Source organism: Cavia porcellus, unplaced genomic scaffold (assembly GCF_034190915.1).
Source record: "Cavia porcellus strain 051 isolate PalLab524CR breed Dunkin Hartley unplaced genomic scaffold, mCavPor4.1 scaffold_1, whole genome shotgun sequence".
NCBI lineage: Eukaryota > Metazoa > Chordata > Mammalia > Rodentia > Caviidae > Cavia > Cavia porcellus.
This window is the reverse complement of record NW_026947484.1, coordinates 61,983,804-62,055,892: the sequence shown is the minus strand read 5'-3', so window position 1 is coordinate 62,055,892 and position 72,089 is coordinate 61,983,804. Positions and strand designations below refer to the sequence as shown.

Here is a 72,089-nt window from a genome sequence, read left to right as displayed (position 1 = left end):
AAATCATGTACACAAGATACCTAGACCTTGCCTAACTTGCAAACTGTGGCAATTATTAAGTCTTTCATTTGAATAGAAGATCTGTTACTTGAAAACAAGAGCACTTCACTCTGGTGTTTTAGGTGCTTTTTATTTGCAGGCAGCCCTCAATCTCTCTATCTTATGAAATATGTCATAAAAGAAATGACCTTCCATAAAAGTGCTGGAGAAGGCTTGGAGTAGAAATTCTCAAAGTGCTCCTCTGAGCTTTCAGTTTTCAGTTACTAAATAAAAAATATTCCATGAACACTGAGCTCTAGAAGACATGCCTTCTCTGTTTTGTTCTCTCTCAGGTAACAAAACAGTTCAGATATGTACAGATGGAAATATGTTATGATTTATATCTAGAAGTCCCCTAAATGTCTCATTCACTCATAGGCAAGGCTTATGGAAGGTAACTGGATTATGAGGGTGCTGCAGCAGCTTGCTGTTGGAAAGAGTGGTCTCGTTAGAGATGGATCACTGCAGGTGTGATATGGTAGGGCATATATCTATCACTGGGTCTTCCTCTTCACTGTTTCCTGGCTGCCATGACAACAAACACCTTTCTTGTGCCCAGGCTGTTCCACCATGCCTACTGCCTTGGAACTGGCCAACTCCAGACTAAACAAATGAGCCAAAATAAGTTTCTCTTCTTCTTAATTGTGTGTGTCAGGTACTGTGACTCAGCGACAGGGAAAGTGATGTAAGACAGAGACTATGGTACTAGAGAAGTGGAGTCATTGCTGTAAACAATTGATCATGAAATTCAGAATCTTTTGTACCTGATTTGAGGGAAGAGTCTGGAACAGTTTGAAAATGCCAGTTAGAGAAACCTAGAATTCTGTAAGTCAAGCTTGATGGGAGATTCTGGTCTCAGTTCAGAGATTAGAATGCTGATAGGAATGAATATGGAAAAGATCAGGCTCAGGAGGTTCAGTTGGGAACAAAGACTTCACTGGCAGTTGGATTCCTGGTGGTATGTGTTATGGCTTTGGCAGAAACTTTGTCTACATGATGCCTCTGTCCTGAGACTTTGTGGGAGACTGAGATTAAGAGCAGTGGATTGGACTTCTGGGAGAACATGGCAGACAAGTAACAGCAGCCATGGAGGCTCTCTGAGATTACCAGTTTAGAATCCAGGAGCGGTGCTCTGTGAGGAGTCCTACGCTAGGGGAGATGTACCCTGCCGACCCAGGAACGAACTAAGCTGAGAGAAACCAACTGGAAATGCAATCCTGATGCTACAACAGGAACAGATAAAATCTCAGGGCAGAAGCTGGATCCCGAACCATTGGAAGCCGCGATTTTAATTTCCTGCTCCTGATACTGCATCCCAATCTGCACGGCAGGGAGAGAGATGCGCGAAAACTCTGAATCGGCGAACCAAACGGCATTGAGAGCGGGACTGGCAGGGAGCCCTGCATCGACCTGCAGTGAGTGAGAGAAATGAGGACCCTTTCATAGACTAGGAGGCTCCAACAGAGGACCTTCTGGGAACGAGCAGACTAGCCAGAACAGGGCCCTGCAGTAACTTTAGTCGCATATTCCCCTCTCAAACGGTAGTGGTGGGAAGTGCTTGGCCTGGTGACACCGCAGACTAAGATTCAGTGGGCTAGCCCAAATCAGGTCCCTGCACCTGGCGGTGCACCCTAGCAGTGGAGCATTCAATAGGTTCACCTGGAGGGGCGGGCCAGCAGAGGCTGCGCAGGTCTGTGTCTCCCTAGTACACTGCAGTGGGCGGGAACACCTAGCTAGCGGATTCAAACAAACTGTAACAGACAAAGAGAAAAAAAAAAAAACTGGGCCTCCTACATACGCTTGTATGGAAGAAACAAAAAGTATGGGAAAAGGGAGCAACAAGAAAGGGTCCTCAGTCCCCAATCCTGAGAACACTGATCCAGGAAAGGTAAATGCAAAAGAGAATGAAGATAGAAAACATGCAATATCAGACACGGCACCTATAGACATAAAGCGGTATCTCCGGAGCCTCATAGATGAGTTCAAAAATGAAGTATTTAATGAAATAAAGCAAGAAATAAGTAGAATAGTTAGAGAAATGCTAAGCACCGACCAAGAAAAAAAAGATGGTGGAATGGAAGAACAGAAAAAAAGGGGAGAATTGTTTGATGGAGAAAATAGAGAAAACATAGAATACATGAAGCAGGTTCAAAGAGATTACCAGGAAACTAGAAACTCTATTGAAAACTGGCATAACAGCTTGAAAGAAACTAAGGATAGATTATCAGAACTGGAGGACAGATTTGTAAGCTGGGAGCATGAAATGAAAAACTTCTTAAAAATAACAAGAAAACAAACAGCAATAATACAAAGACTAGAAGATGATAAGAGGATCTATAACTTAAGAATTAAGAACATAAAAGAAGAAGTAGGGACTCAAACAAATGAACTACAAAAGCTATTCACAGATATAATCCAGGAGAATTTCCCTAATTTAGCAGAAGGTAAAGATACTCAGATGTATGAGGTATACAGGAACCCAGCCACTTACAACCCAAACAGAGCTACACCCAGGCATATAATAATCAAAATTCCAGAAATCCAATATAAGAACAGAATATTAAAAGATGTCAGAGACAAGAAACAGATCACTTACAAGGGAACACCCATCAGAATTACAGCAGACTTCTCGGCACAAACCATCAAATCATGAAGAGCGTAGGGGGAAATAATTCAAGCTTTGAAAGATAATAACCTCCAGCCAAGATTGATATATCCTGCACAACTGTCCCTAGAAATTGATGGAAAAACAAGGTGCTTCCAGGAACTAGAAAGAGGAACTAGGGAAATCTGCAAACACCAATTCAACTCTACAGAGATTACTGCAGGGTATTCTAAAAATGAAAAATACCAAGATTCCAGAAACAGTGGCAGAGCGGCCACAATAAATGGAGCAGAAAGTGAAATGAAGAGGACAAACTGACAACTAATGACAGAAAAAGAGCTCAACAGAAATGAGGCAGAGAAGGTTGGGTGGTAGGAATAGCCATTTTGGAGAAAACAAGACATCCTGATAGGTAGTGCTGATTTAATATCATCTTGTTTTGAAGTCCCATCAAGCTTTTGTTCTTCTGCCTCCATCGGTTTTAACCTGTTGTATCTTATTGGATTTTATTATATGTAATAATATAAAAAACTTTTATAGACAAGGAGATTATACAGAAACCATTGTTCATTTTCTGTTAGTTAATTCTAAATACCCTGTAATACTGTGATTCTCTTGAATGGTTTTACATTGTCTTGATATGTTTGATGCTACACTATATGAAGTTATACTCAAAGATTTTAAGGGAAAAGACACTATGGTAACTACTATTATGTCGAGATTATCTTGTGGTGAAACACTATTTTGCTTAAATGGCTATGTTTTGACCTGCGCTGTTTTGTTGTTATGGCCTCTTTTTTTTTTTAATCTCAATCTCCTTTTTATTATCTACTTTTTCATTTTTATCCTCTTAAGGGAAAAATAAATTAAAAATAGCAGGATATATTATAGTAACCCACTTTGATTTCCTATTAACTTGATTTGAAACTCTGTATTGCTCTCACCATCTTGTTTTGATTGATTTTCCTCTATTCTGTTATGCTTGATAGTACCAAGTTTGAAAGTATAGGCAACAACTATGAAGACAGTAAGATTCATTGTGACGCCCATTCTGGTTGACTATTATCTTCTTTTGAAGTCCTCTAATGTTTCCAATGTTTTGGTTTTATTGGTCCTATTCTTTACTGTTTTGTTCAATTTTATTGTAACTGATGATATAGGCAATTCTTTTTAAGATAACAAGAGGCATTATGGTAACCATTGTTGATCACCTTGTGTTTTGTTTTTACATTATGTATTATGTCCATCCTTTTGATTTGACTGACTGTCCTGGTATGTCACATTTGGTTTTATTTTCTTCAAAATAAAAGTAATAAGAACTGTGGGAGTAATAAAACCCAAAATGTGTAATTGTCATTGTACAAAAGAAAGGGAAAAAGTTCTCTAAAAGATATAACTGTATATATATTTAAGTGTATAAGATAGATAACCATATTACTGAGTTTTGTTGGATCATTGAACAAAACTGTTTGGAGTCTCACTGTTTGAAAGTCCCCTCTATATGCTTTAATTTTGTAACTTCAACAACTATTTCTAAGATGACAATATGTAACTAACTAGTGATTTCCTACTTTTTATTTTTTCTGAAATTCTGTATAACTTGTACCTTTTTCTGTTTTTTTTTTTCTTTTTTCTCCTTAAATAAAATTTAAAAAAAGAACAGTGGATTAATTAATCTGATGGAGGAAATTCAAGGCAGCCCAGTGTTGAGTCTGTGGTATGGATGGGCACTGTTGGGGGCTTCTAGCTAGTTTTACCTTGAGAATAAAGAACAACAACCACAGCACAATGATTTAAATAGTTTTGATTTTGGCCACAAAGGAAGCTTAAGTAAACTTGTGGCCTGACAATTTGCAGCAGAGGAGAGCTTCGTTGCTAACGACATTTGTGTTAAAATGGATCTAGCACTTTACAGCAGAATAGTAGGAAAAAATGGCAGCATACTGGGAAAACAGCAAGACCCCTCCATCCCAGGATCAAGGGCACAAGACTGAAAGACTACTTTGAGAAGAGAGTGCCAGAGCTCTTGGAAAAAGGCCACCCAGAAAATGTGCCAAAATAAGCCTCTCTTCTTTTAACTTGCAAATATTGGGTATTTTGTCCCAGCAGTGAGAAAAGTGATTGAGATCTTGGTAGCAGAGAAATGGATCACTGCTGTGAATATTCTGGACCATGTGGTTTGAAAGTCTTTGGAACTGGCTTGCAGGAGGATTTTGGAAAGATTCTCTTCCTAAAGAAGCAGTACTAGAATTCAGCAAGCTGGTCTTGATGGGAAACTGTGATCAGAGCTAAGAAGATTAGAATGCCAACAGTAATACACCTAGTAAAGATTAGGTTCAAGACGTTTCAACTTCAAAGGACTGTTCATTGGCTTTGGACTCTAGTACAAGTGGCTTATATTCTGACAGAAAATTTTGCTATATTCTGTTCCTGTCCTGAGACTTCAGAATACTAAGATTAAGGATGGACTAATTAATTTGGCAGAAGAAATTTCACAGCAGTCCAACATTCAGATACTGGTATGGGTACTATATTGAGAGATTTTAGCCAGCTATTAATAATCAAGAGCAACTGGCATGGATGTATGATTCTAAAAGTTTTGAGTTTGGCCAAAAAGGAAGCTCCAGTAAAATTCTAGCCTGCATAGGTAAGCAGAAGAGAGCCTGGTTATTGAAATGATTAGCATTAAAAAGTTGAATTCATTGGAAAAGGACAATCAGAAGGATGTCTTGAGGGTGTGTGAGAAATGAGTAAGACCCTACCAAAGGATTTAAAAATGAGATTATTGGAGAAGTGTCATTTAAGGAATCAACTGCCCAGGATTCAATTTACTATGCTCAGCCATCTAGGCAAGCAGAGCCTTTTGCAACTACCAGCAAAATGCAAGATGGGTTACTGATCCCACTAACAGCAAACCTTGGTTAATCCATATAGTGCTGGTTTTATAGGCATGCAGAATTAATGTTGTAGGGTCAAGGAGGTTCCCCCCAGATTTCAGAAGGCCTGGCAGTGTGTCCATAGAGGGTAATTGAAGCTGTGAATATGAAGTCAAAAATGCAGTAGAAACCCCACAATGTTGGAAAAGCCAGGAATATGGAACATCTGAGGAAATCTTCAAGCAATGAGCAAGCCATCCCAAAAGAGAAACCACAAGGGCTACTACCATCTATAATGCCACAGTGGCAGGGCTGCCTAAGTTTTTTGGTGTTCATCTCTTTGCATCTTGCTCTGGGTTCTGGATACCGGCTACAGGATATAATTTTTACCCTACTGGGTTTTGGCCTTGCTTTGGTCTCATTTCTTTCTATCTCCCTATTTCTTCCTTTTGGCATGGGAATGTTTGCCCTTTTCCTTTGATGTTGGCAGTATTTCATTTTTCTTTTATTTTTATAGGGGTTCACTGTTAAGTTTGTCTTAAATTTCAGAGGCAACTTTAGACTTGGACTTCTCAGCAATGCTGGAACTGTTAGGACTTTGACAATTCTTAGAGATGGACTAAATGCATTTTACATAAAGAGATACACATGAGAAATAGTCCTAGAATTCTGTAAGCTAATCCTGATGGGAGATTCTAATCAGACCTTAGAAGGCCAGAATGCGAACAGTAATGGAGTTAGTGTTTTGGGAGTCAGGAGATGTTACAGTTTGACCTAAAATGCCACACAAAGCCTCGGGCACTCAGAAGGGGGACTTTTGGAAGGTGATTGGATTATAAGAGTGTATAACTGTCTTGCTGTTAGGAGTTGGGAATTGATCTGAAGAGGTGGTCACTGAGGGTGTGGTCTGGAAAGAGTTTATCTCTTTCCATTCCTCCCTTATCTCTCTCACTGCTTCCCCATAACCACGCCATGAACAACCATATTCTTCCATGCCAACATGCCATGGACTCATGTCTTAGAACCAGAAGACTATGGACTGAAACCTCTACATACTGGAGTCAAAATAAACTTCTTCTCTTTTAACTTCTTGTGTTAGATATTTTATGCCAGCAATAAAGAAAGTGACTAACATGGAGGACCTAAGTCTGAAATCAAAGTGCCACTAGAACACCCTCTGGTGGCTCTATGGAAGAATCCTTTCTTCCTTTTCCTGGCTTGTTAGCTTTTGGCAATCCTTATCATTTCTAGCCTAGCGACAGCACAATTTGATTCTTTACTTCAATCTTCAGACGGAGTTCTCCCTGTATATATCCTAAATCCCTTTCCATATAAAGACATCAGTTAGTAGATTCCGGGTCTTTTCTAAGCCAGAACAGCCTCATCTTAACTTAATTACATATGCAAAGCTTTGATTTCCAAATAAGATCACATTCACAAGATCTGTAGGCCAGAACTTCAACACATCTTTTTATGAGGAGAGGGGATTGAACTACAGTAAAGGTCATGCCACAAATTAAAAAAAAAAAAAAATCACCAGAGGCAGACCTGTTTTCTCAATCCCCAAACTTGAAATAATAGTAAAACCCAGAAACCTATGTGACTAAACCTGTTTCTTTCCATGAGAATGTAAACTGAAACAAGTGCCATGCTGTTTCAGAAAAATTTCAGTGTTACCATTCTCAGAGCTGCTGGGGTTGTCTGGCAAAAATAGGGGTGGGTTGTTGACATGTGGGCTCCAGAGAAGGGGCTATTGCAGCAATTGATTGACTATAAGGATAAATGTTGAAGCCACTAATAAGAAGTCTGGTTAAATAAGTCATGGTATAACTAAATAATGACTTAGTAGGAAGCCTTTAGAAAGAGTGTAGAAAAATGTAGAAATGAGTCATAGAAAGGTGACTCATTATATAATTGAAAGTGTGCTAAAGTCAAAAATGGTAAGATCCCCATTGTTAAAAATTTAAAAGCATGGGCACAGAAGCAAACCCACAAAACTGCAGCCATCTAATTCTTGACAAAAAGACTAAAAACATATATTGGAGAAAACAGAGCCTCTTTAATAAATGGTGATGGGAAAATTAGCTATCTGTATGAGAAAGACAAATCAGATGCCCATTTATTATCCTGTACAAAAATAAATTCAAAATGTACATACAAGATATGAAACTGAAATTCCTAGGAGACAATATAGAAGAAATACTTGAATTCACAGGTACAGGCAAAGACCTCCTGAATAAAGCTCCACTAGCAAAGGGAACAATAGCAAGAATTGAAAAAAAGGATTATGTAAGAATTCAAAGCTTCTCTACAGCAAGAGTGACAATTAGCAGAGTGAAGAGACAACCTACAAAATGGGAGAAAACCTTTGCCAGCTACTCTTTTGACAGAGGATTGCTATCTGGAATATATAAAGAACTCAAAAGACTTAACACCAAAAAGTAAACTATCTATAAACAGGAAAATATTGCAATTGAACAGCATTGTACTTCTTAAAAGAAGTACAAAAGGACAATAAGCATATGGAAAAAAAAGTTCAACACCTTCAGCTATCAGGGAAATGCAAATCAAAAATATATTATGACTGCATCTCACCCTAGTCACAAGGTGTCATGGTTTATGTCAGTGGCCCCCAAACTGCATGCAATTATGTGTTTGTGATTGACTCATTGTCTAGCACTCAGATTGGTGGTGTGAGTGCTACACTCGCCTAGGGGGTGAGCCAGGATATGATGTAATGGTGGGAAGAAGGTGTCTTTCTCTCTTGCTGGTTCACACCTTGCTGTTTGCAGCTACCATAAAGGGCTGCCATGCCACGCTGCCTTGGAGCCAACTGAGTATGAACTGAAACCTCCAAGAACTATAAAAAATAAACCTTTCATTCCCTAGCTTTGAGCATCAGGTATTTTGTCTCGATGACGAGTAAAAAGTAACTAAGACACAAGGACAAGCATGAACAATATAGAAAAACAATAAAAGCTGGCAAGTTTGCAGGGGAAAAGAAAATTACACTATTGGTAGGAATGTAAATCAGCATAGCTACTATAGAAATCAGTATAGGAGGTCCTCAACAAAAAAACTATTTGATTTTGGTATACACTCAAAGGAATTAAAGTCAACATATTACAGAGATATTTGCATATTCATGTTTATTGTGACACACTTCACAATAGGCAAGACATAGAACCAATGTAGGTGTCCATCAGTGGGTAGATGAATAAAGAAAATGTGGTATATATACACAATGGAGTGTTCAGTGATGAAGGAGAATGAAGTTATGTTACTGCAGAAAATTGGATGGAATTGGAGATATTGGAACTTAGGGTGCTGGGAAACCAAGCAACCAGCTTGCCTGGTAAGTGGCTGTGGCTCAGGCAAGCTACAGCCATCCCAGGGGGAGCCATCTCCTGAGATCCATACCATGTTGGAACTTAGGGTGCTGGGAAACCAAGCAATCAGCTTGCCTCCCTGGTAAGCAGCTGTGAGCCTACCAGTGTGTGGGCTGAGAATCAAACATCCCATTTCCCCCTCTCCCACATTAGCAAATGGGAGCCAGAGATCTGAGCATCTCTTGGGAAGCTGACCATATGCAATATAGCAAATAATGGGGATTTCCTTCTGCCATCTCTTCAAAGGCAAATATTTTCATTACTGTTTTGCTCTGTTCTGGTTAATGGTATTACTCTATTCAATACTCTGTTTTGATAAGTTCTATAATGTTCTATATTTTGTTTGATTTTGCTATACCTGATTGAAATCACCACTATTATGAAGATAACGAGATATACTATGGGAACTGTTACTGTCACCCTGGTAACCTGCTGTGAAGTTCTGTATCAGTTTCACTACACTGTCTCAATTGGCTTTGTTTTGTCTTGTTCTGTTGTATTTTACTACCTTCAAAATAATAAAAAATTTTAAAAAGTTGGATGGAACTGGAGATCATCAAGTGAAATAAAGCCATATTTAGAAAGGCACTTATCATATTATCACATTTTCTCTTACATATGGAATCTAAAAATATCTCCAAAGATGATATAAACATAGAAAGGAAACTACTATTAGACAATAGGAAGGAAATATAGGGGAAGAAGAGAAGGACAGGGTACAAAGAGGATAGATTTAGGCAAAATATGCTACATGTATCCATGAGACTGCCACAATGAAACCCAGAATTTTGTAAAGTTAACATCCACTAACTGTTTATTTAAAATTCAAAGGCACATGTTGGGAAACAACAGCCCTCCTTGGGAGGCTCTGTTTGGAGCAGCTGTTCAGAACAGTGTGAGCTGCTGCTTGGACTGCCCCTCACATACCACCCTGCTAATGTTGAGGCTGCCTCAGGAACCATGAGACCCTTCCATTTGACAGCTCCTCAAAGCATAAGTGCAGAGTATTATTTGAGCTTCCTCAAAACAGTTTCATGAAACCTGAGTTTAAAATGCTTGTATAGTGAGAAGAAATGAATGTTCCAGATCTGGTTGCATCTTAACTGTACTCTTAGAAGCCCCTGGCACCAAAAAAAGTTTCACTTTGGTGTCTGAATTTTGTTTTCTGACCCAGCCACTATCCTTCTTTCAATAAGATTTTTAAATCATTGGTTAATAAATGAGAAGCTGAAAATAATATTATAATGGGTAAATGGCTCCTTTTCACCTGTCTCTAGCCCACCTAAAGTACTTCAGTTGTGGGACTGGCTAATGCAAAGCAAGAGGTGAACTGAAGCTACCAGATAGAGGTACCACAGGATGTGGCCTAAAGCCACTGACCCATGAAAATTGGGTTGGTCCACTGTCCCCTACCCCAGCTTGGTTAGGAACAATAGAGAATGGTCTTAGCCAAGAGGTAATGAGTGCAGGGACACATAGCCCTGGCTTCTCTGGAATTCATTGGCCATTTACAACAGGAAGTCAACCTCAGAGGAAGCTGAAGGGCTAGAGGAGGATGAGGAAGGTCCTGAAGATGCCCCTCAAAATCACACAAGATGTTACTCAGTCTATTTTTGTTGTTATAACAAAATACTTGAAGCCAGACATGGTAGTACATGCCTATAATCCCAACACTTAGAAGGCTGAGGCAGGAGGATCTCTGTGAGTTCAAGGCTAGCCTGGACTACATAAGTGAGTTCAAGGCCAGCTGGCACTACATAGCTACTCTATCTCAAACAAAACAAAATGAATGAGGCTGTGTAAAGTAGGTTTATTTTGCTCACAGTTTTGGTGCTACAGGTTCCAAAAATATTGTGTCAGTGTCATAGGGAGGCCTGTTTCACAACATGGCCAAGAAACTAAAAAGGAATCAACCACATGCAGAAAGAGCCAATTACACAGAGGCAGGTCACTTTATAACAACCTGCTGTCTTTGTCTCAAGAACTAACCCACTTGAGAACAGCATTAATCCCTTGCAAGGGCACCCTTGTTACCTAACCCACTTATACCAGGCTCTGCATGTTAGAGGTGCTGCCCTCAGCACCACTATGCTAGGAACCCAGTTTCCAGGACACGAAAACTTTGTGATGTGGGACACACTCAAACCTTATCTAAAACACAACTGCTAATTTTCAGAAAAAAATAAGTTAGGTAGCTTTTGGGGTCATAAATATGAGTGGAGGCAAACATGGAATTGGGTAATGATACATCTTTTCCCACAGAATTAACTAAAATACATTTTTGGGAGAGCGATCCAGAAGATGAGACCAGGGTCTTCTCTTTTTCACTGAACTGCATCCCTAGTCCTTTTTACTATTTATTTTGAAACAAGGTCTCATTCAGTTGTTCAAGTGGGACTCAAACTTGGGATCAGAGGACATATGTCACCACTCCTAGCTTAAAATATATATTTTTTGGAGGGAATGAAAGCGGTACAATCACAGGGAAAAAGAAAAATAGTACTTGTACCATGGCTCTTGTATCATTTCTGTTACAGCATGTTTGCGTCAAACCTATTTCTAGAGGAAACAGCCTCCCAATAAAGAAGCTGGAGCTGAGGAGCTCCTTGCTTTGTGCTTGTTGAGGTTTTGTTTTGTATTTTGCTGGTATATTCAGAGGGCAGGGTCTAGGAAGAAATATCTTAATAGGTTATATAAGTGACCTCTGAAGGAAAAATTAAAGACACTGAATTAAAATAACCTCAGAGACACTGGAATACAGCATTGTGAGGAAGACAAGAAGAAAAAAAGGAGATGCCCTGCACTCAGGAAGAATCTGAAGTGAAAACTGAAGCCCAGAGAGTAAAAAGAAAAACTCAGTGAAGAAGAAGGCAGTAGCTGGCAGTGCCTTCTTCCCGAGTCAGAGTCACTGTGTGAGAGGAGCTGTTGGGACCTGAGAATGCACAGTCCTGATGACAGTGATGGCTGGAAACCCTGGAGGCCTCTGCAGAGAGATGTGGCAGTGGAAGGGAGCAGCGGATGTGGAGGACTGCACTGGCCGGCAGTGAGTACAGAGGACTCAGTCCTCCTGCAGGAGAAAGCGACTGGCTGGGAGCCATTCTGGAGTCAGGTTAAATAAGCAAAGAACCCAGAACTGCTGTTGGCTTCTTCTAGCAGCACCTAGCTGGGCACAGACCTACAGAAATTTCTTGGACTGAGGAGAGCCCAATGAGTCTGGTCTTGGGGCAGGCCTGCTAAGGATATCTACTACTCTGGCATAAAGCAACTGCTGGCTTGCTGGGACAGAGTGTCATAATTCATCTCTGTCTCCAAAGGCTGCCTACTAGTGAAAGCAAAGAGAATTCTGGACATGTACTATTTGTTTTACTTTTTCTTTTTTGCATTGTTTTGTTTTGTATTTTTTTTCTCCTTTTTTTTTATAAATGTGAGAGTAGTTCCTAACTTCTTTGTGCATGTGGTTCTGTTCTGTTTTTCCTTTTATCTCTTCATCTCTCTTTTCCTTCAGTGTTCTACAATAGTTTGCCAAGTTGGTGTGATCAACCATTGTCCTCCAACTTTATTTCTATTTTCTTTCTCTTCTTCCACTTCTCTATTTGCCCCTTAATCCATTTTAAATTTTAATCATTAAGAGAAAAACTAACACATTACAGACATATATTGCATATAATTATCTGGTTTATTTTACATTTTGTCATATAATCACAAATATAATTGATAGTTAAAAGTTGCAAACTAAGGGTTAATTAGTTTGTTGTCTTATAGGCTGTGTTTGATGCTACTGATACCACAAAACCAAAATTAACATAATTGTTCTAAGCAGTTGTTGGCCCTGATAACCCATGACTGAGATTAAATAAGGATCAGAGAAAATTCTGTAGCACAGCAGCAAAGAATCAGGGGCTAGGCAAATGAGCAACAACTCCTCATGTCCAACAAATTGAAGAGGTAAGATCTTTCAAAACTCAAAAACCATCTAAACTTGGAAAATACCTCAGAGAAGTAATCATCAACTAAGGGCCCTAAATACCACCAATAAAGCAACCCACCATAGGCAACTTACTAGCATCATCCCAGGATACTAAAAAAAGAAAAGAAATGAGAAGATACCTCAACAATGTACAACACCAGATTTCCAGTTCATCAAAGGCAAACACAAGGTGCAATGACGTGGGAAAATCTGAAAGCCCCCAACTAAGTCTCTCTGGAGTGGAAACAACAAAGCAATTGAACGAGGCTCTAAAAAATAAAGGAAATCAGAAGTAAGCTCTCAAATAAGTACAAAGTTTAACAAAATACAAACCATGCTGAGTATTAGAGCAGACATAGACAGAAAAAAAAAACAGATGCACTTAAGCAAATTATGGAAGTACAGCATAGGAAAGAAATGGAATCCATAAAGTAGATTCAAGCAGGAGAATAAAGTAGATTCATGCAGGAGAATAAAGACTCCACTGAAAGTATTCAAAGCAGATTAGGCCAGTGTGAGGACAGGATCTCAAATATTGAAGACAGGCTTGCAGTTAGTGACTAGGAAAAGAAAGATTTCTCAGAACTAGCAGGGGATCATGAGAAATCAATCCAGCAGCTGCTAGATGAGACAAAGAAGAGTAACTTAAGATTCACTGGAGTCAATGAACAAGCAGAGGATATCACAAATGACATTAAAAACATGTTCACAAACATCATGATAGAAAACTTTCCTGGCAGAGAAAAAGGAATTGATACACTGATTAAAAAAAGGCATATAGAACTCCAATTAACAATGACCAAAAAAAACTAGACAGGCATATTATACTCAAGACTGAAGAAATTCAACACAAGAATAGAATATTAAAAGCTGTTAGGAAAAAGAAACAAATTACCTACAAAGGAAAGCCCATCAGAATTATAGCTGACTTCTCAGCACAAATGCTCAAGTCAAGGAGAACCTGGAGTAAAGTACTCCAAGTTCTAAAGAAAAACAACTTTCACCCCAGGTTGATGTATCCAGCAAAACTATCTTTCAAAATTGATGGAGAAATAAATACTTCCGTGACAAAGAACATCTGAGGAAATTTTATGACCACCAAACTAGCACTCCAAAATGTTCTAAAGGACATACAAGAAAGAGATAATAAGGACTACAGCTCCATGAACCCCAAGAGAATAAATCCACCAAGAGAGGCAAACAATTAGAAGGAAGGGAAGAAAGGGGGGTGCCAACAACAGAAAAATAACATGACACAGATAAGTCAATACATATCAGTTTTAACCATCAGTGTTTTCTTGTGTGTGTGTGTGTGGGTTTTTGTTTTTTTTTTTTTTTTTTTTTTTTTTTGTCTTTTTCGTTTCTATAGGTACCAGGGATCGAACTCATGACTGCCTGCTTGCAAGGCAGGTGCTTATGCCACTGAGCTAAACCCCCACCCCCAACCATCAGTGTTAATGGTCTTACTTCACCAGTCAAATGACAGATTGGCAGAATTTATCAAGAAGCAAGATCCAACAATTTTCTGCATACAAGAAACACATTTAACTCAAAAAGAAATTTACACACTGAAAGTCAAAGAATGGAAAATAACATTTTATGCAACAGGAATCCAGAAAAAATCAGGGGTGGTATTCTATTTGCAAAGTAAATTTCAAGCCGAGACTGATCAAGGGAGATAAAGAAAGCTACTACATCCTTGTAAATGGAATAACCCAAGAGGAAGAGATAACAATCATAAATACCAGTGCACCCAGGTATATAAAACAATTACTAATGGATATGAAAAATCATATAAGATCTAATATGATCGTATTGGTAAACCTCAATAACCCACTGTCACAAAAATACACATCAACTGGACAAAAAAATCAATAATAAAATATTAGAACTACATCAAACTTTTGAATAAATGGACTTAGTAGATGTTCACAGAGTGTTCCACCTCGCAACATCAGAATACATATTCTTCTTAGTTGAACATAGGACATTCTCCAAAATAGATCACATACTGGCTTGTAGAACATGCTAAAGTAAATGCAAAGAAATTGAAATTATCCCATGCATACTACAATGCAATGAAACTGGAAATCCATGGCATAAGAAACAGCAAGTTTCATATATACATGGAAATTAAATAGTACTCTCCTCAACAACCAATGGGTCACAGATGAAATTAAAGAGGAAATTAGGCTATTTCCACAACTAAATGATAATGACAACACAACATACCTGCACTTCTGGGACACAATAAAATGAAGCCCAAGAGGGAAAGTTAAGGCAGCAAATACCCATATTAGGAAAACAGAGCAAGTGCAAATAAACAACTTAATGTTGAATCTCAAACTTCTAGAAAAGATGAGCAGGCTAAACCAAAAGCCTGCTAAAAAGAAAATTATAAACATCAGAGCAAAAATTAACACATTGGAGACTAAAAAACAACATAAAGAATCAATGAATTGAAGAGTTGGTTCTTTGAATGATTAAACAAAATGACAAACCCTTAGCCAACTTTATCAAAAAAAGGAAAGAGACTCAAATCCAGGTGATTAGGAATGAAAAGGGTGAAATAATCACAACAGACCCTAGAGAAATCCAGAAAATCATCTATACCTTCTTTGAAAACTTGTATGCTAACAAGATGGAAAATACAGAAGAAATTGACAGATTCTTAGACACATTTGAATTATCAAAGCTTAATCAAGAAGATATAAAAATCCTAAAACTCAATATCAATAAATGATATTGAAGATGTAAGTAAAAATCTATCAGCAAAGAAAATCCCAGGCCCTGATGAATTCATTGGTGAATTCTACAAGGAATTTAGTGAAGAACTAATACCACTACTTCTCAAACTCTTTAATGAAATTGAAAGGGAAGCAATACTTCCAAATTCAGCCCTGGAAGCAAGCATTACTCTGATTCCAAAACCAGAGAAGACCCAACTAAGAAAGAGAATTACAGGCCAATCTCTCTAATGAACATCGATTCAAAAGTCCTCAATGAGATACTGACAAACAGATTGCAGCAAATTGTCAAAAAAAATTGTATACCATGATTGGGGAGGAGGAGAAAAGATGGCAGATAGATAACAGCAGGCTACAGAAGCTCCCTGAGATAGTCAACTAAGAATTCAACATAATACAGAGTGGGGTGCCCTAAACAGAGGGAGATGAATTCTCCCATCCCAAGAAGAACTTAAAGCGACTTGCCAACCATCCAAGGTCCCAGCGTGACTGGCCAATACTGTGACTTGCTGGGGTCCTGCTGCAACTTGCCGAGGTCCCCCCGTGACTGGCCAGGGTCCTGCTGCAACTGGCTGGGGTCCTGCCATGACTGGCCAGGGTCCCGCCTCGAATTGCTGGAGTCACGCTGCAACTTGCCAAGCCATCCGAGGTTCCGCTGCTTTGACTCACTGGAGGCGCAGTTACATTGAGTTCGTGGTCGGCAAGCTGACCCGAGAGCTGAGTTGGCAGGGACCCAACATCGTCCTAAGGTGAGTGATGGGAGTGGAGCCATTCCATAAATAGGGGTGCTCCAGCAGACAACATTCTGGGACCGGGCACGACTGGCAAGTACAAGGGGCAGCAGTGACTTTAGTCAATTGTTCCCTTCCTGAATGGGATTGGTGGAGTGAGTTAGGCCTGGGTCACATGGCCTGGATGAGACCCAATAGGTTATCCGAGGTCAAGTCCCTGCAGCGGTGGCACACACTAACCACACTGGCCCAGTGGGGCCTCAGAGATTTGGCTGGTCCGGAGGGGAGGTGGCACAAAGTAATACAGTAGTGCAGGCTACAGCAGCTTAACCGATCCCAAGGGGAGGAGCCAGCATATACCGTCCCTGTCTGCAACTTAATAGCACACTGAAATGTGAAGAGTCTTCTAGCCAGCGTGCTTCAGAAGAATTTTAACCAACAAAGAAAAAAAACTGAGGCCTCCTGGAAGAAGCAAAAAAGATGGGAAGAGGAATTAACAACATAAAAGTCCCCAGGCCCTAGCCCTAAGAACATTGACCCAGGACAGGTAAATACAAAGGAGAATGAGAACAGCAAACATGCAATATCAGATACAATGCCAATGGACATAAAGAGATATATTTGGGACCTCATAGATGAGTTCAAAAGTGAGATATTTAGCCAAATTAAGCAAGATATAAGAAGATTAATTCAAGAGCTACTAAGCATCCCTCAAGCAGACAAAAGAAGGGAGGAACTCAAACACAAGAGAGAACCATTTGGTGAAGAATATTAAAAAAAAATAGAGACTACATAAAGCAGATTCAAAGAGACCACCAGGAAAGTAAAAACTCTATGGAAAGATGGCAGATCAGCTTGAAAGAAACTAAGGATAGATTATCCAGACTGGAGGACAATTGTGCAATGTAGGAGTATGAAAGGGAAAACTTTTTAAAAATAACAAGAAAACAAGTAGTAACAATACAAGGCTAGCCGATGACAAAAGGATCTATAACTTGAGAATAAAGAATGTAAATGAAGAAGCTGGGATACAAAAAAAAGGAGCTACAAAGGTTATTCACAGAAATAATTAAGGAAAACTTCCCAAACATAGGAAAAGGAAATGATATTCTGATATATGGGGCATACAGAACTCCAGCCACCTACAACCAAAACAGAGCTACACCCAGGCATATAATAATCAAGATCCCAGAAATTCAATATAAGAACAGAATCTTAAAAGCTGTTAGAGACAAGAAACAGATAACTTACAGAGGAAGGCCCATCAGAATCACGGCAGACTTCTTGACACAGACCATCAAGTCAAGAAGAGCCTGGAGTGAAATATTCCAAGCCCTGAAAGAAAATAACCTCCATCCCAGATTGACATACCCTGCTAAACTGTCTCTAGAAATTAATGGAGAAACAAGATGCTTCCAAGAAAAGAGGAACTTGGGAAATTCGCAACCACCAATCCAACTCTACAGAGAATACTCCAGGGCATTCTAGAGAGAGAGAAAAGTACTAGGATTCCAGGAATAGTGGCAGAGAGGCCTCAATGAATGGAGAAGAAAACAAAATGAAGAAGATAAGCAAACAACTGATGGCAAAAAAAGAGCGTAACAGAAATGAGGCGGAAAGATTTTATTCAAAACTGATATGATTGATAGTATCAAGTCTGAGAGTATAGGCAACTACACTGAAGATGGCAAGACTCAACGATACACATTCTTGTTTGATAACTACCAGTTTTTGAAGTTCTATACTATATACAAAGTTGTGTTTTTATTAATAGTGTTATGTACTGACATATTCGATTATACTATGATGATATAGCCAATTCTTTTGGAGATAACAAGAGACAACAGAGGAAGTATGGTAGAACGATTTATACAATGGTCTTATATGTTTATTTCATTTCATGTGTTTATAGGGATATATTTTGTTTTGCCTGCTTTGTTTTGTTTCTCCCTCTAATATAGAAAGGATAGAAATACATGTTAAGACTCATGCATGTGTAGAATCTATAAACAGTTTATGAGAACTGGTCATTTGACACATGATGAAATGAACAGATACTTTGAAGAAAAAGAGACACTAAAATACCCAGTGCTGATTCTGGAGTGTCATAATGTGAAACACAGCAATAGTATTATTCTTTGTTCAAAGTGATATTAGCCTGCTTGGGTTTATTCAATCTCAACATAATTGAAGAGATGGATAACTGCATGTATGTTTAAGTGTATAGGATTGATAACCATATTTCTAAGTTTTTGTTGGATAGTTGAATAGAACTGGTTGCAATCTCACTGTTTGAATCCCCACTTTATAAGCTCCACTTTAGTATCTTGAATAACTATTTGTAAAACACTGTGTAATCATCAACTAATGATTTCTTACTGTTTATTTTTTTCTCTGAACATATGTATTATTTCTAGCTATTTTCTGTTTTGTTTAGTCTTTCTTTAAATAAAATTTTAAAAAAGAGAAAAAAAAAAGATTGTATACCATGATCAAGTGGGATTCATCCAAGGGATGCAGGGATGGTTAAACATACATAAATAAATAAATACAATAGCCAAGCAAAAAAATCATAAGATCATCTCAATAGATGCATAAAAAGCTTTTGACAAAGTCCAGCACCCATTCATGATAAAAACTCTACAGAAGGGCTGGGAATTTAGCTCCATGGCCTAAGTGCCTGCTTGGCAAGTGTGAGGTTTGTGAGTTTGATCCCCAGGACAAAAAAAAACCCACAGAAAATCTATGATAAACCAACAGCCAACATCATACTAAATGGACAAAAACTGAAAGCTTTCACTCTAAAATTAGAAAGAAGACAAGAATGTCCACTGTCTCCAATCTTATTCAACAGAGGCCTGAACGCTTTAGCTGGAATAATTAGACAAGAGAAATAAAAGGAATAAAAGATAGGAAAGTAAGAAGTTTAACTATCATTATTTGCAGATGACCTGATACTCTACTTAAAAGATCCCCAAAATGTCACTAAAAGATTTCTAGATTTAATAAGCAAATTCAGTAACATAGCTGATTACGAAGTCAACACTCAAAAATCAGAAGCCTTCCTGTACATGAATAACAAACTCACTGAGAGTGAAATCAGTGAAACAATACCCTTCACAATAGCATCCAAAAAATGGAATACCTAAGAATTAATCTACAGTACTATGAGAAAGAAGATTGAAGAAGTTATTAGGAAATAGAGAAATATTCCATGACCTTGGGTAGGAAGAACCAATATAGTGAAAATGGCCATATTTCCAAAACTGTTATGCAGATTCAATGCAATCCCAATCAAAATTCCAATACCATATCTCACAAAATTAGAGAAAACAATCCAAAAATTCATCTGGGACCACAAGAGACCTAGAATAGCAAAGGAAATCCTGGGCAACAAAGATAAGATAGGGGGCATCACACAATTCATGACTTGAAATTATACTATAAAGTTACTATGATAAACACAAAGAGACCTGAAGATCAATGGAATAGATTAGAAGATGCAAAAACAACTGCAGACACATTAACCACCTTACCTTTGACAAAGGTGCCAAACACATTCATTGGAAGAAAGATAGCCTCTATAATAAATGGTACTGGAAAAACTTGGCTCTACACATGCTGAAGATTAAAACTGGACCATATACTTCACCATGTACTGAGCTAAAATCAGAATGGATCAAATATCTAAATATTAAAACAAACATTAAATCTGCTAGAAGATAGAGTAGGTAGAACTCTTGAAGACAATGGTATAGGAAAAGACTTAACGAACAAAACTCCAACTTCACAGGAACTATCACAAAGAATCAACACCTGGGAACTCACCTTATTGAAAAACTTTTGCACAGCAAGAGAAACCACCAGCAGAGTGAAGATATAAACTACAATGTGGGAGAAAATCTTTGCCAGATGTACCTCAATCAAAGGATTACTATTGAGAACATATAAAGAGCTCAAAAAAAAAATCAGTCCTCTCAGATTTAAACATCCAGTCCAAAAATGGGCATCTGAGATGAGAATACACACTTCTCAGATGAAGAAATATGAACAGCAAACAAATATGCACAAAAATGTTCAACATCACTGATTATTCAAGAGATGCAAATTAAAATAACACGAGATTCCCCCTCACCCCAGAAAGAATGGCTAGTATGAAGAAATCAAGCAATAACAAATGCTGGAGGGGTTGTGGGGGAAAAAGGACCCCTTTTTCACTGTTGGTGGGAGTATAGACTGGTGCAACCACTATGGACATCAGTGTAGAGATTCCTCAAAAAACTAGAGGTCCCATTAAACCCAGCTATTCCCTTTCTGGGTATTTTCCCAAAGAACTAAAAACATATCACAGTGATATATGTGCACCCAGTTTATAGCAGCACAGTTTGTAATAGCCAAATCTTAGGAACAATCTAAATGCCCACTGACAAAGGAATAGATATAAAAGTTGTGGTATCTTTATACAATGGAGTACTACTCGGCCATAAAGAAGGATAACATGGACACTTTTATAGGTAAATGGATGCAACTTGAGAATATACTCATTAGTGAAATAAATGACACACATGTGTAAATATCATATTGTTTCATTAGTGTGACAAGCTAAAAGAAAAATCATACATATATGTATAAAAATAGTTAAGACAGTTACACTATTGACTTCTCTTGAGTTCGCTGAAGAGAAAGATATGTGCTGGTATCATTTGGACAATTGAACACACATGTCTTGTGCTCTAGGTGAATGATTTGGGGATGACAATGTGTGAAGTATGTACCATTGTTGCCCCCTGATTGACATGTTTTGAAATTTTGTTGTAATTTTTTTGTCCTTTTTGTTTCTTTTTGCCTTGAATAAAATGAATTTGAAAAAATGAAATATACTCAAGATTTTTTAACCATTAACAATTAGCTACCCTCTTCTTAATTAGACATTGTTTGGTAAAAAGTAGAAGATGACCTTTCTGGATAAGTGACAAATTAAAACAAAATAGGAAAGATGGCAATGTACCCCCAATTTTAAAAAAAAAGAATCAAAAAACTCTTTACTAAGTCCAGGAACCTTTAAGAGTGGTTAACATTTTTTATGGTTCTAATTCCTTGTAGAATCTTTGCTTAAAGTATAAATGCTATAGTTCCTGAGTCAAGTTCAATTTGCTGAAAATTAGTAAAACACAAGAAAAAGTCCAATGCTGGGGGTGTGGTGTGCACCTGGAATCCCAGCACTCAGACTCGGAGGCTGAGGCAAGATGATCATTGAGAGCTTGAGGCCAGCCTGGGCTACATAGAAAGACCCCATCTTACAAAAACAAAAACAAAATGAGAGAAAGAGAGAGAGAGAGAGAGAGAGAGAGAGAGAGAGAGAGAGAGAGAGAGAGAGAGATGAGAGGGAGAGGGGAAGGAAGGTGGAAGGAGAGGGCAAGAAGGAAGGGGAAGGAGAGAGAGAGAAGACTGTAGGCTCTAAAACAATTCTGCACAATGTTTAAAGCTCAGGGTTGTCCACACAGTAGTGTATCAGTTAAATTACAGCTAGAAAGAAAGAAATCACTCTAAATATTTGGAGAGAGGGAATCAAATACAGAGCACAGACAACACACTCAAAAGTCAGCATCAGAGAAAGCCACTTTTCAGAGGATCTCAGACACAGCTTTTCAAATAACTGCATCGCTATGTTCAAGGAAAATAAAGACAAATTTAAAAATTTTGTAGCTATAAAAAGGAAGCAAATGGAAATTATACAACTAAAAAATATAATAACCAAATGAGTACTGAGGGAGTGTGTTTAATGGCTAAACAGGAGCTAGTGACTTAGAAGATAAATTAGATCAAGAATGAAACTTGGGTATACATGTTATTTTTCCTCATTGCTAAGACAAAATGCCCAGCACCCAAAGTTAAAGGAGGAAATGTTTATTAATTCACAGTTTGTGTAGGTTTCACTATCTCTAAGGCAGGGTGGCATGGCAGACAGTAATTGCAGAAGAGAAACAGTTCATGGCAGGCAGAAGGTAGCAAAAATAAGCAAGGAATCACAATAGCTCTTTCTGTCCTGTATATTTTATCCAGGTTACCCACCCTTAGGGTAGGGAGCACTCACACTCTTAATCCTAGTATCCTGGATCCTAGCATTGCACCATGAATCAGTTCCAATGTCCACACAATCTAGATCCAGCCACCTCTGAAAAAGCCCCACCTATAATCTCATAAGGCTTTGGACAGACATCTAGGCACAAGTCATAACAAAGGCGCAGTCTCTAAAAACAGCCATGGTTTGTGAGGTAGAATACTGACTTTCACCAACTATTCTTGAATAATTTCCAACATATCGAAGAATAGCAGAAACAGTGGTAGAATGCAAAATATGTACAGAGGTGGATAAGTTGTCTAGGCCAGAGAAGCAAGCATATAGCAGCCCTTACCTCATCCACTATTCTTGGACACTGGACTTAAGCTGGTAGCTTTTCTTGCTGGCCCCTAGCAAACAAAGCATATTTGCTTAGAAATAAAATTCTCTGCTTAGAAATACAATACTGTTTAAGCAAACCACATCCAAAAAGTCATTTTTCTCACATTTCTTATGAATTTGTACTGGAAGGACCCTTGAAGGGTTGTCTTAATTTTTAGACAGAAATTGTCCTCTACTGACTGAATCATCTAGGTGTTTAAATCTTTGGACAGGAGCTATTATGCAGCCAGACTTATTTCATGCATCCTTTTACATATATTGCTCATTCCAGGCATGATTAGGACCCTATTAATACTTTTACAACCTCTGTAGCCTATGAGGTCCTAACAAAAGGCAGGTAAGAGTCAAGTGGTGGCATATATCTGCAACCCCAGCACTCTAGACTGCAAGTTTGAACTCAGCCTGAGCAACTTAGCAATTTAGCCAAACTTGCCTCAAAATAAAAAATGAAAAAAATGAATGCAGCTCAGCATGAAGGTCCCTGGGTTAATCCCTAGTACTGAAAAAAATAACAGGTGAGGATACAGAAACATAAAAAGAGAAGATTTAGTTACCGCCCCAAGGTCATCTGGGTATAAATGAAGAGGTTTCATGATGGAGAGACTACATTCTTGGCTACTGTACCTGTTTTCTTCTCTATTTAGGTTTCATACAAAATGCTTCCTGAGCAAAAACATGGCCTGGTAAGAACTTCCAGATCTAAAAGGGAAGATCCTCAATGAGAAGACAAATTAATTTAAAATATTCTACTTTCTCCTCCTTGTCTCTGGGCTACTGCTTTTAACTGAGATTAGTGAAGAGCCATGGAAAGTCTACCCAGCCCCAGGACCCCCAATCGGTCAAGGTCCTGAGGTAGACAAGCCTCCAGGTCTCCACTCTCTCCTCAGCTGTCTGGTCCTCAGGTATTGCTCTGGTAATTCTCTTATATTTTAATCCAATGAAGGAAAATCACTTATACTGCATGACTAGTATTCAGTACTGTTTCATCTCCCAGAGATCCCATATGTGAAGTGGATGAAATTACTTTCTATGCTTTATATGCAGACAAATTTTTAATAGAAATAGATGAACATTCCTATGTAAGAGTTTTTCATACTTACCACCTACTCAGGCTTTCCCTTCATGCTGTCTTTCCCCTGTCCTCTTACTGATTCTCCTTAAAATTCAGTGAGGATTGAAGTCCATGATCTTTCCTGTACTGTCCACTTCCATAAGATGTGAGACTTTTAACACACTGTCACAAGGTATGTTTTTCTAGGAATTTATCTAAATTTTCTAAGTTATTATCACAAAACAGTAATATAATTTCTTATGGTGTTTGCATCTATAGCATTTTATAACATCAAACGTCAGGAATTCTGACATTTAAATTCTAAGAGAATGGGTACTTTATTCAAAATGTTGCAAAAGGCAAAGGTCTCAAAAAAAAAAACAAAGACAAAAAAAAAAAAACAAAAAAAAAAAAAAAACGTTTCTCCAAGCCTGTAGAATGAATTTTGTAGGAGAAAAAAAAATAAAAGTAACAATGCTTGCTGTAATTTGGTGAGCTTCATGGGTTATAGATATTGCAATCTTACCAAAATGAGCTGTTTCTTTGTGATTTGGCTCATCTTGGTCTGTTAAATGCTGTTCTTAGAAATATTGACTCAAGAAATTTAGTCAAGTAGTTTGTTCTCTCAGTACCAAAAAGAGATCAGTGTATGTCCAGGGATGGAAATTTAACATTGCTCCTATTTTTGACTTTTTTTTCTTGATCAAAATCACTAGAGGCCTCTTAAGTATGCAGTATTCCAAAACAAACAACAATCAAACCCATACAGATTTGTTAATCTCCATACTGTATTTTTTAAAATTTCATTAATATCTGCTTTTATTTCCCTTAGCTTTTTGAGGATTTGTCTTACCATCTTGAAATAGTGCTTAGGGTATTATCAGATCTTCTGATTTTCTCAATTTTTTTAGGCAATAAATTTCTAAGCACTGTTCTCCATGAAGAATGTAATCATTATGTACTATGAATATGTACCAATAAAAATAAAACTTGGGGATAAAAACAAGAATAAAGGGATAAATGTTTTTGAAACAAGGTGGAGTGTATCAAGGGGGATTAATGGCAGCATTTATTCTGTAATAAAATGTTTAAAACAAAAAATTTTGTAAGCAGTGCTTAAGCCACATCTCATTGGTCTTGATATACAGTGCTTCATTGCCATTGTTTAAAGTACTTTCTTCTTTACACCATGATTCATTTAGAATGTGATTGTTTCTTTCTTAATATAATTATAATGCCTTGGTATCTTTATTATTAAGCTCTAATTTAATTATATGGTAAGAGTATGACTGTATGATTTCCATTCTTTAAGTACAGATGTTTTGATAAATATACCTGATAATTCAAGATGGCAAGTCTATGTGTTCTGTTCCTTCTAGTGGTTTTCACATTTTTTAACTATATATACCAGATTATCTTAAACTGCTTGCTGAATATTGCCCGTAGAAATGTTTTATGTTAAAAGTTATAATGAAGAGCCTTCTTTTGTTTCTAATTGCCAGGTCTCAAGTTATATTTACCTAGACCCAACTAAAGGTTGGTCTGTGACCGCCTGTCAGAGATTTTTTCCTTTCCTTTATTGTACTGCTCATAGACAAGGCCACTGTCTCTACATTTGAGGAAGGGGGTTGGTGTTTAGGTCTGATTTTTTTTCCTGAAGGTATAACACTGTGGGAACCCATTTTAACTTCTCAAGGTAAAAATTCATCACTTCCACCTGGCTTTGAATTTCTCTATCCAGTGAGTAGCATCTGCAGCATATAGCATAAACTGTGTTGGTGCTCACCTCTTTCATTATGCCATTTTAAAACTGTCACTCACTGTCTTTTCAGCCTCAACATTTTCTTGAGGGAGAAGTAGGTTGTTATGTTCTAAAATGTTTGTCATCCCTCTTCATCTTGAAACTTAATCATCAATGTGATGGTATTAGGAAGTGGTATGTTTGGAAGTGATTAAGTCATGAGGGTGGAGCATTCACTCATTAATGAAAACAGCGCTCTTACAAAATAGGTCCAAGGCCCTTCCATCATGTAAGAACAGTCAGATCCTATCTCTAAACCAGTAGTGGCCTCTCACCAGACAGAAACCAGAAGGCACTTTAAACATGTCAGACTCTATTAGAACTATAACAAATCTCTTACTTATAAGCTACCCAATTTATATTTTGTTATAGCCACCTGAATGGACTAAGACATATGGCCTACTACCTATCTTTAAAAATAGCAGTCTTTTTGTTTTAGGTGGGACATTAACTCAAAAGCTTACTTTTACAGAAACTAATGTTCCACTTTTTTATTCCAGGGTTTCAAATGTATTTTATCCTTTATTGCTTAAGAGTTTCTATGCATATGACTATAAAATCTAAACATCTTTGCTATTCTTCCAAATATAAGCATTTTTCCACTTTTATGTAGATATCCCACTTTCCAATTTATCGGTCATCGAACATTTAAATTATTTTAGTCCTATGAAACACTGACAATTTTGCCTCCTCCTTTATCTTCCCTGGAAAGGGTAGATATGATCCTCAACTAGTTCATATCTTTGGACTGGACTATAGCTCACTGTATTTGCATTACAAGCCCACCTGGGGAAAAGCCCAGAAGATGCCTATATGTGGGATCCCCCCACGCAGCATTGCATCTAGCCCTACCTGTACTGGAGACTGGGACTAAGAGATGCTGGGTCTATTTCTAGAGTGTGTGAATAGGTGAGAGCCACACAAATGTTAATTTATTGACCCCGTATTTATTAACAACTGTCTGAATTTATGACTGAGGTACAGCCAGGTGTAGTGGCTCACACCTGTATTCCCAAGTCTTAGGAGGTTGAGGCAGGAGAACTGCTATGAATTCAAGGTCAGCCTGGGCTACACAGTGAGTTCAAAGCCAGCCTGAACTACCTAGTGAGACTCTTATCTCAAAAAACAAAACACAGTTAAGATGAGCTATTTGCACTTAGTATCCCTGCTCAGACTTATCTTTTTTCTTTGTACAGTTCTATACACCTTTTTCTAATGCTTCAGTTATGTTTTTTGGGGTACAGTATATCTTTTTTGTATAGTGCTATAATTTTTGGTGATTGTTATACACAGTACCATAGTTTTATGTGATAGTTATACATTTATGTTATAGTTACACATGACTACAAGCTATGCAAATAACAGCAGCTATCAAGCTGGAGTGTCCTTAGACCATTTCTTTGTTCTGAGTATTTTAATGTACATACTACATGCAACTCCTCATTTAGCAACCAGTTCATTAGCAATCTAATCAGGACTGGAACCCAGTCATTACATGGAGAATATCTGTAGTAGGGACACGTCTCCTGCATTTAGTACACTGGGGTGCTTAATGTGTCTTCCCCTCAAAGGGCAGAGCATTAGGTACGCCAGGAGCTCAAGTAGGGGTAGGGATATGTGTAAAAGAAGGGATAGTCTTCAGCTATAGGCATATTGACTGCTCTAGTCATAAAACACATGGGACCTCAGGAAATATGATTATTTAACAAAAGTCAGAGCTGGTCTCTTTTTGAGCAAATGGAAGACCAATCTGTACCCCAACAACTACTGGGAATGGATATTCTGCCGCTTTCTCCTTTCTGCACACCAGACTTCTCTGACCAGGCCGTTCTACTTCCCATTTCACTCTCAAAACACAGTTCAATGTCCCTAATACCCATATCCTTCTTGGTTGGCTACAGTCACTTTCCTTTGAACACCTAGAGGTCAGTTCACACATCTTAGTGTGGTTTTGCGTGTCATTCTTCACTCATTTAAATACCAGGTATTACTGCTTTCATTCTGTCTCTATACTGTACCCAGGACAGTGGATTGTGTCTGGCAGATTTAACCAAGTCTGTGGATTGGGTAATTTACCAGTGTTACATGCAGACGTGGACATAGGACAAATACATCAAGACCTCCCCAAGTGGAACTGAATAGCAGACTCTCCCCTTGCTCACCCCACCATCAAAACCTACTGGTGGTGGGGTGTGTGCGTATGTGCTGGAAATAAAGTATTTTCTAGTATGTTATCTGAAAGATATTATGAAGCCAGAAAGCAGATTGAGAATTCAACCTCTACTAATAAGTCCTACCCACAGTAGTCTTGGACAAGTTACTTAGAAGAGTCTACCTGAAGCATCTGGGTTACCTAGATAACACTTTTACATACTTAACAGTATTTGGTGTTAAATTCTATCTGTTCCTGAGAAACTGTTTCTTGTAACCAATTCTTTATATGATTTGCCTTTCACAAGTTACTATTCATTCCCATTAAGACCATCACAGCCCTCAAAATACATTTATGGTTCTACATGAGGTATCATCTAGCTTTTGATGAAAGCTGTACTACCCAAGAGGGATGAATTTCCCGCTGCCTTCTCTGGTATTGATCTGGTATAACTTACTCCACAAGGGTATGGCACACAAATTGCTTTGTAGTCTGCTCCATCTAAATTAAGTCACAGTTTGTTTACATTTAAAGAATTTCTTTATTGGAGTTCCACTTTATCTTGCCACAACTATCTGGCAAGACACAGACTGAGCCCTGAACAAAGTCTTCATATTTTACAAGAGACAATACACAGTACACACATGGTACAAGAAATCTTTACATTGAATTCCCAAACACTTAACAGAAGTATAAAGAAACAGATTTCCTATTCTCTCAATTACTGGTAGGTACTTAGCATTTTAGTTCTTATAATAAAATGCCATCCTGTTCAACATTCCCACTCACAGGAATCCCTGAATCAATTCTGTAAGGTGCAAATTCACACTGAAGATGTGTTCCACTAAGTATTACAGGTGCCAAAATCCCCTCCATGATAGGCCAATTTATTATAATGTATGAATACCACCTGTTTTCATGTATCATGCATTCATTATTCATTGAAGTTCATCTGAAACTAAAAAAGTCTCACCCATTCAAGTATAATATTAGCATAGTAATTTCAACTTGTATTTTTAATGAGTGACTATTTTTTTCTACAAGGAATCTAAATTTTGGTTCAGGAGTGGTCATACATCTCCCAAAACTATTCAATTACACTGTGTATAATTCACTAATAAATCTCTATTACCTGAAGCCTATCTCTCCCTGAATTTGCCTGTTGCTTTGAGGTCCTTTTTCGATTGTTTTCCTTTTCCTAACCAGAGTAATAACTGGGATTCAAAGATATGCCTGAATTACCTACATTTCTACTCACAAAATTTACTCAAATAGTTCATATGGTGACTACGTAAATTCTAATTGGAGTCCTTTCCTCATCTGCCTATTTTAGGACCAAAAATATCTGCTTATTTTTAGTATTTTGATACAATACTAGCGCCTTTTGCTGGCTATATGTGAAAATCACAGAAATGGTTATTTATGATTATCTAGGATGGCTTCATTTATACTATGATAATTATAAGCTGTGAATTAGGACCTCAGAAATTCTTAAATTCATATGGTTTCTCTTCAATATGAGTTCTTTGAGACTTGGTAAACTCTACCTCCCACAGAGGCATCCTCATTCTGGTCCCATCCAAAGCAATCCCTTCCTCATAGATTCTCATCTGGGATGTGCTACACTGACTCTCAACATTTGTCACATTTAAAGATTCTTCTCCAGTATGGATTCTTCTATGCTTCGTGAGATTTGATCTGATATTAAATGCTTTCCCACACTCATTACATCGGTATGGCTTCTTTCCAGTGTGGATCCTTTTGTGCTGGTCAAGGACTGACCTATAACTGAAGGACTTTCCACACTCACAATTATAGGGCTGATTTCCACTGTGAATACTTTTATGGTTGATAAGACTTGAATGTGAGATGTATGCCTTCCCACATTCATCACATCCAAAGGGTTTTTCACCTGTGTGGATCCTTTTATGCACTGTGAGGCCTGAGCTATTCCTGAATGCCTTCCCACATCCATCACATACATAAGGTTTCTCCCCTGTATGGATCCTCTTGTGCTGAGACAGGAGAGAGCTGTAACTGAAAGATTTTCCACACTCAACACACTTGAAAGGTTTCTCTCCAAGATGGACTCTTTTATGGCTTATAAGAGTTCTGCTTGAGAAAAAAGCCTTACCACATTCATCACATGTATAGGGTGTCTTGCCAGGGTGGGTACTTTTATGATTAATAAGGCTTGAGTGTGAGATGTAGGCTTTTCCACACACATCACATTCATAGGGCTTTTCCCCAGTATGTACTCTTTTATGAACTTTAAGGCTTGAGTTGTTTCTGAAGACCTTTTCACATCTATCACATTCATAGGGTTTCTCTCTAGTGTGTACTCTTTTGTGTTGAGAAAGAAGTGAGGTGTAATTAAAAGATTTCTCACAAACATCACATTTGTAGGGCTTCTCACCAAGATGAATTTTTTTGTGATTTATAAGGGTTCGGTATGTGATGAAGGCTTTCTCACACTCGTCACACTTAAAGGGCTTCTCCCCAGGGTGCACACTTTTATGATTTATAAGGCTCGAGAGTGAGATATATGCTTTCCCACATTCTTCACATTTGTAAGGTCTCTCCCCTGTGTGGATTCGTTTATGTACTTTAAGGCCTGAATTATTTCTGAAGGCTTTTCCACACTCGTCACACCCAAAAGGTTTCTCCCTGGTATGAATCCTTTTATGTTGTTCAAGGGCAGAGCTGTAGTTGAAGGATTTCTCACAATAGCTACATTTATAGGGCTTTTCCCCTAGATGGATACCTTTGTGATTTTTAAGGCTAGAGCGTGAGATATAGGCTTTCCCACACACATCACACGGGTATGGTTTTTCCCCGGTGTGAAGCCTCCGATGGACTTTGAGGCCTGAATTGTTTCTGAAAGTTTTCCCACACACATCACATACATAAGGTCTCTCTCCAGTATGGATAGTTTTATGTTGAAGGAGGAGAGAGTTATAACTAAAGGATTTGCCACACTCTTTGCATTCATGGGCTTTCTTTCCTGGGTGAATGCTCTTATGGACTGCAAGGCCTGAGCTATAGCTGAATGCTTTGCCACAGACATCACACTTATAAGGTTTCTCTCCTGTGTGAATCCTTTTATGCACTATGAGGCCCGAGCTGTTCCTGAAGGCCTTGCCGCATTCATCACATTCATAAGGTTTCTCTCCAGTGTGGATGACTTTATGCTGAATAAGGAGAGAGCTATAATTGAAGGATTTCTCACACTCATCACATTTATATGGTTTATCTCCAAAGTGGATGCTTTTATGATTTAAAAGTGTCCTGCAAGTAATGAAGGCCTTTCCACACTCATCACATTCATAGGGCTTCTCACCTGTATGAATCCTTTTGTGAACCCTCAGACCAGAGCTATTACTAAAAGTTTTTCCACAGATGTCACATTCATAAGGTTTTTCCCCTGTGTGTATCCTTTTGTGGACTCGGAGACCAGAACTATTTCTGAAGGCCTTCCCACACTCACCACACTCATAGGGCTTTTCTCCAGTGTGGATCCTTTTATGCTGGTCCAGAACAGAGCTATAATTGAAGGATTTTCCACACTCATCACATTTACAGTTCTTTTCCCCAGAGTGAGTGCTTTTATGGTTTATAAGGCTGGAATAGGACATATAAGCTTTCCCGCATTCATCACACTTGTACGGCTTCTCCCCAGTATGGATCCGTTTATGGACTCGAAGGCTGGAGCTACTTCGGAAAGTCCCTCCACAGTCATCACACTCATAGCGTTTTTCACCAGTGTGCATAATTTTATGTTGCACGAGACGGGAATTATATTTGAAGGATTTCCCACACTCATCACATTTATGTGAATTCTTAACAGCACTGGTTTTCTGCTGTAGACTGCTGTAAGAGTTTCCATTAATAGTCTCCACAAAATTGTTTTGTTCATTGTTTTTCTGTTCTGTAGGAGTAGTCTGGCTGGTAACAGGCTTTGAGCTCAAGTGTAAGCTTTTCTCAGATGCTTCATCTTCCTTTTCTGTCTTTATATTTGCCATGTTCTTAGTTTTACTTATCTTTTCTATGATGCCACGTAGGTCTTCCTTCATTCTTTTCCCCTTGGGCTTTTCCAGTGGATTCTTTACCTTGCTATCCCAATCACAAGCTTCACCCATCTTTGATTCTTGCCTATGATCCTTGTGAAGACCTTCCACTTTTAGCCACTTATACTCTGGATTTCCAACATATTCATTTGTTTCTTCATCCTCAGTGCTCATCTTCAAATGTGACACTAAACCAAAAAAATGAAAAATGGAACCTGTTTACTTCATTTAGAAAATATTTTAAGAGTAATATCAAATTCTACTCATCCACTTGATAAATACTTATTAACCGCATGCTATGGGGTAGGTACATTTTTAATTACTGGGGATATAAGGGTGGGCATAAAACTTCTGCCCTATTATGAAGTTAATGTTAAAACACTAGAACCCTAAATTTCCAATGACAAAAGAATTTTTCTATTCTTATATAACAGCTTAGCATTGGATAAGCTAAAATGGGTTAAATGATGTAGAGAACCATAGATAACACTGAACAAGCTATTGAACAATGTCACCTACTCACAGAAAAATAAACAGGAAGAAATCTCTGAAAAACAAGAGACAGAAAGATTATTAAGACAGAAGTTAAGCATAACTTTTTATTATGTAAAATTATACATAAACAGCAAAGAGCAGGCAAATACAAGAAATTAACATGTGAACAGATACTGGGATGGAGTAGTTGTGGTTATGAAATCATGAAGACATTCACTGCTGAGATAAGAAGAAAAGCAACCTGCAACTACCTAGAAGTGAACTGGTTTGGCCTTCTGGACTTCCCCTCCAGGAAAAACACTGACAATGGAAAAGTATGTATTATAGTTAGGGAAGAGCTCTACACAGAAGAACATACTCCAACTGCCAGGGAACAAAGCTTCCATTCTCACTTACGAACAGCCTAATAGCATATCAAAGACAAATTATTAAGCAAAGAAAGTACAGTTGGCCCGCTGTATCTGTAGTCTATATCCATGAAAGCAGCCAATCATGGATGAAAATTTTTCAGAAAAACAGAATTCCACGTAGACTTCTACCTTGTCATTACACCCTAAAAACTATAGTATGAGATTTACACAGGCATGTTTGAGGCATAACGAGTAATCTAGAGATTAGCTAAAGAATACAATAGAAGTGCATAGGATGGAAATACTATGCCATTTTATATAAGGGACTTGAGCATCAGCAGATTTTGGTATTTGTGGGGTTCTGGAACCAATCTCCATGCACAGCAAGGGTTAACTGGGACTGCTGAATATTAAATCATAACACATGTAAAATCACTAAGAACAATACCTGTCTCTTACTAAGCGCTACTTATTTTCAAGTATATTATTTACTATAGTATTAAAATTAAGAATGGAAGATCAGGTTATTGGGTCATAGTCGAAATTTAGGGATAAAGCACATGACTCAGAAAATCATGTGACTTCCCAGAGCGGATTTTAGGCCCCAAGCTAAAAAACTCTGATTCCTTGAAGATACTTTATACATAACTAACATTACATCATCATTCTCCCACTGACAAACTGAATCCTGAGACAATAAGAAACTGTTTTAAGTTAGCTATCCCCAACAGCAGACAATGAAACATTTTCGAGTAAACTTACTTAAAATTTTGATCTCTTACCCTGGCTATCAGATACTTTGGATCAATACTCTGAAATTCTGTTAATCCTGTTTAGAAACTTTATATGCAAATAAGTGAGCAAGAAACAGGGGCAATTAAAAATAAAGTACAATGCATAGTTTGGAGTAGATATATTTTTTAAAACCAAAATGATCCAACTTATGTTTATGGGAACAATGTACTCCAAATTAAAATTACAGTGCAAGAAAGCAACTAGAGCTCAGGAAACTTTCAGGAACATCAAATAATTACTCAGGAGATATCTGACTACCAAAAAAATGGTTCAGCTGAAAGAATATCACAAAATGATGCAAGTATTTAACTATTACCAAAAAAAGTTATCAGAGATCACAGAGGAATAGAAGTATGGCCTACCTCCCTTTATTAGTTTGGGCAAAGTCCACTGAAATGAGAACTTCTGAGTGGGCAGTGGAACTATAGAAGTATTAGCAGCAACACACTGATATAGAAAGTAAATAAATGTAGCTGGTTGTGGTGGTACATGCCTGTAACTTAGCATGTGGGAGGCTGAAACAGAATTGCTGGGTTGAAATCATCCTAGACTACACAGTGAGCTCAGGGCCACCTCGGATTACATAGCAAGATGGTGCATTAAAAAAAACCAACCAAATAAAATAAAACAGATAAAATGAAATGAAATGAAAGGTGAATGTGCTCTGAATGCTGTTTCCACACAAACTGGAGCCCTGTTCCACCCATTTCCTTTTCTATTTTGGCCCCTCTACTTCTACTCACCTTCGACCCTCAGCACAGAAGCACACTCAAGTTCCTACAGTCATAAGATCAATCTCTTAAAATAAACCACAAAAATTGCTGAGGGAAAAAAAAGCAAAAAGCAAAAAAAAAAAAAAACAAGAGCTAGTCATAATAGATATTAAAACATAATATAAATGGTAGTAGATACACAGACATGAAATAGAAAAGTTCAGCAATTGTCCCCACTAACTATAGAAACAAATGATAAAGATGGTCTTTCATGTTATTGAGGAAAAAGCCAGTCATTATTTAATAGTGTTGCAACTATTAAAACTATATAGAAAAAGATAAAAACTAGACTTATTTTTCACAGCATACACAGAAATAAACTTCAAGTGGGATGGTGCTTTAAATATTAAGAAAAAAAATTATACAAGTACTCCAAGCAAATGCAGGTAAATACTACCATGGCCTGAGTATAGAGAAAGCTTTTTAACTATAATCCAGATGCAATTAAAGACCAATGTTACAGTAATAAAAATAAAATTCTATGGTAAAAATACCATAAACAAAATCAACAAATAAATGACAAAGTGAAAAAAATATTTACATCACACATTCTGATACACATTCCTGATATATAAATAAAAGGCCAATATTCTTGGCATATAAAGAATTTTCAAGCTGTACAGGGTGGCAAACACCTGTAATACCTGTACTCTGAGATCCTGACACAAGAGGATCACAAGTCCACGCCTAGGCTGCATAAGTTAAAGTGGTCCTGTATCAAAAAAAATCTTTAAAAAAAAAAAAGCTGGAGTTGGAGCTCAGTGCTAAGGACTTAGATTCAATCCTAGTAAATGCAATACATACATACATACATACATACATACAAGATTTTCAAACACTGAAGGGAAATAAGACTAAATACCTCATAGAAAAACAAGCCAAAAAAATGGACAAAAAGTACTAAACATGAAGACATTCAACTTTGCTAATGAGAAATATAAGTAAGATACTATTTGTCCTTTGTCACTCTGACAAATATTTAAAGTTTGGCAATGGCAGAGGTTGTGGAGGAAACAAGTATTCTAATTTATTGTTAGGAACGCAAATTGGCAAAACCCCCTTATAGCACAGAATTTCCTGCTACCTAACAAAACTAAATTTTTTCTCCTTCAATCCAGAAGTCTCACTTGTAGAAATTTATACTTAAGATATACTTCCAACAATACACAAAGATATCATTATAGCACTATTTGTAACTGCAAAATCTGGAAAACTACCTAAATACCCAAGCACAGAGAACCAGTTAAATAAACTAGGTACATATACAAACTGTAGTACTATGCTAGTTTTGTATAAGAAAGAAAAAAAAAATTTTATCTTTAAAATAGCCCCAGAAAATAACTGCCACTTAAAAGGGGTGGGGTTAGAAAAAAACAGAAGGAAAAAGGAAGAAACATTCTTGAGTACAGCTTTTTGTCTCCCTTTTACTTGTGGAAGCAATGTTCAGCATATTCAAAGAGTAAGATTAAATCAATAAGGATAAACAAGAGGGAACTGATAAAACAGGAAAGTAACAGAAACAAATATACTCACTTATGTTTCATGTGGCTACCAAAACCACGGACCAGAACAAACAAATAGAAACAGGCCTGTATTTTAGAAACATATATTTGTACATTCAGTCTTGGGAAAGCTAGGAGGTGTAAGAATTGCAAATAAAAACTATTTTTAGCAGGTTTCTTTTCTCTAGTAGTATAGACAAAGCAATTCTAAGTAAATGTACTATTTTGTTGGGATAGGGTTCTCCTGGATGCAGAAAAGATAAAAATTTAAACTACTATAGTAAAAGGCAAGAAACTTTGTGGCAAGGAATTGGAGAATTTGTATGAACTCATCCTTTTTACATTATATATGTGTGAATGCACATTTATATGAATGCATATATTCACTTTTATGTACAGGTATGCATGTGTACATATATTCCTTAGCTCAGTTTGCTAAAAAGTCAAAATCAAGAGCACCTCAGTGGTAATGAGCATAGCCTATTCTAGTGTTCTATCACTATTCTCTGATAAAAGATACCAAAATCCTTATAAAAATGGCTGATCCTAGATTGGAAACAGGATATGCATAAGATGAGCTGGGACACCAGTAAATAAGGAGGGGTTCAAAAATATGATGGGGAATGGCACAAGACTACAGGAGCCAACTTGAACACTCAACTCAGGTATCTAAGATAACACAGTAATGGATTATAGACTACTAAAAATAGGATTTCAATAACACCATACAGATAAAAATTGGAAAGACAGAACGTCTTTACAACAAAATATGACTGCTAGTTGGTAAATGTAGAAGAAATGATAAAATTGGGAAAAATAGTATTCTGCAATTATCAGAGTAAAGAATGGGATGTACTTTACAGTATGTAAGTTTTCTCAAATCCATATAGGGAAAAAAGCTGGATATATGAGTGACCAAGAGGACACAATGAAGTACAACAGGTGAATCTGCATAAACAGTATCTTTTTAATACTATTCTTGAAATTTTTCTGTATATTTGACATTATTTTCTGATAAAGTTTTTGAGAAATCAATAAGTAAATTACAATCACATCAACTGTAACTTTCCCTCTAGGCACTGCTTCCTGCTCTTAAAAATATGGACTTCATGCCCAAGTTCCCCTCAAGCTTCACTTACTGAATCTGATTTCTTCCACTCAGACCATGTTGAATTGGCTTCTTCAAGCTGTGTTAGCTTGCTTGTGCCTTGGACTGCGGTGCTGTGCACTTTCCCGCCCCCTCATTCTATCTTGAGCTTTCTAGCTTGCTTTTAACTGCTTACATACTTTCCTCTTTGCAACCTTGCCTATACACAAGGCTCCTATCACTTCTACAAGCTGTCTCTTAGAAATTTCTCTCTAGCCTCGAGCATCTCAATTATACACTTTCATATCTAACCCTGCCCTGCTGCTTGTCTAAATCAAAAGTGGGCTCCTTTCCCTGTATTTCCCTCAGCTATGTCCAAACCTGTTGTAAGACCAGCTGACAGGACTAGCTGACTCTATTGCCCAAATAGTTTTGAAGCTTCCACCTCTACCTCTACTCTTGTTGCTAAGGGCTTAGTTTAAGGCTTCTTTAGAACTATTGTGATAGTCTGCCTTCATTCTTATCCCTGCACACTTCCTCTAATAGCTAATACTTGGCCACTCCCTACTAGGTTTTGTATATCTTCTCAATCACTCAATTCATGTTGAAATTTTAATAGCCATTTAATAGGAGTCAGGCTTCCCCACCACCCAAGTTGGCCTGGGCTCAAGGGATCTTCCTGCCTCAGCCTTCTGGATGGAACTATGGGAGCATACCACCATGCCTGTCAGAAGTGTGACCTTTTAGGAGGTGAGACGGCTATGAAGGTTAATCATGGAAGGGGGCTGCTTACAATTAAAGAAAAAAAAAACAGCTCAGCCTCATTTTTGCCTCTCTCTTCTTTGCTCTTCTGCCATATAATGCCTTCCACTGCACAGGCACCCAGCAAGAAGGTACTCCCCACCATTTGACATTGGGAGAAATACTGCATTCATTGTGAAAATTATGAGTCTGTACTATTTTATTAGAGCAGCATAGAACAAACACACTCCTGAAAGCCAAGGCTCCTGCATCCAGATGTGTGAGCTGACTCCTTGAACAGCCAATGGGGCCATTTTAACTCACCCATCACTGCCACAGCACTCACTGATTCTAGGCCTGCTGCTTCTCTCAACTCTTTGATAGGATATTTTAGTCCCCTCCATGTCTTTTGGGGTTCATCTTCATGAAATGACAAGTACTTCACTGCTTACCTCTCTAACCTAGTCAGAGCCTCCGCTTAACCTCTTCTCTTTGGTTAGAGGCACAGTGCCATCATTTAGTGTAGTTCAGTTCACTCTCTAATTGAATGAAATCAAAAAAGATCAATATAAATGTATGAATTAATTGGAAACATAGCTTGAAATGAAATTTGCATTAGTAAATTCCAACACTTAAGAAAAGGTCAATCAAAACACAGGTGTGGTGATCCATCTTGCAATCTCAATCACTCAGAAGGCTGAGGTAAGAGAGGATCACAATGCCAATCTGGGTAACAGAGCAAGTTGGTCTCAAAATAAAAAAAGCAATAGGACAGGCAATGCATAGCACTTGTTGATCAGGAAAGTGGCCCTGTGTTTGATCCCTGTACTACAAACAAACAGAAACATAGGCAGATCACTAGGCTAGCACTGCAGTAAATGCTGCTAATATAGAGGCAAACAAGAGAATGTACTCATCCTTATAAATAATATTGAAGATGTATTCTAGAATCTCAGTTATCACTGATGCGGAGTATTATACCAGGAACCCAATATCTTACTTTTTATTCCAGGCCCTAGGCTAGTCTGGGAATTTACAGAGACATAAGAGAAGGTCTAGATATCAAAGTGCCTACAAACTAAGAGCATTTGACAGAGGTAAACATAAGCACAGATGGGGGAGAAGGGAAAAGGATAGACTCTGCCCTAAAGGACTGTTTCATGAAGGAGATGGTATTCCCAGCAAAGGAAAGAGCAGGCACAAAGCAACTTAAGCTCACCACCCTTCAGACCTACAGCGCAATGGGCAAAGCTTAACAGGCAAACTAAAGTAAGGGCAGCACCAGGGGGTTACTCACAGGAAGGAGTACAGACTCGACTCTCAGGAGTTTTAGGCAAAGGAGTACCAAATATAAATATGTATCTTGGAAGGTCACTTATTTTATTAAATCAGGGGCTGTGAACATTTTCTGTAAAGGGCTAGATAACAAATAGTAAAAGCTTTATGGGCCATATAAGACTGTTGCTTATGGCTACTATCTTTTTTGAAGGCTGATTTAAAAATATAAAAACTGTTCTTCATACAAGAACAGATTACAGTCTAGAAGTTTACCAACCTCTGTTATGTAACATCAGGAAAACAAAGTTAATTTAAGATGGGATAATGGTATTGTATTATGCCTTTTTAAAAAAAATACCAACTGAAGTATACTAAGTAAAATGCCATAGTGTCTTTAAGTTTCTTGAAGATACCTCAAAGAAGAAATAAATAAAAAGGTAAAGATAAAACAAACAGAACAGATTCCTGAAACTACTGAATTTGAGTGATGGTTTTATGGCAGTTCCTTGTAGTACTCTGCTCTCCTGTATGTTTTTTCATTAAGAAAAAAATATTTGAAAAACAAAGATCATTTGTATTAGTTGCAGTAGGAAAATGGATTGAAAGGAGAACCAAGACCTGGAGTTCCAGAAGGTTACTATTAAAAAAAAAAAATAAAGATTTGTGGTGGCTGTCATGTCTCCTGTATGACACAAAAAAGGAATTACTCCAAAATCATACTTCATCCACAGAGAGCAAGAAAAGATTGAATTTCTTAAAAGTTCTAAAGGCTAAACAGGAAGTCCTACTCTAGACAATTTTTAACAAGGAAGCATGATAGTTATGTGCCCAGTCCCATCAGTCAAAAGTCAACCACAGAACATTCTCCCTGCCTCACACCTCTGGTCATTTCTGTGCTTGTTCACATTCTATCATCAGTGCCTACAAAAGTTCACACAGAGTCTGGCATGGTGGCCCACATTTGTAATCCCAGCCCCCCGGAGGCTGGGCAGGAGGACTGCCTGGAATACAAGCCTAAACACCTATAGAGACCCTGTCTCAAACAAATGAACAAACAAAAAAAAGTTCAATACAGACAGTAAGAACCTATCCTTAATTCTTGTCTTTGCTCCAGACAGGAGTCACTTTTCAAGAGTCTACTCAATTTCCCAAAGCAAGTGTGGCTCAAACTGGCTGGAAATCCTTTCCTACTAAGACTGCAAGGAAAAACAGGCACAACACTCGAGCAACGCCTCTGAATTTCTAGAGTCCACCCATAGTTTACAAGGCAACCTACTATTTAAGGTATCACATTGGGATTCTTCAATATTTTTATTTGACTTGAAAATGGATAGAGAAAAAAACAAAAATAAAGGAATGTGACCACAAAATGATTACCAAATCAAAAGAAGGAATACTTGGGCAAATCAAAGTTGGGACTAACAAGTAAGTGAAAGAAGTGACATAAGCAAAAGTAAAGAAGTATGACTTGCGTTCCTGTTATTTTGGAATTTACGGATATGAGAATTGTAAATGGTTAACACGAGTTGTTTCTATTCCTCAAAAGGAGAAATAAGGATCAAAGGTGACTTTCCCCCTAAGCTTACCAAAAAAAAAAAAAAAGGAATATGGAATATTTTAATATCTCATATCTCATAAAAGAGAAGAGATTTATAGTTGTTCCACAGAAGAAGGAAGTAACCAAAGGAAAATCTGAAAGGCAAGCTGATTTTCTGAAGCTAAGGGGGAAGGGACTAGCTTGAAGAGAATAGCCTACTAGGCCAGTGTAGAACTCAGTATCATAAACAAGTTTTGGGAGAAAAAGATTGGTTTTTACTTAGTTGTGTTTGTTTTATACTACACAAATATAATAACCACTTGACATATTTAACAATCTGCCAATAAATGGCTGAGTTAATGTAAACAAAAAATGAACTGCGTAATACCTGCTGGGCATGGGGGCACATGACTATGATCCCAGCATTCTGGAGGCTGAGGCAGTGGGTTCAAAATTAGCCTGGACTACATACCAATACCCTGTCTTACTCCTTCGAAACAACAAACAAAAATCTCTTCTCCTAAACTGCGGATGTCGGTAAGATCCTTACAGAAGGTTGAGGCCTTTTAAAAGTTGTAGTGGAATGTCTGGAAGGCTGAGTAGGGACTGCACAAATTAAGCCAAGTTTGGGCAATTTAGAGATTCAGTGATTTGGTGCGACCTTGTCTCAAAAAATTTTTTTAAAAAGGGCTGGGGATGTAGCTCAGTACGAAACCCCCAGTACCACATAACAATCTAACAACCTTATCCTAGAACAAAACCATTCAATATACCATTGTTTAAGGTAAAAAAAAAAAAAAAAAAAAGTTGGAAGTTGGGACAACCAGGCAGGGCTCTCCTACAATCCCAGCTATAGGGAAGGCTGACACAGGAGAATTAGAAGTTCAAGTCCACCCTGGGATAACCTGAGATGCTCTCAAAAAAAAAAAAAAAATCGGTATAGTTTAGCATTCCGTGGGTTCTATCCTCAGAATTGGAAAAGAAACAAAACAAAAAAAGAAACAACTCAAATGTCCCCGTATAGATTTAAAATCATCTATCCAAAACATCTAAACAGTGACCAGTCCAATACCACAGCAATGTAAAACGAACTTGCTGTCTTCTAGTAAAATAGTCTAGTAGTAATATTGTCAATATAATAACGGTTGGTAGAAGCAACAGGGCAATCAGGTTTGTATTCTAACACCTGTCAAAATAAGGGCGGAACTAATTACATTTTACACTTATGAAAATCTTTCCACAAACTTTTTAGTATTTTTTTTCAATATAGAAGCCATGCTGAAGGTATTACACGTTCAAAAATTATGTTAAATAATAGTTAAGTCCTGCCTACATACCAATACCCCTATGGGCTAAGTCCCCTACGGGCTAAGCCCATCGCAGCAAGCCCGCCGGGTGCTGGCGCTACACCCCGTGCCCGGCGCGCGCGCGCCGCCCTCTCTACATCCCCGCTTTGCGGCCCGGCGTCGTGGGGCCTCCTCCACGTCCCGCTCCCTGTTCAGCACGGCAGCGCGCGTTCGCGCACACCGCAGCTCCCCCAAGGCGAGGGCCGGGCACGCTCTTTGGGGGCTCCGGCCACACCAGCAGCAACTCTCCTACCGAAAAAGGGGATGACAGGGTGGGACCACATTGCCCCTAACTATCCCTCTGGCGCTGAACTTCCTAAGTCCCCAGGCCAAACTTAACTGCCACGGGGGGCGACAGAGCGGTGTCGTAAAGAGCTAATCTTCGAGATTCTGCTCCCTCCTCTGCCGAGACAGCAATGGGCAGCTGAGGAACACGGGGGCGAGACTCTGGCCTTCCCGGGGCCCCGAGCAAACCTACGCTGACCCCCGCCTGCCGGGGAGCAGAGCGAGGCCCTTGGGCTGCCGGGGCGGTGCCAGCGCCCCCCTCCACGGGCCAGGCCAGGGTCTTTCTTCCCCTAGGCCCTCCCGAGCCTTCCTCCGAGATGTGTGGGGCAAGGCTCGTTCTCTCCCAGAGCCCGCCCGAGACCCATGGGGCAGCCTGGACCTAGCCCAGAAGGAAAGGGCGTGGCAGACCGGGCCCAAGGGCGGAAGCACGGGTGTCCCCGGACTCACGTACTGGCTGTGGCGGCGCCCCGGGAGCCCGGCCGCCGGCGGGACAAAAGCGCGGACGGCAGGCCGGAAGCGCTCTCGCGGGCCCCAGGCACTTCCGAGCCCTCTCTAGGACACGGGAGGACCGACTCGATGGCGCGTCTTCCTTCGAGCACGTGACTGCGAGCGCTCGGCGCCCGCGCCTGGGAGAGTGGAAAGCGCCCCTGACTGCGGTGTCACGGCCGGCAGCCTCGTTCGGCGGGGCGCGACCTGGAAGTCGCCGGCGGCGTTTCTTGTGTTTGTGGCGTCTTCCTTCCCGCGTGGGGTCAGGGCGGGGTGTAGGTAATGAATAAGTCAAGGGTCCAAGTCAAACATCCTGTCCTCTCCGTCAGCCCCGCCGTAAGTGACCCGGCTGCGGGCTGAGCTGCCTGGCGCTGGGGGACAGAAAGGCCGGAAGCCCTGAGGAGCGAACGCCCCGAACGCCGCCCCATGCAGGCCTCGGCTGCAGACCCCGAGGCCCACGGCTGCTGCCAGGGGAGTTCGAGTCAAGTTCGACACTCGCCTGCTTGTAACCGAAATTTTACATCTTTCTCGGTGTTTACCTTAATTTTTATGTTCATGGGAATTCTATCTTATCTAAAATACTTTCATTCCGCGTGCCTCATGGAATTTTACCCTACTTTTAAATATGTTATTCTTTTAAATCGTATCATTTAATAAAGGTAAAATTCTGAGATGCCCTAAATGCAGTTACAGACTAGGAGATAAAAACAGCTAACAGCTTAATAAAAAAATAACAAACGAAAATCCTCCCAAACCTCACAAAACTGCTCCACATTCTTTTACATTGAAATCCTAAACTCAATAACGCAAGGAGCAAATTCTTCTCTGGTCATATGGGCATTTTCCAATTTGACTTGACTCTGCGGCAGTAGTTGTGGGAAGTTGTCCCAAGACCTTGTCCTGTTTTACAGGCTAGCATTTGTAATGACTCAGTAAACTTAATTTCAGAGATCCCTTAAGCTGTAGTGTTTCGGCTTAATACATCTTTTTTAATGAAGTTTGAAGATCACAGTTTTTGTCTCATCTTCTGGATGATTAACATCAGTTCTGCAAAAAGTGAAATGATTGGAAGAATAACTTAATTTTTATTTTATTAGTGTGTCTTACATAGAATGGCAAGTTTCATTTTGGCATATTGGTGTGTGTGTACATACCACATTTCAAGTACTTTCACACCTTCATCACCCCCCTTACCCTTTTATCTCTATTTTCTAGAATTCTTTCCATTTTCCTGACCCTGTCTCTTCCTCTCCCTTACTGATTGCACACATGAGAGGAAATACATGTATTGTTTGACTTTCTGAGGCTAGGTTATTTTGATTACATACATGATGATTTCTAAGTCCAACCATTTTTCCTGTAATTGTCATGATTTCACTTGGATTTATGCCTGAATAATAATGTAGCAGACAAACAGATTATACTCCTTTGTGATACTGGAGTATTTTAATTCTGTCCTCTTATTGGGTGAATTATCATCCCATTCCTCAGTTGCTGGAGTTGAAGGAGTTAACTGTTAAAATTTCTTTACCCCCACCCTGAATGGCCAGTTGGGAGATTGCCTTTTCCAGTCTTCCTTCATAGTAATGCCCCAGTGCTCCTTACCAGTAACTGGAAGAGGTGTACTTTTTCTACTCTGGGCCACTCAAACCTCTGGAGCCCATGACCTAGTGCCTAGGGACCCATCTGGCTTCTGCTAGGAGTTGATCCCCAAACATAGGTATGATGGCACCTTGGGGAGGGCTGGCAAAGTCACTCCAGTATTCAATGAGCTACTAATGTATACCTGTAAATAAGGCAGTATTGCTTTAAAGAGAAATTAGATGGGGTAAAGCCCATTGTTGATAAATTTTTGGCCACAGGATTGCCAGTGTCATGTCAGTTCCCGTGTTCCCGTACAGTACACCCATTTTACCAGTAGTTGTGCCAGTGGGAGAATATTGCCTAGTACAAGATCTCAGGATCAATAAAGTAGTGGAACCTATTCACCCCTTAGTAATCAACCCTTCCACCATCCTTGCACAGATCCCAGGAGACCCTACTTGATTCTCCGTCCTTGGTCTTAAGGATATCTTCTTTTCTATTCCTGTAAGCCTTAGCCCCCCAAGTTTGTTTGGCTTTGATTGGGAGGGTCCCCAAATGTGACTTTGCCAACAGTATATTTAGACTGTCTTGTTCCAGTTTTAAAGATAGCCCTTATCTGTTTTCAAGGCTCTTAGTGAAATTCATAGTGTATAATTGTATATAGCCAGTGGAATACTAACCCAATTCTGGACCAAGAAAACCAGACAGTTGCCTACTTTTCCACATGACTAGATGGCGTGATGCATGGTTGCTGAGTGTCCATGAAAAATAACTATTATGGCACTCAGTCTAGGAAACTTCTAAGATAACATTGAGACAAAAGCTCCCAGTTCTAACTCCACACCAGATTAAGGCACTATTAGAACTCAAGGAACATTTGTGGGTGACTGGAAAAGGTTCACTGAATATTGGGCCATTCTATTGAAAACCCAGACATCCTCCCTTCAGTTTTGGACAGTTCTTTAAAAAGCACCATCTTCCTAACTAACTAACAGATATGACACAAGTGAACAAACCATGCCCAGAATTATGTGAGCCATCCTCATCTGAGGGAGCAGCCACTGACAGGCAAGGCAAGCGTATGGGTCACTGAAGGCAGCAGTTTCATAATGGGTGGTGTTAGGGCAAGTTAGGCCACAATTACCCCAACTCAAGTCTTTGAAACAAAGGGACCCTCTCCTGATATCTTACCCCAAAAGGTAGAATCTGTTGTCCTCACTTGGGCTCTCTTCACTTACCAGAATCAAGACAGTAACATACATGTACACACACGTATATGTAGAACTGTCCCCAAATCCAAAGATTATCTCAGCCAGTGCCTTCCAAGAGGCTATTTCTAACATCTGGTCTATTTACTGACTACAAAACTTCCAAGCTCCTCCAGCATGTTTCCCACCTTGGAACTTTCCAGTAGGTTCTCTAGGAATATGGAAATAAGATTCTCCTGCTCCCAGGATAATTGTTTGCTGAAGGTTCACCAGGATGACCAGGTTCTAATCAAGACCCTGGACTAACACCTCCAAATAGCAAGCAAGAATCAGCAAAGAGAGCAAGACACACCTTCTTCCTGCCATTACATCACATCCTGGCTCCACCCCTATGTGGGTGTAGCACTGACACCTTCAATCCAAGCACTAGACAATGAACCAATCACAAATGCACAATGCAAACTCATGAGGCATGGGGGCCACAGACATAAACCATGACACCAGCCCATGGCAAAAGCTTAGAAAGCAGCAAAAATGTGAGTTTTAGGAACTCCTATTCCAGTGTCTCAGAAGGTCCTCTCATGTCTAGGCCTGTATCCTTCCACTTTTAGGGGCACAGTGTGAGATATAGGAGAAACATCTAACTCCTTTCTCTGGTACTAGCAAGACAGGGTTGCAGTTTGGCCCGTAGCTATTATGCCCCTCCCTCTTGCTTCCTTTTGTTCCCCATTGGGCACTGGAGAGTTGATGGAGCAACTTGCCTCTGAGCTCAATGTCTTCTTGAAGTTGTTTCACATTAACTCTCCAGACCACCCTGATGGGAAGTACAATGTGGCTAGTTAGCCATGTTGCCCGTCCCACATTCCATGCTTTGAACTACTGCCTCTCTGAAGAAAAGACAAAAGAAATGCCCATACTGTGGTACAGATCAGGGAGCAATCCATGCCCATTCTTTAACACCTTTAAACTCTGAAGCCCCAGTAAAGTAAGATGATGAACACAGCAAACCCTCTTGAAGATTCTCAGGTTTTGGCACCATCATTTTTTTTCACTACCATTTTTTATGAAGATGTGACAGGTGTGAAATAGCCAGCATCTCTCCAATGTTGCATTGAATTGCCACTGTGACAGCCGCAATTGTCCTGGGCACTCCCTCATCTGTTTGGACCAATCACAGGCTGGCACTTGTACTTATAAGCAGGCTGAATTTGGACCAATCACAGGGCTACAGCTGTTTTAGCCCTCCTCTCACAGCAGCATTCCCCACATTTCTTGGATTAGTCCAAAAAGGACTCCTTCTAGGGTACTGCCTGACCCCACCCCCTCATTCTTTTGCAAGCTTTATGGTCCTGTAAGTTTGCTCATGATTTATTTCTTAGATTGCATGGGTGTGTGAGTTCTGGACAAGGAAACAATGCTGGAAGATGGACATGAATACAATGAAAGAAAATGCTTAGGTGTGTGTGTGTGTAAGATGGTGTGTACAGCAGGACAGAGTATATATAAGTGTCTCCCAGCTATAAATGCTCAAATTGAGAATCCAGATTCTCAAATGATATCCAGCCCAAGGACTGCATCTTTCTCCTATGCCTAAACACTGCTCTGGGACCTTTCTTAATACCTTGAATTCCTAGAGACCAAGACCCCGTCTTGTTTTAGGAAGTCCTCCCCATCTGGTCTTATGATCTGAGTCCTTCTCCTGACATAAGCACAAAGGAGGGGGAGGTGCAATTTTCTGACTATCCCAAGGTAAGAGTTACTCACTTTTCCATTAGAGGGTACACATTTACTGGCAGTTTCTTAGCCATTGCTTCCTGAGTACTTTAACTTCTATAGGTACATTGGTGGGCCAAATGTTTTTACAAGTTTTTATAAGTTCTCTTTCATCTGGAGTTCAAGCAGTGTAAGCAGTGATGAACACAGTTCTTATTCTTATTTTGTTCTAAATATATTACAGCTTTTATTGAAATCTCTTAGACTGAGGTGTTATTAAAATTATTTTATTATAAATATTTCAGGAAATGCATGTGTTAATAGTTGTACTTAATATTCTCACAATGTATATTAAAACACAATAATATATCCATTAACGTATATAACTAGTCAAAAATTTTAAAAATTCTATTGTTAAGAGTTTACAGGTTCATAGGATTGTAAGTTTAATCTTTTGGTGTTTTAGGGGCAGGATCATACTATGTAACTCAGGCTGTCCTTGAACTCACTATGTAGCCTGGGAGACTCTTAGACAAATGGTGATCTTTCTACTTCAGCCTCTGAAGAGCTATGATAACAGGTATGTGCCAGCACACCAGGCCTACAGATTAATAGGATTTCCTATTTTCAGAAATTCTTTTTGTCTCAGCTACTTAATGGTCATAGAATGCTTTTGTGTTTATGTCTGTCCATTCCGATCTGGTAGGTGAGCTGTATGAGTTAGCGTGAGTTTGAAAACACTTACCTTCGCTTTTAGTCTTGCGGCTTGGGGAAACTAACAAATAGGTTTCCGCCTTCCCTGCATGCCAGAACCTGTCCTCCTGCCTTTCTCAGTAGCTTGAAGGCTTGGAAACCAAGGTCCTATCTTGTTCTCAAAAGTTATTTCCCATCTGACTTTCAACACTCTGGTCCTAAACTCAAGACGAGGGAGAAATAGGCAGGATTGCTTCATTCTGCACCAGGAAGTATTGGTCTCATATGCATGAGTCTTGGTGAAGCTTTGGCTGTTTGCTGCAGACACTGTTACCCAGTGCTGAGATGTCTGTCTTTCAGCACTATATACTTTCCCACCACTCTACATACTGCTCTATCTGCCAGACTAGAACAGAAAACTATACTTGCAGCTGCTTTTCCCATGCCACCGACCCAGGGTACAGTTTAGAGCTAGAACAAATCTCTCCTTCTGCCCTATCCTACTACCCTGGCTTGAAACAGATGTTTATGGCTGCCAATAAAAACAGTCTTGCAAAGTCCAGAGTCCCTTTGCCTCTGGTACTTAAAGACCAAGTTGTATGAGGGAGCCTCTAAAGAGAACAGTGCAATTTGCTGTCAGCTCTACTGAGCCACTCCTTCCCCATGGCTCCTGAGCCTGCCCGCATTGCTGTCTGATCTCTTCTCTCTGGTCCATCCATCCTTCTCTCCCATCACGGCTCCATAGTGTAAGCCTGATCCAGCAGACCAACCATGGCTCTTATGTTCACCTTGGTTCTCAGTCAGGTAAGCCATCCAAGCTGGATTGCTCATGGTCCATAACTTATTGAAGAATAGGTTTGATTCTTTTAGCATCTTAAGTCCCAATGGGATGAGGACATCTTTGTTTTTGGCATCCTCCCTGCTTCTCAGAAGCCTTTGACTGTGTCCCACAGTCCCAGTGCTATGGGGATATGGAGAAGCATTAGGGCCTCAGTCACTGTGTAAAATTGTTATAGCAGCCCTGAACTGAGAGCAGGCAGCTAAAGGGCAACTGTGATACTGGGAATGGGACTCAATGTGCTTTTTAGATAATTAAATTAAATGATTGTCCCAGATGGCGGTGGGGATTTTTAGGCAGGAGTAGTTTGTAGCAGGGCATGCAGATTCTTGACTTGGTTATTTGAGTGGAAGGAGACACTAGTTAGCATATGAAGGGGCACCAGGTACCCAGCTGTGAATATGCTCAGTTAGAAATAGCTGTATTTATGGAGAAAAGTTTCCAAATATCAAAGTGAGGAATAACCTGGGATCTGATATATTCTGGGAAGAAATCCATTCTTTTTTTCTTCTTATAGTTCTGTCATCACTAAGGCTGGTGCATCGGATGCTTGGTAATTGGATAAAATTTTCAGAGGCAGCTGGAGCTGCAGTAGACACATGTTTCTGAGTACTCAGTATCCAGCCTTGAAAGTTTTAGTTGACTGTTCATCTTCTCTCTTTTTGCATCTGTCTACCTATACCTGTTGCAAGCAAGCTAAGAAATGGGAAACATTTCCTTGTTCCAAAACCAAATTCTTAAAGTGTTACTGGTAGGAGAGATTTTCACTTAAGCTTCTCACGTTTTCTTTTTCTAGGGCAATAAGGAAATGATTTCAGGGACTGAAGAACTATATTGTTTTAAACTCCCATTTCATCCTCTGCTTGTAAACTTCGCATGTCACAACTTCTCCAAGTGTCCTGCAGGACATTCTCTAATGTCCTGCATGACATTCCTGACAGGGCTGCAGTGAGGTGTCCCTGGCCCTGTGGCAGTGTGGCATGTACAGCAACCCAGGGTGTGTGCCCGCCAACAGTTTTTCCTCTCTGGTCTTCAGGGGAAGGAATATTAAAGAGTGGAAGGAAATACTAAAGAGAAGAAAACTGATATCATGAAGAGCTGGCTGGATAAAGAGAAGCTCTAGACCACATTCCCACAACTAGGCCCCCCTATCCCTGAGGGCAGCCCCAGCAGGGCCTGACTGGTTTAAACTGATCCCATAAACCTGACCCAGGGGACAAGCGCCTGTCTGTGTGTGTTTTGTTAAGGGGAGACTCTGGAAAATAAAAGCGAAGGAGTGAAGGGAATGACTCAGGAAGATAAGAAAGACACAGAGTGGGTGAGATAAGCAGGTACTACTGTAGGCAGCTGAGACTCAGTCCCAGCTGTGTACACTACAGCTCAGGGCTGTCCCCACATCCACTGCCTCCTGCTCCCACTGGCGAGGCATGCCTCCACAGCTGTCAGAATTCTGGCTGAAAGAGTTTTCAGCGCGGTTAGAAGACAATATAAATTAAAGTGGCCTTTATTTTAAGAATGGGGAGAGAGAAGCCCTGACCACTGAGGTCTGGCTTTCTCTCTGCCAGCACATGGTGTAGGGACATATGTATAGCTTAGGTTTGGGGTGGTGTCTAAGGGGCATTACTGATGCACAGGTAGCCCATTGGAATTCATTTCATGCCACAGGTAAATTGCCTAGGGGCGGGGAAGGTGACCTTCCGCCTCTCAGCCTCCCACCGATGCAGTGTCCCATTTAGGGCAAAATCCTTTCACTGGCCCCTGTGGGCTACCCTTCATCTGGGCTGTGCATATCCAAAGAGAAGAAGTCCCCAACTAAAGGCAGAGGCCAGCCCCTGGCAGAGCTGTCAGTGAGTGAATAAAGGGCCTGGCAACCGGGGAGTAGGCAGTGAAGGGCCGGGTTTCAGTGTCTGCTACCCAGGACAGCAGATCAGAAATCATACTGCATAGTTGCTTTTCAGTGAAGGAGACTCTCCTTGAAAATGCATGGAGAAAATACATTTCAGAAAGGTTTATCAAACATGCTTAGAGTAAAAAAATAGTTGACAGTAAAATTATTAGAAATTCTACTTATTTGGAAATTAAAATGTTGCCTCCAAAGCACAAGCACACATCACAAATATGTAAATGCATATATCATAAATCACTACATGTGAATTAGTCCAGAAGTTCCCCCTAAGAGTGGGCTTCATTAGCTTGTGGATTCTCTGAGAAGAAACCTAGTCATTATAGCTGGTAAAGATGCTTTACACCAAGAAATAACTGAAATGACAATTAAAGAGGTCAGTGACTACCGAAAGCAAACAGGGTTCACCATCCATTAATTTTGGAGCCCACACTGTACTGTGGTGAGCATGGGGAACACTGTACAGGGCAAAGCACACAGGTGCCATCCTTAGGGAATGAAAGTGAAGATAAAGCCATGCCAAGAAAAATGCAAAGAAAAGGAAGGTAATACAATGTGACAGTTAATCTTGATGTCAGCTTGATTGACCTGAGAGGCCTAGAAGATTCCTTAAGCACCCTTTGGGTGTGTCCAGGTGGGTCAAGGGGATGCAGCCCTGGGATCCATCATTTGGTCCTGGGCCCCTTCCAGACGGCTCTGTTCTTGCTATCTCTGCTTCCCGGCCATGTGAGCTGAGCAGCTCTCCTCCACTGCATTCCGCCACCAGGAAGTTTCCGCCTTGCAGCCACCAAAGAGCGACAGAGACCTCTGGACACAGGAACTTTTCAAAGTAAACTTTTTCTCTTTTAAAGTTTATGTGTCAGGTATTTTGTTCCAATGACAGAAAACTAATACACACATTTAGCTTTAAAGCACCATTCAAACACAAAATTAGAAAGTGATAAAAATGCAAAAAATTCAAGAAGATATCTCATGATATGAATGCACTAAAGGGGAAAATATAAACACTGTAAAGTCTGTTTGTCAAAGGTAGGGAAAAAAGTAGATTAAAACACAGTAATAATAAAGAAATAGCCAGACATGGTGGCACATCCTGAAATCACAGCACTCAGGAGGCTGAGTCAGGAGGATTGCTGTGAATTCAAGGCCAGCCTGAACTTCATAGTGAAACTCTGTCTCAAAAAAAACAAAAGTAAGTATATAAATAAGGAAATACAAATGAACGTTTAACCTATAGGGAATACATATGCTACTATGTAGCATTTACAAGACACAATCACATACATGAAGCATAAAATTGCCAGGCCACTGTGGGGATTTTATGGTTATTAATCCATACCTTGGTCACTGGATAAGGATTGTAAGCAACAAAGGTAGAAAGAGCAATGATGAGTATTTTGTGAGACATGGACAGCCAGGAGGAGAGCATTTGAGTACAGAGATCTCCACTGAGAAGGGGTATCTTTGTGTACGTGTGAGGTAGTAAAGACTGAATTCAGGGCCTTGTGTTCACTCTGCCACTGAGCTACATCCTCAGCTTTTTAAAACAATCTTTAAAATTTGGAAATAGCATTTTGCTAAATTGTTGAGGTCTGTGCCTAGATCCCCAATACCACAAGCAGGTGCATGGCAAAGGCTTAAAGGAATGTGTCAAGTGGCATGGTCTTTAGGGCTGCAGGAGGAGTGAAATCCTCAGCAGAGGTCATAACTCTGCTAGCTGGCCAGCTGACTGACCTTACGCAGCCCGTATTTAATCAGAACAAGCAAGAAGTTGAGTGGAGAATGGAAGAAATCTGGACAGGACCTTGGGAGGGGTTCAAGGACCCCTCAGAGCAACAGATGATGCTAATTAAGGAAAACTACCAGAAAGTCGCCAGGTGGCTTAGCTGTGGCCTGTCTTGCTTCCTGAGGTGTCTCCTCATTCTCAGTTCAATCAAGCCCAGGCCACACCACAGCCCTGCATGTGTGCACGTGTACTCAGCCCCAACACTCTCCAACCCTAAATTATCTGGGCTGGCCTCAAATCTGTGATCTTTATTCCTCAGCCTCTGGAGTAGCTAGGATTATAAATGTTAAGACCCATGCTTCTTGATAATTTACATCAACTCTCAAAGATGTGTTTTTCACACCTTTAAAGTAGGAATATTAATACTGCGCATGGGGTTGTTATAGCTCAATGGTAGAGTAATTTGCCTAGCATTCATGAGCCTCTGGATGTGATATCCAACTTTGCAAAAAAAAAAAAAAAAGTAATTTTGAAATACTGCATACTTCTCAGGATATTTGAAGACTGAGTGAAATTAATGACATGGAATTATTCTTTAAAATGTAAGGGTGCTGGGTGTTGGCACACTCCTGTAATCCCAACACTTGGGAGACTGAGTCAGAATTGCTGTGAGTTCGAGGCAAGTCGGGCTACAAAGTGAATTCAAGGCCAGCCTGGATTGCATAGTGAAAAACAAAACAAAAATCTTAATATATAAGGGGTATGTGAGTGCAAGTCTGGGGTTTAGGAATGAGAGCAAGATGAAATCCCACCCATGTACATCATAAGCTCACTACTGCCCCAGAAAGGACACACAGATACGGACTTTGCTGAGGGATCCCTTATGTTTCCTCCTACAGGCCAATGGCAGGTGACCAGGCCATATAAACTTGCGCAGCCCTTCTTTGGGAGGACACAGTGTTCTGCTTGCTTTCTCCTGAGACAATTGCAGAGACCAGGGAAGTGAGGTTCTTCAAAGATTGCTTCTCTACTGTGGTCCACCTCTCCAAGGATGGAGAAGACCAGAAACATATGCAAGAGCCAGCCTATCGAGGGAGAACTGCACTGGTGAAGGACTCCATGGCACATGGGCCTGTGTCCCTGACTCTGAGGCACATCACCCTTTCAGGTGCCAGTCTGTGTGAGTGCTGGCTCAGCTCCAGACTTACGATGGGGAGGCTGTCTGGGAGCTGCAAGTGTCAAGTCAGTTGTCTATTTCTGAGAAATTGTAACTTAATGGCACCATCCTGGATATTTTGATGACTTGTTAAATTTAGACATTTTGAATCTTATGTCATGCAGTTAGAAGACAGCATCTCACAGACTCTGTTCTGTTGTGTGTACATTATGTGTCATTTCATCTGTGTGTACACTTATAACCAACTCCACATCAAGGTATAGAGCAATCCCTCCTCACAAGCCTGCCTTTGCTCTCATTTTACAGCCATGCTCATGCTGCTTCTTCTATGACTACGCCAAACTGCAGCAGTGATGAATCTGTCTTTATCTTCATAATTTTGTCGTTTCAGGAGTGTTATATAAATGGAAACATACATATACAAACCTTTATTAATGTATGATTGTATCCATTAACATTAAATCATGCAAGTTTGCAGTTACCTCCCCAAATGGTGGCCTTTCTGCCTTTTAAAAAAATTCTTTGTTTCTTTTCTACCTTTCTTTCTTTTCTTCATTCTGTCTGTCTCTGTCTCTGTCTCAGTCTGTCTGTCTGTCTGTCTCTCCTCTCCTTAGGATTGAACCCAGGGCTTTTGCCCTAAGCTATATATCCCCAGCAGTTTTTTTTGTGTTGTAGAAACAGGGTCTCTCAAAGTTACTAAGTTACTCAGGGTTGGCTTGAATTTGAAACCTTCTTGCTGCAGTCTCTCAGAGCACTTGGATTACAAGTCTGCACCCTTATACCTGACTCTGAGCTGCTGACCTTAACAGTGTTCTCCTTTTCCTTCTGTGTGGCATAGTTTTCTCATCATGTGTAATTTCCTGCAGGCTGTTTTCAGAGTACTGTTTTCTCCCTTGGGGTTTGACTGGGTCTCACAGCAGACATCAGCTGAGTTGTTGTGGCAATGGTTGTTGCTGGCTCCCTGGGGGAGGGGAATACAGGTTTCTTTGACTTCAGAGAAGGAAACTCCTTCCCCGCGGGCTCACATGGTCTCTCTGCCTGGCACGGCCACACTTCTGTCCACCACTGAACCTTAGCATTTCCCCAGTCACTCCCCAGAGGAATGCCTGCTCTGGAGCTGTACTACTTCTGTCTTACAGAGCAGCAGGTGAGGATGGGCACCCGTAACCTACCATCCTGTACCCCTCTACCCATGTGTAGCTTTTAGGGATTGAGTTTCACTCAGCATCAGACACTTGAGTTTCTTTCAAGTTGCTTGTATGAATTGTTTCTCTGATTGTTGAATAGTATTGCAAAGTGCAGATATACCATAATTTAAACACTTACCTACAAAAAATCATTTGGGTCTACAAATAAAGCTTCAACAAATGTTTATTTGTAGCTTTTTGTGGACTTAAATTTACACTTGGCTAAAATAAATGTCCTTGTGTACTGCTTCATTTTAAAATGTGTATTTTTAGTTTTTAAATGAAATTTCCACCCAACACTCTGGGAAGCTGAGGCAGAGGTATCCTGAATTCAAGACCAATCTGGGCAATTCAGCAATTTAGTGAGATGCTGCCTCAAAACTAAATAATAAAAAATTTAGGGGGCTGGGGATTTAGCTTAGCAGCATAAGCACCTTCCTTGCAAGCAGGCGGTCGTGAGTTAGATCGCTGATACCAATAAAAAGTTAAAAAAAATTTAAAATGACTGTGATGTTGTTCTGTGTGCAATCCTCAGTGCTGGAAAAAAATTGACAAACGTTTTTCCTGAGTGACTAACTGTCCCATGTATTTTATATTCCTACCAGCAATGTATGTGTGTTCCAGTTTTCAAATCTTCATCAACTTTTGATATTGTTTGGTATATATATTTTACATTAATATACATTTAAGACGAATAGCATTGTATATATTTATCATGTATTGCATGTTTTGAAGATGTATACAAGGAGGAATAGTTAAATCTAGTTAATTATCAAAAGAACTACCTCACATACTTCTCATTTCTGGAATAGGAGCACTTGGCATCTACTATATTTGATTTCTCAAGAATATAACATATTATCAACTACAGACCCTGCTGTACATAGCAATACTGAATTTATTCCTCCTACTCAACTATACTTACCCATACCCTTTGACCAACATATGCATAGTACCTTGTATAGGTAGCACACAGTCTGTTTTCTACTCTCTGCTTCTGTGAATCAACTTTTTAAGATTCAACATATAGGTGACATCATGTGGTATTTGTTTTTCTGTGTCTGGCTTATTTTACTCAATGTACTGTATTCCACATTCATCCATGCTATTGCAAGTGACAGGATTACTTTTCCTTTTGGATATATATATATATATATATAATTTTCTTTACCCATTCATCCAATCATATACACATAGGATAATTATTGTCCTGATTACTGTGAACAATGCTGCAGTAAACATCAGAATACAGATGTCTCTCACACATACTGCTTTCATTCATTCCAGATAGTCAATCAAACGGGGTTGGTGGGCCATATGTAGTTTATTTTTAGTGATTTGAAGACTCTTCTCGCCAATAGTGTATAAAGATTTCTTTCTCAGCTAACTTTTCCATCCCCAGGAAAGGATGTTGGCATTGAAGACATTAATTATCATGAGTTCCATTTTTACAGTGAAACCTCAGATGTGGGTCTTCTGGCTAAGCATTTTTGGGAGCATTGTGTATTATTGGAGCATTCATTGTCTCACCACAGGGTGCAGCTTTCTATAAGTTTAGTGTGACTGAACCAAGAAAGAAGATGTATGTAGATTTCTGCAGAAATTATGATTCCATAAAAACTAATGAAGAAATGAGGAACACTGGTATCTTTCAGAGTGCAAAGTGATTAGGAATAAAAAGATTTCTTTGAACTGAGCACCATAGACATCTGTAACTGATTGGTGTTCTTGAATTGTGAAACATCAATAAGTGAGCTGAGAAATAGTTCCTCATGACAAACTCTTGTGTGGACAAAAGCAAAACTATTTTCCTCCACACTATAACCTAAATTTGTTATCTTATACTTTTTTTCCAATGCTGGGTATTGGACACAGGGCCTCACATATGGTAGACAAATGCTTTACTGCCAAGCTGCTAGACAATATCACTCTTCCCTCTTTTTCATTGTTTATAAAGCCCATACCATGGCCAGGTGATACTCACTGTGGTTTTGATTTGAATTTCTCTGCAGACTGTAATTTGAACATTGTTTTCATATACCTGTTTTTTGGTGATAGATGATTTTTATCAAATTGAAGTAGAGACTATTTCAATTTTTTGTATGGTTTTCATCATGAATGGGTATTTGACTTTGTCAAATGTTTTTCTGAATACATTTAGATCATCATGTGATTTTTTTGTCTTTGGCTCTGTTAATATGTTATATTACATTTATTGATTTGTGTATGTTGAACCATTCCTGCATCCCTGGAATGAATTCGACTTGGTCATAGTGTATAATCTTCTTCATGATTTGCTGCATTCTGTATGCCAGTATCTTATTAAAGATTTTTGCATCCATGTTCATTAGCGAGATTGGTCTGTAGTTTTTCCTTTTGATAGAGTTCTTCTTTGATTTAAGTATCAGAGTCATATTTGCCTTCAGGAATGATTTTGGAAGTATTGCTTCCTTTTCAATTTCAAAGAGCTTTAACATTAGTGACATTGGTTCTTTTTAAATATCTTGTAGAAATTAACAGTGAATCTATCAGGGCCCAGTCTTTTCATTATTGATAAGTTTTTAATTACATTTTCAATTTCATTGACTGATAATAGGTTGTTTAGAATTTTTATATCTTCTCAATTCAGTTTTAATTCATTTGTATCTAAGGATCTGTCCATTTCTTCTGTTTCCTGTCTTGAAGTTGGTATTGATAATCTTCTGAATTTCTATAGATTCATTGTGATTTCAACTTTTTCCTAACTGCTTGAATCTGAGTCTTTCTTTTCTTTGATAAGGTTGGCTAGAGATTTATTAATTTTATTTAATTATTAAGTACCAACTCTTGATACACTGATTCCTTGTATTGTTTTCTTATTCTCAATTGCATTAATTTCTGCTCTGATTTTTATAATTTCCTCTCTCATACAAGTTTTGGGTTTGATTTATTTTTCCTTTTCTAGAAGTTTGAAGCTCAACATTGAATGTTTATTTGTGCTTATTCTGTTTTTCTGATGTGAGAATTCACTACTATAAGTTTCCTTCATGGGACTGCTTTCACTGCATCCCATAAGTTTCAGTATGCCGTATTGGAACTTCCATTTAATTGTAGATACTGTTTAATTTCTTCTTTAATTTCCTCTGTGACCCATTGGTTGTTAAGGAGGGTGTTATTTAATTTCCATGTGTTTATTTAGATTTTGTGGATAATTTTGCCATTGTTTTCCAATTTAATTTCACTATGATCAGATAATATGCATGGGGTAATTTCAGTTCCTCTGAATTTACTTAAGCATTTTCTATGGGCTAATATGTGATTTGTTTTAGAGAACATCATATGTACAGCTGAGAAAAATGTATTTCCTGATGTTTTTGGATAAAACACTCTGTTGACATCTACTAAGTGCATTTATTCACAGATTTGTTTTAATTTTTATAACTTGTTGATTTTTGCCTAGTTGATCTGTCTAATAGTGAGAATGGGGTATTAAGTTCCCCCCTTATAACTGCTTTGTGCTCATTTTATTTTTCATGTTGATTAATATTTGTTATACATTTTTGATTGTTATCTCTTTTTAGGGTCTTTCCTTAACAAATGTGTATTGACCTTCTTTATCTGTTTTGATCAGACTTGGATTGAAGTTCATATTATCTGCAAATAGAATAGTTACCCCTACTTTTTCCTGGGATCCTGTCACATGGAGTATTGTTCTCCATCCTTTGACTTTAAGTCAAATGTGTTTCTTGAGTGAAGCATGTTGTTGAATCTTGCTTCTCCTTCTCCTCCTCCTCCTCCTCCCCCCCCCCTTCCTTCTCCTTCTTCTTTTTGGACCAGGGATTGAACTCATGACCTTCTGCTTGCCAGGCAGGTGCTTATGCCACTGGGATAAATCCCCGGCCCTAGTCTTGCTTCTTGATCCATTCTGCCAGTCTGTTTCTTTTTATTGGTGAGTTGAGATCATTTACATTGACAGTTACAACCGATATGTGTCGGCTTATCTTTCTAATATTATTTTCTTGTTGATTCCATGTCTTTCCTTTCTGTTTAATTCCTTGACCTGCCCTGTTTCTTCTTTCTTTTGATGTTCTTGTGATTGTGGTCTTTGTTTCCTCTTTCTAATATATCCTTCAGAGCTTTCTGAAAAGCTGGTTTGGTGGTCATAAATTTCCTCATGTGTTCTTTGTCATGGAAGTATTTTATTTCTCCATGAATTTTAAAAAGATAGTTTTTCAGGATACATCAATCTGGATTGGAGGTTGTTTTCTGTTAGGTTTTAGAATACCTTACTCCAAGCTTTCCTTGATTTGACAGTGTGTGTTGTGAAGCCTGCTGTGATTTTGATGGACTCTCCTTTACATGTGATTTGTTTCTCTTCTCTAAATGCTTTTAAGATTTTGTTCTTGCACTAAATTTCTAGAATCTTGGTTATTATATGTCTTGATGTAGATTTAATCATGGCCGTTTGGAGTTCTGTATGCTTCATTTATCTGTACATCAAATTCTTTATTCATGTTTGGGAAGTTTTCTGCCATTATTTCTGTGAAAAGTTATTTTGTGTGTGTGTGTCATTGGAGCTTTCTCCAGCTTTTCACTGACCTCAGTCAATTTTATGTTGCTCTTCTTTGCTTCATCTTGTAGCTGTTGGATTGATTTTCACAGTCTCTATTTTTAAGTTATCTATCTTTTTATGGCCTCTAGCTACATTTCTGTCTTCTAGTTCTGATATTCTATCCTTGCCTTTGTTCAATCTTTTGAGTACATTTTTAATGGAGATTTTAATCTCTTTAATTTCTGTTTGGATCTGTTTCATGGATTCCATTTCTTTCCTATGTTGAGCATTTGTGCTTTCCATCATTTTCCTAATCTATGTTAGCTCTAATATCTTTCATTTTGGTCATCATTTCCTTTAGTACCTGATACATTATTTTTTCTATAGCCTGCTCCTGGGCTTGGCCTCGTCTCACTGGTCCTCTACTCTGATTTTCTTTTGTTTTTTTTATCTGTGGTTTTGGGGTCTTATTCCCAGAAATCCTTGTCCAGTAAAATCTCATGAAGCAGTTCACCTATATTTTCTTCTAAGAGTTTTGTGTCTTATGTTTATTTATTTGTTTTCTTGTTTTCTCCATTTTTAGTTCATTGTTGTATATTGCAAGAGATGAATGTTTTATCTTCCTTTTGCAGGTGGATATCCAGCTTTCCCATCAATCTTTATTGAAGACACTCCTTACTCTTTGCCTTTTAAAAAATCAGTTGATCATAGTTGATCAGAGTTAATTTCTTTCTAGGCTCTCTTTTATATTCCATCACAGTGGTGGGTGTGGTTTCTACTGACCCTGCAACCTGACATGCAAGTAGTGGTTAGATCTGGGAGTCACAATAACAGACTTTGCAGGTTAATCTCTTTGCAATCTTACTTCCAATTCACCTCTCTCCAGGCAGCCAAAAGGTTAGGAAGAATGTCTCCCATTAGGCCCTGTCTACAATTACAATCTTTATGCTCCATCTTGAATTACTTCAAGTTCTTTAAAATTCCAAATGGTTCCTCTCTGCCATTTACTCAGCTACAATGCTCTTCTGCCAGTAACTCCCATCTTTTTTGTTCAACCTTCCTTTCTACCTGCAAGTTTAACAAACTAGCACCAGAGGGCTTTGAAAAATCAAATATTGAATGTGTTCTTTTATATGATAAACTATAAGTAAATAAAATAAAGGACAGATGACAGAACATTAGATGGTAGTCTTTAGAAGACAGAGAAAAGGGTAGGGGGAAGAAATAGAGAGGTTATAATAGGATTTTAAGTGGTCAAGATATGCTATATATATGTATCAATTTCCCAAAATAAATCTCACTATTCCATATAACTGCCAGGCACCAATAAAAAAATGTTTAAACAAACAACAAAGAAAACAAGTGAAAACACCAAGATGGTAGAGTGGTAAGCAGGAAAGAAAGAGCCTGTCTGAGAGTCACCATCCAGAACTGGAATATAGGAATATGAGGAAGTCAAGATGGAGGTAAGTGGGTCCCCTGGACCCAGGAAGAATCTGGAGCATGAATTGAAGCCCATGGAGAGAGTGAAGAAAGAAACTTCAACAAAAAAGGTGGTAACCAATGGTGCCTACCCCATAAAGCAGCTCAAATATGTGGAGACATGGTGATTGCTGGTGACCCCAGAGGCCTCTGTGGAGAGACAGAGAAGTGGAAGGAAGCAGGGGACGTGAAGGGTTGCCCTAGCTGGCAGTGAATGTTGAGGTCTCAGGCATCCCACAGGAGAGAGCTATTAGCTGGGACCCTCTTGGAGAGGGGCCAACTGAGCTCACAACCAAGAAGAGCTGCAGCTTCCATCTAGCAGCTCCAAGCAGGGCTCAGACCCACAGAAGGTGTGTGGATGGCTATAGGCCAAATGAGACTAGTCTAGGCCAGAAAGTGCAGGCTCACTGAAATTATCTAGTAACCCACCAAAAAGCAACTGCTGGCTTGCTGGGATAAATCAACACAGATTGGGACTCTGTCTCAACATGTGGTCTACCAGTGACAACAGAAAAAAATCTTAGAAGTGAACTTTCTAATCTTTTATGTTTTATCTCTCTCTCTCTCTCGTTTCTTCTTGCTGTTGTTCTGAGGGTGGTTTTGTTTTTATTTTTCCCATTCATTTTTTGATCTTGTTTTTATATGACTGTGAATGTGGTTTCTAGACTCTTTGTGTTTGTGATTCTGTTCTGTTCTTTTTATCTCTTCTTCCTCTTTTTCCTCTAGTCTTCTGCACCAGTTTATCAAAGTTAGTGTGATCTGCTTTGTCCTCCAACCTAACTTCTACTTCTAATCACTTCTTCTACTACTTTGTATTTTCTCTTTATCTCATTTTAAATTTTAACCCCTGAGGACAAAATTGAAATATTAAGGACTTGTATAAAGAATATAATTTTTTGATTTTGTTATATAACCCCAAATCTAATTCATAGAGTTAAAAGTGGTGGATTAATGGTTAACTCAGTTTGTCATTTTGTAGGTTGTGTTGTGATAATTGTTAAAACCAGCTGTTATTTCTGGTATTCCAAGACTGAGATTCACTTGGGGTGGGGGGATGTCAACAGAAAATACTCTGGCAGAGTACCAAGGAAACAGGGACTGGGCCAAACAGGCAATAACTTCTCATTCCCAAAAAATTGAAACAGTAGGATCTTGCTTCTGACTCAAAACCCAGAAGCCAGCTACACCTATAAGATACATGGAAGAGTAGTCTTTTCCTAAGGGTTCTACAGACTAGTAATAAAGCAGCACACCATAGGAAATTTACAAGCATCACCCCAGGAATTAAACTTAAAAAAAAGAAAAAGAAAATGAGAAGATACTTAGACAAGATGCAACCCCAGATATCCAGTTTACCAAAGGCAAACAAGGGCAATGGGTGGGACAATCTGAAAACCTCCCATCTGGCCTCTCTCAGGTGATGACAACAAAACAATTGAATGAGGCTCTAGAAAAAAATCAGAAATAATTTCTCAAAGAACATTAGAGATGCTGTCCACAATGAAAACCATGTTTACTGACTCTAGAGCAGATACAGACACAAAAAAGATGATCTTAAGAAAATTATGGAAGCCACAAATGCTCAGCATAGAAAATGTTATTGATTAAAAACTGGTGGTCATCTTCCAGGAGAACATGGCAGACAGATAACAGTAGCCACAGAGGCTGTTTGAGATTGCCAGCTTAGAATCCAGGAATGATGTGGTGTGAAGAGTCCTAAGCAAGGGGAGATATACTCTGCCAATGCAAGAATGAACTAAGCTGAGAGAAACCAACTGTAATGCAATACCAGTGCTATAACAGGAACAGATAAAATCTCAGCACGGAAGCTGGAACCCGCGCCTCTGGAAGCCGTGACTTGAATTTCCTGCTGCCACTGCTGCGTCTGAATTGACACAGCAGGAAGAAAGATGCGCCAAAGCTCTGAGAGTGGAATCAGCAAACTGAACGGAGTTGAGAGTGGGACTGGCAGGGAGCTCTGCATCGACCTGCAGTGAGTTAGAGGAATGGGGACCCTTTCATAGACTAGGAGGCTCCAACAGAGGACATTCTGAGACCAGGCAGACTAGCCAGAACAGCACACTGCAGTGACTTTAGTCGCATATTCCCCTCTCAAGCGGGATTGGTGGGGAGCGCTTGGCCTGGGTGATGCCATGGACTAAGATCCAGTAGGCTAGCCCAAACCAGGTCCCAGCACTTGGCGGGGCACCCTAGCAGTGAAGCCTTCAGTAGGTTGACCTGAGGGGCAGGCCCAGCAGAGGCTAACCAGGTCTGCGTCTCCCTAGTACACTGCAGTGGGCAGGAACACCTATCCAGTGGATTCAAACAAACTGTAACAAACAAAGAGAAGAAAAACTGGGCCTCCTATATATGCTTGTATAGAAGGAACAAAAAGTATGGGAAGAGGGAGCAACAAGAAAGGGTCCTCAGTCCCCAATCCTGAGAACACTGACCCAGGAAAGGTAAATGCAAAGGAGAATGAGGACAGAAAACATGCAATATCAGACACAGCACAAGTAGACATAAAGCGATATCTCCGGAGCCTCATAGATGAGTTCAAAAGTGAAGTATTTAATGAAATAAAGCAAGACATAAGTAGAATAGTTAGAGAAATGCTAAGCACCACCCAAGAAAAAACAGATGGTGGAATGGAAGAACAGAAAAAAAGGGGAGAATTGTTTGATGGAGAAAATAGAGAAAGCATAGAATACGTGAAGCACGTTCAAAGAGATTACCAGGAAACTAAAAACTCTATTGAAAGCTGGCATAACAGTTTGAAAGAAACTAAGGATAGATTATCAGAACTAGAGGACAGATTTGTAAGCTGGGAGCATGAAATGAAATACTTCTTAAAAACAACAAAATAACAAGGAAACAAACAGCAGTAATACAAAGGCTAGAAGATGATAAGAGGATCTATAACTTAAGAATTAAGAACATAAAAGAAGAAGTAGGAACACAAACAAATGAACTACAAAAGCTATTCACAGATATAATCCAGGAGAATTTCCCTAATTTAGCAAAAGCTAAAGATACTCAGATGTATGAGGCATACAGGAACCCAGCCACCTACAACCCAAACAGAGCTACACGTAGGCATATAATAATTACAATTCCAGAAATACAATATAAAAACAAAATATTAAAAGCCATCAGAGACAAGAAACAGATCACTTACAAGGGAACACCCATCAGAATTACAGCAGACTTCTCGCCACAAACCATCAAATCACAAAGAGCATGGGAGAAATAATTCAAGCTTTGAAAGATAATAACCTCCAGCCAAGATTGATAATATCCTGCACAACTGTCCCTAGAAATTGATGGAAAAACAAGGTGCTTCCAGGATAAAGAGGAACTAGGGGAATTTGCAACCACCAATTCAACTCTACAGGGAATACTGCAGGATATTCTGAAAAAGAAAAATACCAAGATTCCAGAAACAGTGGCAGAGAGGCCACAATGAATGGAGCAGAAAGCGAAATGAAGAACACAAATTGACAACTAGTGATAGAAAAAGAGTTCAACAGAAATGAGGCAGAGAAGGTTGGATGGTACGATCAGCTATTTTGGAGAAAATAAGACATCATAATAGCTAGTGCTGATTTAATATCATCTTGTTTTGAAGTCCCATCAAGCTTTTGTTCTTCTGTCTCCATTGGTCTTAACATGTTGTATCTTATTGGATTTTATTAGATGTGATAATATAAACAAAAACTTTTATAGACAAGGAGATTTTACAGAAAGCATTGTTCATTTTCTATCAGTTGATTCTAAATACCCTGTAATCCTGTCTTCTCTTGAAAAGTTTTACATTGTCTTGATATGTTTGATGCTATAGCACACGAAGTCATACTGAAAGATTACAAGGAAAGAGACACTATGGTAACTACTTTTATGTCGGGATATCTTGTGGTGAAACACTATTTTGCTTAAATGGTTGTGTTTTGACCTGAGCTGTTTTGTTGTTATGCCCTCTTTTATCTCAATTTCCTTTTTTATTATTTACTTTTTTATTTTTATCTTTTTAATTAAGGGAAAAATAAAAATAGCAGGATATATTATAGTAACCCATTTTGATTTCCTATTAACTTGATTTGAAACCCTGTATTGCTCTCACCATCTTGTTTTGACTCATTTTCCTCTATTCTGTTTTGCTTGATAGTACCAAGTTCGAAAGTATAGGCAGCAACTGTGAAGACAATAAGATTCATTATGACGCTCATTCTGGTTGACTATTATCTCCTTTTGAAGTCTTCTAATGTCTCCAATGTTTTGGTTTTACTGGTTTTGTTATTTACTGTTTTGTTCAATTTATTATAACTGATAATATAGGCAATTCTTTTTAAGATAGCAAGAGGCATTATGGTAACCATTGTTGATCACCTTGTATTTTGTTTTTACATTTTGTATTATGTCCATCCTTTTGATTTTACTGACTCTGTTCTGTTATGTCACATTTGGTTTTATTCTCTTCAAAAAAAAGTAATAAGAACTGTGGGAGTAGTAAAACTGAGAATGTGTAATTGTAATTATACAAAAGAGAGGAAAACAAAGTGCTCTAAAGGACATAACTGCATGTATAATTAAGTGTATAAGATAGATAACCATATTACTGAGTTTTGTTGGATCATTGAACAGAACTGTTTGCAGTCTCACTGTTTGAATGTCCACTTTATATGCTTTAATTTTGTAACTTCAACAACTATTTCTAAGATGACAATATGTAATCTATTAAAAAAACTGGTGGCCAACTTAATACTAGCTGAATTAAATCAGCATGGTGCTGAATGTAAATGGCTCACGTGAGGAAAGTTGTCAGCATAAAAAGAAACATGGAGAAGGAGAGCTAGGCATTGGAGCTTTCTCTAAGTGTTGCTGTTTTGAGCCATTGGTTTTCCCGGAGGAGGTCATCATGTCTAGCTTCCCCAATATGAGCTCAACCATTTTCACTGGAGGAGCTCAGCACCTTGTTGGTAAGAATGGTTGTGGTCCAGTTTGAAGGAGCTCTGGTCCTTACACTGAGCATCTCTTCTTGACTCTGGAGGGAACACATGTGCTGTTTAATCTCCAGAAGAAGCTTTCATGCTGATTTTCTGGCATGTACTCAATTGTTTTTATCATCAGAGGAACTCAGAACCTCTGTGTCACTGAAGATGGCTGGGGTACTTTTCAGTAAAGGCCTGGTCCTTATTTTGAGAGTGACTTCTTGACTTCGGGTAGAAACCTTAATCTACCAACACAGCTCCTTCACCTGCAGACATAGACTTTCTAGCTTCCACCACTGACCTTTGGGCCTTCCCAGCACAGATTTGTAAAACAGATTGATGTGAGTCCCTCCTATGGGCTCTAGACCTCCAGTTGGACTCATAGGAGACATTGTCATGGGCTCTAGGTCTTCATCTGGACACATGCAGGACATTTCTGTGGGATCCAGGCCCTTGGCTGACTATTATGTGTCTTTAGTGTTGTGGAATGATTTCCTGCACTTGTATTTAACTCTGGATGACCATCAAAAAATAATATTAAAAATTCTGTGTCCTGATTATAGTTGTTCTTCTCACAACTCCTGACTGCAAAAGGAAAAGAATGGAATCCATAAGGCAGATTCAAGCAGATATCCAGGAGAATAAAAATTCCATTGAAAGTATTGGCAGCAGATTAAACCAATGTGAGGCAGGAACTCAGATATAGAAGACAGGCTTGAGGTTAGCAACCATGAAAAGAAAGATTTCCTAAAAATAGCTAGGAGCCATGAGAAATCAATCCAGCAGCTGATACATGAGGAAAAGAATAACTTAAGACTGATTGGGGTTAATGAAAAAGCAGGAGATAGTACAAATAATATAAAAAACTGTTAACAGATATGATGGCAGAAAACTTCTCTGATAGAGAAAAAGAATTTGACATACAGATAAATGATTATGGAAATCCAATTAGTCACACTCAAAAAGAAATCTATAGTCGGGCATATCATAGGGAAGAAATTTAACACAAGGGTAGACTCTTAAAAGCTATTAGGGAAAAAAATAATCTACAATGAAAAAAACTATCAGAATCACAGATGACTTCTCAACACATACTCTCCAGTCAAGGAGAATGTTGAATGAAGTGTTATAAACTCAAAAGGAAAACAACTTTCAACCTGAATTGATGTACCACACAAAACTATGTTTCAAAACTTATGTAGAAATAAGATACTTCCATGATAAAGAATGTCCAAGGAAATTCACCAAACCAGCATTCCAAAATGTTTTGTAGGATAGTCTAGAAGGCTATAACTTCATGAACCCCAATGGAAGGAATCCACCAGGAAAGGCAAACAATAGAAGAAAGGGGGAAAAAAAGGAGGCTTCAACAACAGGAAACTAGTATGACAAGCATAAGTCAGTACATATCAATTATAATCATCAATGTTAATGGTCTAAATTCACCATTTCTAAGACACAAACTGACAGAATGGAGTAAGAAACAAGATCCAACAATATGCTGCATACATAATTCTTAATTCTAAAAGAAATTTATAGACTGCAAGTCAAAGAATGGAAAAAACTGCTCTGTGTGACAGGAACCCAGCAAACAGCAGGGGCAAATATTCAGTTTGTAGACCAAATGAATTTCAAGCCAAGACTGATTAAGAGAGATAAAGAAGGTAACTACATCCTAGTGAAGGGAACAATACAAGAGAAACAGATAATATTCATAAATATATATGCAAAAAACACCAGTGCACCCAACTACATAAAACAAATATTAACAGACATAAAATGTTATATTAACAGACATTAAAAATCAAGTAAGTTCTAATACAATTTTATTGGGAGATCTCAATTCCCCATTGTCACAAAAAGGTAGATCAATTTGAGGGAAAAAAATCAGTAATGAAATATTAGAACTGAAAGAAACTTCTGAACAGGCCTCCCTAGTTAAGCGACTCTAGTGTGACAGACTGCGGCCCTTCCAGGGGGAGAACCACCAGTGTTTCCTGAGATCCGCGCCATGTTGGAACTTAGGACGCTGGGAAACCAAGCAAGCAGCTCACCTCCCTGGTAAACGGTGGTGGTGTGGCAGACTACAGCCCCTCCAGGGGGAGAATCACCAATGTCTTCTGATATCTGCGCCCTGTTGGAACTTAGGATGCTAGAAACCAAGCAAGCAGCTCCCCTCCCTGGTAAGCGGCTATGGTGTGGCAGACTGTAGCCCTTCCAGGAGGAGAACCACTAGAGTCTTCTGAGATCCACATCATGGTGGAACTTAGAACGCTGGGAAACCAAGCAACCAGCCTGCCTCTCTACTAAGCAATAGTGAACCTACTGGTGCACGGCCTAGAGTCAAACATCCCACTTCCACTACCGCTTCCCCCATCCCCCCCACCCCGTTAGCAAATGGGAACCAGAAATCTGAGCATCTCTTGGGAGGTTGACCATAGTAAATAAGGGGGATTTCCTTCTACCATCTCTTTGAAGGCATATATTTTTATTACTGTTTTGCTTTATTCTGGTTAATGGTACTGCTCTATTCAATATTCTGTTTTGATAAATTCTATAATGTTCTGTATTTCATTTTATTTTGATATATGTGATTGAAAGAACAACTATTGTAAAGATAATGAAATATACTGTGATACATATTACTATTATCCCAGTAACCTGCTCTGAAGTTCTGTACTAATTTCACTACACGGTCTCAGTTGGCTTTATTCTGTCTTGATCTGTAGTATTTTACTACTTTCAAAATAAAACAAGAAACTTTTGAACAAATGTACATAGTAGATGTCTATATAGTGTTCTACTCCACAACATCAGAATACACATTCTTTTCAGCTGCACATATGACATACTACAAATTAGACCACATACTGGCTCAAAAACATACTGATGAAATGCAAAGGAATTGAGATTGTCCCATGCATACTATAAGACCACAGTGCATTGAAACTGGAAATCCATAGCAAAAGAAATCACAATAACTTCATAAACACATGGAAATTAAATAGCACCTCCCTGAAAAACCATTGGGTCACAGATGAAATTAAAGAAGAAATTAGACAATTTTCACAGACAGTTGAATGATAATGACAGTTATAAGACAATTAGACAGTTGAATGATAATGACAATACAACATACCTGCATCATTCAACTGTGAAAATCAGTCCTAAAAGGGAAATTTATACCAGCAAATAGCCAGACAGAAAAACAGACCATGTATATATAAAGAAATTAATGTTGAACCTCAAACTTCTAGAAAGAGGAAAGCAAACTAAGTCAAAAGCTCACACAAGGGAGAAAATTAAAAGATGAGAGGACAAATTAATATATTAGAAAATTTAAAAATACAGAGAATCAGTGAACTGAAGAGTTGGTTCTTTGAAAGATTAAATAAAATCAACATTCTTATCAAAAAAGGAAAAAAAAGACTCTAATTTTCACAATTAGTAATGAACAGGGTGAAATCAAAACAGACTGCAGAAAATGGGAAAATCATCTATACCTACTTTGAAAATTTGTACTCTAACAAGATAAAAATACAGGAGTAATAGCCAGATTTCTAGGTAAATATGCATCACCAAAGTTGAATGAAAAAGATGCAAACATTCTAAATAAGCCAATATCAATCAAAAAAATATAAGATGTAGTTAAAAATCTACCAACAAAGAACAGCCCAGGCCACGATTGATTCACATGATGGATTCACCCAACTACAAAAGAGAATTACAGGCCAATTTCCCTAATGAATATAGATGCAGAAATTCTCAGTGAGATAGTGGCAAACAGAATACAGCAAATAATCAAGAAGATTATATACAATGATTAAGTAAGATTCATTGCAAGGATGCAATGATGGTTCACCGTACACAGATCAATAAATGTAATACACCATATTAACACAGCCAACATTAAAACTCTTATGATCATCTCAATAGATACAGGAAAAGTTTTTCACAAAATCCAGCACCCATTCATGATAAAAACACTATGAAAAATTGGAATAAATATGGTCTTTATCTCAATCTGATAAAAGCTATCTATGACAAACCAACAGCCACCATCATACTAATTGACAAAACTGAAACCTTTCTCTCTAAAATCAGGAACAAGACAAAGATGTTCATGTCTCCATTCTTATTCAACATAGTAGCCCTGGAAACTTTAGGCAGAGCAACTAGACAAGAGAAAGAAATAAAGATAGGAAAGGAAAAAGTTAAGCTATCATTATTTGCAGAGGACATGATACTCTACATAGAAGACCCCAAAAACTCCACCAACAAAGTTCTAGATTTAATAGGAAAATTCAGCAGCACAGCTGGGTACAAAATCTACGCTTAACAGTCAATAGCATTACTGTTCCCAAACAACAAACTCACTGAGAGAGAAATCAGTTAAACCTCTCTCTTCACAACAACATCCAAAAAATGAAATGCTTAGGACTCAATCTAACATAGGAAATAAAAGATTTATACATTAAAACAATAGTATTCTGAAAAAAAAATTGAATAAGAATTCAGAAAATGAAAAAATATCCCTTGCTCATAGATAAGAAGAACCAATATTGTGAAAATGACCATATTTCCAAAACTTGCATACAGATTTAATATAATTCCAATCAAAATATCATTATCATACCTCTAGAGAAAACATTCCTAAAATTCATAGGTATAGGGAATCACAGAGATGACTGTGCTTGACTCTCCTTGAAAAGAAGAGCAACTATCTCCATTTTGAATAAACTTGGTCCTATCTCCATGTATTGATTTGTACAGAGTTGGCTAGGCTATTTTTTCAATTGGCTTTCAGCAATGTAAATTCAATTAGCTGAAGAGTTGGTCTGTAACATTTGAAGTAAAGCCACAGGTCAGTGTTATATCACCCAGTGATTCCCCAAATACCTGGTTAAGCCAGGTGAGATAGAGCCATGCTCCATGCTGTTGGCTGGACTGAGCCTTGAGAAAAAAAGCTATGCCTTCCCAGGGGAAAAGGGATTGTACATCAGAACTGAAGCACTGACCTCAAATTATTAGCTACTACTTTAGTTGATATGCAGATTGCTCTCTGCATTTCTTGCCCTGGCATATTGCAGAAGTGATGTCAGATCTCCTACCTAGCCCAGCTCATGGTAGTCATGGCACTCATATATTTCCTACCACTCTCACTGTCACTCATCCCTGAGCCACTTGCCTCATGAAGAATTAATAAAACCTGGATAGGTCCCTGGGTCTTGGCCTTCATTCTGTTGAACCACCATCTTGGCTGGACTTAGGACCCGTTTGGCTCCTTACAACTCTATACATGTCTAAGTGTCTTTCTTCTCAATGTGGGTTGCACTGGAAATGTAGATTGGCATTAGCTCACTAAAATTTCAATAACTTCTTCTTAGGATTACAATTATAAACCTTCCTGGACTATGATGAGGATGGGAAAGAGTTGTCTACAATATGGAACCATAAGAAGCCTAAAATAGCAAAGGCAATCCTGGGCAACAAAGACAAGTCAGGAGGCATCAAAGTCCCACACTGGAAATTATACTACAAAGCTGCTATAATAAAATCAGCATGGTAGTGGCAGCAAAACAGAACTAAGGATCAATAGAACAGAACAGAAGATACAAACACACTCAGCCACCTTATCTTTGATAAAGGGGAAAAACATGTTCACTGGAAGAACGATAGCATCTTTAATAAGTGGCATTGGAAAAACTGGCTTCCTACATGCCAAAGACTTAAACTAGAATCCATACCTATCATCATGCACTAAAGTCAAAATAGATCAAAGGTATAAATATTAAGACAGAAACACTGAATCTACTGGAAGACAAAGTAGGTAGAAATTTTGAGGACATAGTGGTAGGCAAAGAGTTCATGAACAAAAAACAAACTGCATGGGAAATACTTTGAAGAATAAACAACTGGGATCTCATTTTATTAAACATTTTGCACATTGAAATAAATCACTAACAGGATGAAAAAGACCCCCTGAATTGTGAAAAGATTTTAGCCAATTGTCCCTTGGACAAAGGACTTCTATCTAGAAAGTATAAAAAATTGAAAAATATCAGGCCTCTCAATTTCAAAGACCCAATACTGAAACGAGAAGATGAGATGAATACACACTTCTCATATGAAGAAAGACCAATGGCAAATAAATATATGACAAAATGTTCAACATTATTGGTTATTCAAGAAATGCAAATTAAAGCAACATTGAGATATTATCTCACTAAAAGAAATAATGGCTAACATAAAGAAATCAACAAATAACATATGCTAGTGGACCAGTAGGGAAAAAGGAACGCTTCTACATTGTTGATGAGAGTACAGATTGGTACAACCACTGTAGAAATCAGTGTGGAAATTCCTCAAAAAACTAAGATTAAAGGTTCCATTTGACACAGATATTTCCCTTCTGAATATTTTCCAGAATAATTAAAAACCTCATTCCTCACAAATATATGTGCACCTGTTTATAGCAGCACAATTAGTAGTAGCC

At 38.8% G+C, this 72,089-nt stretch overlaps 1 protein-coding gene and 1 long non-coding RNA gene across 2 annotated transcripts; one reads left to right on the top strand and one right to left on the bottom strand.

The window, feature by feature from the left end:
* Positions 1-28,338: 28,338 nt before the first annotated feature.
* Positions 28,339-42,654, bottom strand: Zfp62 (ZFP62 zinc finger protein). Its single transcript, XM_063249399.1, has 2 exons — positions 42,529-42,654; positions 28,339-32,076 (listed from the first exon to the last, which is right to left on the bottom strand). Coding segments are annotated over exons 1-2 (2,775 nt in total). The 5' UTR covers positions 42,530-42,654; the 3' UTR covers positions 28,339-29,302.
* A 4,254-nt stretch (positions 42,655-46,908) lies between these two features.
* On the top strand, positions 46,909-49,766 carry LOC134476155 (uncharacterized). The gene is made up of 3 exons (XR_010047693.1): positions 46,909-47,104; positions 47,535-47,648; positions 49,636-49,766. It is a non-coding gene; the product is annotated as an uncharacterized LOC134476155 (long non-coding RNA).
* The last annotated feature ends 22,323 nt before the right edge of the window (positions 49,767-72,089 follow it).